Source organism: Gopherus flavomarginatus, chromosome 5, assembly GCF_025201925.1.
Source record: "Gopherus flavomarginatus isolate rGopFla2 chromosome 5, rGopFla2.mat.asm, whole genome shotgun sequence".
Lineage (NCBI taxonomy): Eukaryota > Metazoa > Chordata > Testudines > Testudinidae > Gopherus > Gopherus flavomarginatus.
The window spans coordinates 37129972-37190919 of record NC_066621.1 but is presented as its reverse complement, the minus strand read 5'-3'; the positions used below and the strand labels follow the sequence as shown (position 1 = coordinate 37190919).

At 47.1% G+C, this 60948-nt stretch overlaps 1 protein-coding gene and 1 non-coding gene across 2 annotated transcripts; one reads left to right on the top strand and one right to left on the bottom strand.

The window, feature by feature from the left end:
* The first annotated feature begins 501 nt into the window (after positions 1-501).
* Positions 502-16756, top strand: LOC127052483 (zinc finger protein 436-like). The gene is made up of 6 exons (XM_050956205.1): positions 502-679; positions 3839-3924; positions 5103-5191; positions 5882-6008; positions 14739-14852; positions 15215-16756. The coding sequence occupies exons 2-6, from the start codon at positions 3909-3911 to the stop codon at positions 16675-16677; spliced, it is 1809 nt and encodes a 602-aa protein (XP_050812162.1). The 5' UTR covers positions 502-679; positions 3839-3908; the 3' UTR covers positions 16678-16756.
* Positions 16757-28049: 11293 nt separating this feature from the next.
* On the bottom strand, positions 28050-28121 carry TRNAC-GCA (transfer RNA cysteine (anticodon GCA)). The gene has a single exon. It is a non-coding gene; the product is annotated as a tRNA-Cys (tRNA).
* Positions 28122-60948: the final 32827 nt, after the last annotated feature.

Sequence of the window (60948 nt, the reverse complement as noted above, 5' to 3'; positions counted from 1 at the left end):
TCTCTATCCATTCCCAGTGCTTGTGATCAGGAAACAGACATCAGGGCTCCCAGGTGCTGCACAGACCATGACTGAGATCGGGACCCCATATTGCCCTAGGTGCTGTACAAACCCTGGCCAACACTGGGACACCCAGAGGATTCCCCTCAATATCTCTGAGCCTCTGCTGCCCAAGTTCTTCTGACTCCATCTGAATCACCCTCCCCCCTCGCAAAAACCCACCTTTCAAAACAGTCCTTCTTTTCCTGCCCCCTAATTCTGCTTTCATACCCTGGGACCATCTCCTTTCCAACCCCCAGGGGAAGCAGAGATGGAGGGAACTTCAGCCACTGTAGACAGCCCCAGCCAGCGCTGCAACCAGCCCAGGCGGGTGTTTGCAGACACAGGAAGGGAGCAGCTGGATACGGTGGGTGCTGGGAAGAAAGAGGCAGGAGAAGAAAACCCAGAGGCTGCGGGCGGGGCAGCTCCTGGGGGCGGGGCTCTAGCACAGACTGGATTCTGTTCCTACCTCTGTGTGACCGGGCGGAGCTGCTGCTGCTCCCCGGGGTCTGTGCAGGGGAGAGCCCGGCATTAAAGCTGTTTCCCTGCCAGGCCAGGAAGGCTGGGCCGTTCCTCAGGGGAACCAGCCTCCTGGAGCCCCGGACTCTACCACCATCAGCTCCAGGGCCAGAGACTCCAGGTGAGCGAGAGCCCCCGGGGGAGTGCGGGGGAGGGGCAGGAAAGTGAGTCTCCGCCCGCGGATCCGCAGTTGTTGCAGCCCCCGGGAACCTGCTCCCTGGTTGCCCATGTGCTGCCAGCAGCGGTGGAGCCGCCCGAGCCAGAGCAGAGCCGCTGTTCTCATCTGCGGCCAGGATCTGCCCTCGGCAGGAAACTGACTCTCTGCTCAGGGGAACCTGGGAGAAGCCTCAGAGCTGCCTCAGCCCCAGTGGAGCTGCAGCAGGATCCGCCCCGGCCCCGCTGGGATAGCGGGGGGGCAGTGTATTAAATTGCTCACCATAGCAATGTGCTAATCCCGGGCACTGAGCATGCTCAGTAACAGCTGTTGAAGCCGCTGCCCTTCTCCCTGCCCGTGTCAGCCGTAACGTTCCGCTGAGCGCTAGTTCCAGGGGCTGGAAAGGGGCGATGGGAGCAACAGGGAGCAGGGGGGTGCCAGGGGCTGAGCAGGGGGTGGAAATTGACTGGTCGAGGGGGGGTGTCAAGCAGCTGGAGGCAGAGTCCGGAGGGGGCTAAAGGGCAAAATCAGGGCTAGGGGGAGGAGCAGGAGTTGAACTCGTGCTGAGGCGCTGGCAGAGGCCCCCCCCCTCTTTAGTGTGGGGGGAGGTGTCAGGAAGGGGGGAGGGGAGAAGCCGGAGTTGCAGGGAGGGGAAGGTCATGATGGGGGGGGTTGAACTGTCTCTCTGCAGCCAGGACATTCCCGTGGGAGGGGTGGTGCAGGTGAGTTAACTGGATCCTTTCCCTGTTTTTGCCACTTCTTCCCACATACAAATGCTCTCAAGTTTTTCCTTTTTTCTCTCTCATTATCACACGTGGCTATAAAATCCAGGGAGATTTTCCCCCCAATGATCAGCTCTCTAATCTCCCCCGATTTTGCCCTGTTGTCTCCATAATTCTCAAATGTCAATTAAAAATCTCTCTCATGAGGGGGGGGGATTTTCCCACCCATTTTATCTGCAGCAATTTGTCCTTGTTTGGATGGGAAATTATTGCCCTGAGTCATTCCCCAAAACATGGCTGCCCCTGGGGTGGGGATGGGACAAGATGCCTATTCTCTGCCAGGGCGGGGAAGGGAGTTGCATATGTCCCCCATGGAAACTGCCCAGACCCCATTTCCCAATCCCACCTGCTGCCCCCTTCATTTGTCCAGGGAGCCCTCCAGCTCCCTCCCCCACTCCCTTGCCCTCTTAAATCAGCTCCTCAAGGGGCTCCCTCCAAGCTGCCTATGTGAATGGTGGCAGTAGGGGGAACTATCACTTTGTGTTTATGTATTGGACAGTCATAAAATCCAGTCAAACAGTCCCCCCTTTCCCTCTAGTTATTTCATAGCAAAATAAAATCCCCTCAGATCTTGGTGTTTTTCTGTCATGTTATCAAATACGTAATTTGTGACACATTTTCTCTGCAAATCTCAAAGGTCGATATAAAATACCCTAAACATTTGCCCTACTTTTCTTTAGTTGTCTATTTCTGATTGAATATGAGGGGGTAATAATAATCTGTGGTGTTATACCTATCTCCTGGAACTGGAAGGAACCCTGAAAGGTCACAGAGTCCAGCCCCCTGCCTTCACTAGCAGGACCAAGTACTGATTTTGCCCCATATCCCTAAGTGGCCCCTCAAGGATTAAACTCACAACAGACCAATGCTCAAACCACTGAGCTACCCCTCCCGATTGCTTCCCAATATGCTAAGATGTAGCCACCTCTGGGGTGGATCCATGGTGGCCATTATTTGCTAGTGACAGGACATGGTCATTTCTTACCTACTTTGTCCCTCCAGACCTTCCATTCTCCTGTTAAAGAAGCACCCCCCAGTGATCCTCTGCCTGTGTGACTGGCCAGCAGGGGCAGTGATAACTTTCTATCCATTATCAGGCACTGTGAGGTAACACTGTTGCTGGAGGGAGGGGGCATGTCTATGTGGGGCGATTGCAGCTGGAACTGAAGGGGCATTGTGGTAGGGGGAGGTCTCTGGGTGGCTGAACAGGGGGTACCCTAGTTAGGTTGGTCGGTTCTGGAGGTTTGGAGTTTCCGGGAATGGTTCTGATGTGCCAAGCCCTGAGGCTATGGGTCCTGGAGATGGGTATTGCTGGTGGCCTGTTGGCTGCAGAACAGTGGGAGTGGGTGTCTCTTGGGGAGGCGGGACAGGGGGTTAGAGGGAACCTGGTGCTGTGCCAGGGGCTCGGTCTGGGCTTCCCCCACAGACTCCTGGGGTCGCTGCCATGCCCAGTGCACAGAATGTGTGTGGGAGAATCCCCCGTGCTAGGCCAGGGGTGCCACTGTAAAGCATCAGGGGATCCTGCAGGGGGGAGGAGGGGGAGCCAGGCAAAGGGCAGGGCAGATCCTGCTGGAGGGCAGGCAGGAGTCCTAGGCAGACAGTGAAGGACTGAGTTCCCAGTAGGGGGGTCCCTTTTGAGGGGGTCTCTAGCTGCTGGGGGCTCGTGGTGGTGGGTGGGTCCCAGAGAATATCTGGGGGGGCTGGATGGGGACTCTGGGGGCTGCTCCTGACCTCGCTTCTTCTCTCTGATTAGCTTATGCCAGAATCCTGGCTCCAAGCACTTCCTGGCATTCCCCGGCAAGGCCCAGTCACCGTGATAACTTTCTATCCACTTATCAAACACTGTGAGGGTGAAATCACAGATTTTGCTTTTCTCCTCTCTTGAAAAATGCAGGAACTTCCGGTTCTGTAGGGAAAATTTGTGCCTCGAGTCTTTGCCCTAGATCTGGGGAGTGAGGGAGTGGGAAGGGGGTCAGCATTGCTGCACAATGGTCTCTTGCACAGCATTCTGGACTCGTTCTTTCTGAAATCTGGTTTCATAGAGATCATTGTTAATCCAGAGTCACTGCGTGGAAAGACAAGGAGTGACTCCAGATGGACAAATGAGATCAGCAATTCTCCCTGTGAGGAGGAGCTCTCATTAGCTGCTCTCCACAGTGAGCTAAAGGAGGGAAGGCTGCTCAAATGCTCTGTTTCTCTCTGCTCAGGATATTGGGGTTCAGCTTCCTGGGTCAGAGGCTGCAGCCTCCATTGTGATCTGGGAGACCAGGCTTAGCAGCTGCTGCTCTCCCAGTGGGGGTTCTGTGCTGGGAAGTGACCTTAATGAAAGCTTCTTCTCTGCCAGGCCCAGGTGAACAATAAAAGGAGCAGTCAGAGGAAAAGCCAGTTCCTGACTCCATATTCCCCCTGCTGCGATGTGGCTGCCCTGGGGTCAGTGGCTGAGGGAATCCCCCACAGTGACTCCTTGGGTTCTGCTCTTTTCTAGCCTTTTGTTCAGAGACTTTGTTATGGGATAGAGGGACGGAGAAGGGAGGTTAAAAATGTGTCTGTGGGCTTAGCCTGTGTCATAAACAGATAGCTAAGGGTTAATGTCTCTTTCACCTGAAAAAAAAGTAACCTGAAGCACCTGACCAGAGGACCAATCAGGAAACAGGATTTTTTTCAACTCTGGGTGGAGGAAAGTTTGTGTCTGGGTTCTTTGTCTTCTGCCTGAATCTCTCTCAGCTAGAGAAGGATTTTTCTATTTCCTGCTTTCTTATCTTCTGTTTCCAAGTTGTGAGTACAAAATGGTTTGTTGTTTTGTATTTACATGTCTATAGTTGCTGGAGTGCTTTGAATTGTATTCTTTTTGAATAAGGCTGTTTATTCAATATTCTTTTAAGCAATTGACCCTGTATTTGTCACCTTAATACAGAGAGACCATTTGTATGTATTTTTCTTTCTTTTTATATAAAGCTTTCTTTTAAGACCTGTTGGAGTTTTTCTTTAGTGAGGAACTTCAGGGAAATTGAGTCTGTACTCACCAGGGAATTGGTGGGAGGAAGAAGTCAGAGGGAAATCTGTGTGTGTTAGATTTACTAGCCTGACTTTGCATTCCCTCTGGGTGAAGAGAGAAGTGCTTTTTGTTCCAGGACTGGAATTAGAGAGGGTGGACTCCCTCTGCTTAGATTCATGGAGGTTGCTTCTGTGTAGCTCTCCAGGAGCACCTGGAGGGGGGAAGGGAAAAAGGATTATTTCCCTTTGTTGTGAGACTCAAGGGATTTGGGTCTTGGGGTCCCCAGGGAAGGTTTTTGTGGGGACCAGAGTGCCCCAAAACACTCTAATTTTTTGGGTGGTGGCAGCAGTACCAGGTCCAAGCTGGTAACTAAGCTTGGAGGTTTTCATGCTAACCCCCATATTTTGAACGCTAAGGTCCAAATTTGGGACTAGGTTATTGACAGCCTGACAGGAGGGGCCAGGTCTACACTGTAATAAAGAGATTGAGCATTTTCCCAGCATGGCAGAATGTAGGATGTCTGTCTGCAGGGAAAGAGCCTGGGGGAATTGTGATGTGAAATGAACTAAAACCGGTTCTGAAACCTCCACCACTGCCCTTCTCACGCTGCCAGGCTGCAGAATGACGTCCATGTTCCGCTCCAGCTCATCCCATCCTCTCATGGGAGAGAGAAGAGAAATGGCTGCAGAGGAGCTAGCTCAGGTAGGAATTATTGGTGGTGGTGGTGGGGTGGTTGGTGGGTCCTGCTCTGCGAGAGGGACAGCAAATACACCGGAGATGGGAAGGTTTGCACAGTCTGGTTTGGAGGTTGAACCGGGGTAGGAAATTCACAGGGTGGGGAAGGGAGGAGACCAGGGTGCGGCAAACCTGCTGGGAGTTGTTTAATAAGTGGCCTAGATTCTAGGAACAGACTCATGAGGTTTGAAGGTGGAAATGCCCTAATTTGTGAAACAGAAAATAACCTGCCTATATGAGGCTAGGAGAACTGACCAGACTCCCAGTACTGGAGCCTGATCCAAGTAACCAGCGGCTGCTGTGAGATATGAAAGGGGCACCCAGCAATGAAGTTTAGGGGAGATTCCTCTCTCTTCATATCTAGCTCCTCAGAATGAGGAGGGTGTTGGGCTTCCTAACAGGGACCTCTCCCTGTATCCTGCTAGGGGCTCCATCTGCTGTTGTGGCTGGTAGGTGTGTGATGGATCTGCTGGAAGAGACAAGGGGCTCCCTCCTCCTGTCCTCACCCTGGTGCTTTCTGGATGCTCTGAGAGGGGTGGGGGTGGGACTCTGTTGACTGTGAGCCACCCAGAGCTTCTGTTTGGCTCCTCTCACCCACAAATAGTGGGGCTGTGAATGGGGCAGCAGATACTGAGTGTTGGACCCTTGGTCTTTCAGGAGCTGGTGACCTTTGAGGAGGTGGCTGTGTATTTCACCAGGGAAGAGGGGGCTCTCCTGGACCCTGCTCAGAGGGCCTTCTACAGGGATGTCATGCAGGAGAACTATGAGAACGTGACCTCTCTGGGTAAGGATTCCTGTGCCTCAGTTATTAGAAGGGGAAATGAAGAGATAAGGTTTATGCCAGCCCCACAATGCCACCTCTGCTCTGCCCTGTTTCAGCATCCCCCAATATGCCAGTGACACACACACTACCAGAGACCGTCCTCTGCTCCATCCAGACCAGAATGTGCTTGGGGTGTAACAAGCAGGCTGCAGGAGTCAGAGCTGCTGGTCCAGGGTTACCTGTCACACAGACACTCAGGGTGTCCTTGAATGCTGGCTGGGAGTATCCAGACAAGGGATCTCCAGCAGCAGAACATCGAAACTCACCCAGGATTACAGATGATACAACTCCTCACTGCTCTGGATCGCACCCCAGCATGTGAAAATGGCCTAGGTTGATAGTGAAGCTTCTTGACACATAGAGAGACTTGCTCCCCCATCTCCATGTCTAATAGCCACAATCTCTCTGCTCTGCAGGTTCCTTGGATCTTGGAGTCCCTCATTCCCAAAGTCACATGATCTGATTCTTATTTTTCACATTCTGCTTTTCTAGACTAATTAGAGTCTGTTGTTCCTGAATTATAACTTCTAATTACCCAGTGTTCTCCACAGCCAAGTTCTGGCAATCAGTGGCTAGGGACATCATACCTGTCCATCCTGGGTAATGGCCATTCATGGACCGATCCTCCATAAATGTATCTTGGTTTTTTTTTTGACCCCTCTTCTAGTCTTGGCCTTCACAACATTCTCTGGCAAAGAGTTCCACAGGTTGATAGTGCGTTGTGTGAAGAAATACTTCCTTTGGTTTGTTTTAAATCTGCTGTCTATTACTTTCATTGGGTAACTCCTAGTTCTTGTGTTATGAGGAGGAGTAAATAACACTTCCTTATTTACTTTCTCCACAGTAGTCTTGATTTTATAGATTTCTATCATAGCTCCTGTTCTTCGTCTCTTTTCTAAGCTGAAAAGTCCCAGTTTTTTAAATCTCTCCTCATACGAAAGCTGTTCCATACCCCTAATAATTTTTGTTGCCCTTTTCTGAACCTTTTCCAATTCCAATATATCTTTTTTGAGATGAGGTGATGACATCTGCACGTAGTATTCAAGATGTGGGGGTACCATGGATTTATACAGAGGCAATATGATATTTTCTGTTTTATTATCTATCCCTTTCTTAATGATTCCCAACATTCTGTTTGTTTTTTGACTGCTGCTGCACATTGAGTGGATGTTTTCAGAGAACTATCCACAGTGACTCCAAGATCCATCTCTTGAGTGGAAAAAACTAATTTAGACCTTATCATTTTATAAGTATAGTTGGGATTATGTTTTCCAATGGTCTGCACTATGTGCTATCCTGACATCTAGTACTGCTGAGATCCTGCTGTGACAGGTTTGGTCAAAGAGACCCCCCTGGGACTGTCCCCTGGTGTGCTCAGACTTCCTCTGAGCCCGTTTTCTGTGCCAGTAAGTCTAAGCCTAATACACTAAGAAACTGATTTATAGATGAAGTCTCACCCCCAGAGATGTTTCAATAAGCTCCTTTCACAGACATGACTCCTTCCTAGTCTGGGTCCAGCAATCACTCACACCACCGTAGTTACTGTCCTTTGTTCCTCTTTCTTTCCGGTATTTCTTGGGGGTGGAGAGGCCATCTCTTGAGCCACCTGAAACAAAAAGTAGTGGTTTCCAGGGCCTTTTATATTCTTTCTCTTGTTGGCGGAAACCCCTTTGTTCTCCTGTGCAAAATCACAGCAACAAGATGGAGTTTGTAACCATATGGTCAAGTCACATGTCCATGAATGATTTAGCTTTCTGCAGGCCAACGCCATTGTTTACATGCTACTTTGAATGTTCCCAGGAAAGCTCAGATGTAGATTGCCATCTCCCAAAATCCATTGTCAGTTAAGCGTTTCTTGATTGGGCTCTTACTGAGAATAGTCCTGTCTCAAGAAGCTGAGCAAATAGTCCACTGAGGATACTTAGAATCAAGCACATTGAGATACAAGTACATGGCCAGTATTCATAACTTCAAATACAAAAATGATACACACATACAGACAGCATAATCATAACCAGCAAACTACAACCTTTCCATAGACGCCCCACTTGGCCTCCTCTGTACAAGACCTGGTGCAACCATAGGACCCGATTGCAACAATGATCTATATGGTCACAGTTCATGTCAATAATGTTACACCTGCATTAATGATATCCCTTCCCTTCCTGTTCCTTACTCTACTGAACCCCGTCAGCCCATGCTTACTGTTCCCAGCTTCCCCAGGACTCTCCCATTGTCTCTGGACCTCTCTGTCAGCAAGAAGCAGTGCCAGGTTCTACAGCCACATAAATAAGAAGAAAACAAAGAAAGAAGAAGTGGGGCCGCTATACACTGAGGATGGAATGGAGGTTAAGGATAACCTAGGCATGGCCCAACATCTAAACAAGTACTTTGCCTCCGTTTTTAATAAGACTAGTGAGGAACCTTGCGATGATGGAGGGATGATAAACGGGAATGTGGATATGGAAGTGGATATTACCACAACTGAGGTAGAGGCCGTATTGAACAGCTCGATGGGACGAAGTCGGAGGGCCCAGACAATCTCCATCCGAGGATATTAAAGGAACTGGCGCGTGAAATTGCGAGCCCGTTAGCGAGAATTTTTAAGCAATCGATAAACTCGGGGGTTGTGTCCTATGACTGGAGGATTGCTAATGTAGTTCCTATTTTTAAGAAAGGGAATAAGAGTGATTCGGGTAATTATAGGCCTGTTAGCTTGACGTCTGTAGTATGTAAGGTCTTGGAAAAAATTTTAAGGGAGAAAGTAGTTAAGGACATAGAGGTCAATGGTAATTGTGACGAATTGCAACACGGATTTACTAAAGGTAGATCGTGCCAAACCAATCTGATCTCCTTCTTTGAGAAGGTGACGGATTACTTAGATAAAGGAAATGCGGTAGATATAATTTACCTAGATTTCAGTAAGGTGTTCGACACGGTTCCGCACAGGGAGCTGTTAGTTAAATTGGAAAAGATGGGAGTGAATATGAAAGTTGTAAGGTGGATAAGGAACTGGTTAAAGGGGAGACTCCAGAGGGTCGTATTGAAAGGTGAACTGTCAGGCTGGAAGGAGGTCACCAGTGGAGTCCCTCAAGGATCGGTTTTGGGACCGATCTTATTTAACCTTTTTATTACTGACCTTGGCACAAAGAGCGGGAATGTGCTAATAAGGTTTGCGGATGACACAAAGCTGGGGGGTATTGCTAACACGGAGAAGGACAGGGATACTATTCAGGAAGATCTGAACCACCTTGTAAACTGGAGTAATAGAAATAGGATGAAGTACAATAGTGAAAAGTGCAAGGTCATGCATTTAGGAATTAATAATAAGAATTTTGGATATACGTTGGGGGCGCATCAGTTGGAAGCGACGGAGGAGGAGAAGGACCTTGGGGTACTGGTTGATAGCAGGATGACTATGAGTCGCCAATGTGATACGGCTGTTAAAAAAGCAAATGCGATTTTGGGATGCATCAGGCGGGGTATTTCCTGCAAGGATAAGGATGTGTTAGTACCGTTATATAAGGCGTTGGTGAGACCCGATCTGGAATACTGTGTGCAGTTCTGGTGTCCCATGTTCAAGAAGGATGAATTCAAACTGGAACAGGTTCAGAGACGGGCTACAAGGATGATCCGAGGAATGGAAAAACTGCCTTATGAAAGGAGACTCAAAGAGCTTGGCTTGTTTAGCCTGGCCAAAAGAAGGCTGAGGGGGGATATGCTCGCTCTATATAAATATATCAAGGAGGTTAACGTTAGGGAGGGAGAGGAATTATTTAAGTTTAGTACTAATGTAGACACGAGGACGAATGGGTATAAACTGGATATTAGGAAGTTTAGACTTGAAATTAGACGAAGGTTTCTGACCATTAGGGGAGTGAAGTTCTGGAATAGCCTTCCGAGGGAAGTAGTAGGGGCAAAAGACTTTCCTGGCTTTAAGACAAAGCTTGATAAGTATATGGAGGGGATGTTATGATAGGATCGTTAATTTGGGCAATTGATCTTGAATTACCACCAGACAGGTCTGCTCAATGGTCTGCGGGGAGATGTTGGATGCAATGGGTACTGAGTTGCTGCAGAGAATTCCTTCTTGGGTGCTAGCTGGTGACTCTTGCCCACATGCTCAGGGTTTAGCTGATCGCCATATTTGGGGTCGGGAAGGAATTTTCCTCCAGGGCGGATTGGCAGGTGCCCTGGAGGTTTTTCGCCTTCCCCTGCAGCGTGGGGCACGGGTCACTTGCTGGTGGTTTCTCTGCAGCTTGAGGTCTTCAAACCATTTTTGAGGATTTCAATAACTCGGTCCTGGGATAGGGGTTGTTATAAAATTGGATGGGTGGGGTTCTGTGGCCTGCCTTGTGCAGGAGGTCAGACTAGATGATCAGATTGGTCCCTTCTGACCTATGAGTCTATGAGTCTTGGATTTCTGGGACATGGATTTACTTTCTCTGCGTTGTAAGAGGCTTTGTCATAATGAGTGTCTGTGACATTACCCAGAGTACAAGCTGGACTGTTGAACAGCTGTCACCTCAGTTCTCCAACCTGGGATGCCTTTTCCACTGTTTTATGTGAGAACAGCCCCTCTTGGCCACTTAACACAGTCTCCAGCATGTCACTCTCTACCAGCTACACAGTATTGAGTGCTGCTAGTCAACCACTCAGGATAACACCAGCAAATTCTCAAGTACCAGATTTTCCCCCAGAAATGTGCATCTTGCACTGTCCAAGCTACTGCACAACACATGCTCATATGAAGTCTGTTATTTCATCAGTGGAAAATGACATGCACCAGCCTTGTTATCCAAAATGGAATTTCTCACACAGTTTAATCTTAATTCCTTGCTCAGAGGGATAGCTCAGTGGTTTGAGCATTGGTCTTCTAACCCTTGGGTTGTGAGTTCAATCTTTAGGCGGGGCCACTTAGGGATCTAGGGCAAACTAGTACTCGGTCCTGCTACTGAAGGCAGGGGTCTGGACTCGATGACCTTTTAGGGTCCTTTCCAGTTCTGAGAGATAGGTATATCTCCATATATTATAACAAGATTAACTACCAAAAAAAAAAAAAAGATTTTAAGTGACTACAAGTAATGAGGCATGAAAGTCAGAATTTGTTTACAAAAGAAATGCAAGATAAAACACAAACTAATGTCTACCTTAACAAGCTAAAACGAATTCAAAGCAAATGTTTTTCTCACCACGTGCTGTGACAGGCTGGCTTGTTTTCAGTCAGGACTCTTCTCTAACCCCTACTCCTGCCCAGGTTCAGTTCTTCAGGAATTGTTTTCATGAGGAGATGGAAAAGTGGGAGAGAGAGAGAGTCTCAAGTGTTTTCCCCACCTCTTTTTATAATTCAGTCCTTTGTACTAGAAACATCATCAGTTTTCACCTGAGTCATGGTGACAGGCTGTCTGTTGTGGATGTGACCTTCAAGCCTTCCCTGTGATGCAATGTAAATATCTTGTTCACACCTTCCCATTGCCGGAGAATAGCTATTTCACCAGCTGTTTGCCTTGCTGTCTCTGAGGGAACTGGTCTGTGGGTGTTCCCCAGAGTTGTAACATTTTCAGTAATACCATACAGTAAAACCTCATCACTTTACATAGGGTGTTGCTATGCATATTTTAACAGGAGGATAATATTCAGTAAATTATGAGTTTTCAAATGATATCTCACAAGCCATACTTGTTCACTGCATTACTAAGTGTCACACTGTATGGAATTGGGAGACACTATAATATTATTATTATTATTATTTATTATTAATACCAATATTATAAAATTGCAATGAATCATGCTAGCTATGCTGTGTAAGGTATCTGTGAAACTATTATGATTTGCCAAGTATGAGAATCTTGTTTCTATGTTTGTCTCACCTTTGTATTGTGAGTTATAGATGTACAGGGTATATCTGTATTTCCAGACTTGTGCAATGTTTCTGGGAGACACTTCCAGGCAGAGTGGCATTAGCACTGCCTAACCTGTTTGATGGCCCATGAAGGATCATCAGCTGTACCACCTTGAGCCTCAGAAAGAGCCAGAATTTACGAATGTACATTGCCACAGAGCCACAGTAATATGTAATGATTATATTCGTATATTTTTATGTGTAAGTGTGTATAGATATAGATATGGGATTTCTGGCAATTTCTGGCTTTCAACAATTCCCTTGAAGTTTAGTTTGTGTTCAGTTGTGCTCACACGCAGCAGTTCTCTTAAGTGGCTGACTGTCAAAACGGATCAGTGCTTGGATTTCACGTTTGAGTGTCGAGAAAACAGACTCACAAAGATAGGTCCAGGCAAATATTGAGATTCATTTTAGGGCTGCACCTCTGATGTTGGCATATTTATCCTTTGGTACAGATTGCCAGAAAGTAAGGGTGCCCCTGTGTCTTCTGAACAGATTTCAATCTGTCATCTTCCAAAAGTTCTGTTATTTCGATCTGGGATGATGCTTCATCAGTGACTAAAGGGGGGCTTTAGACAATTGGCTTCAGCACTAAAAGGTCTTTTCTGCTGCAAATCTTGGAATCTTTCCTCAAAACTGTCCTTAAGATCTCTAATCAGGCTCACATATCTAGTTGTGCTCCACTTTAGGGGTTCTGCTGTATCATTTTTTGATCTGGCTGGAAGTTGTGACCTTGAGGGAAAGTGTGTCGGCTCTCCCTCAAGCATTTGTCTGTGAAACAACTGCAGTTTGTTCATGAACACAAATACACCTTGCACTGGGTCAGACAGCAGCCACAATTTTTCTTCTAAGTCCACATTTAGTTTATCCAAATGCAGTTTCATGTCTGCAAGAAATGCCAAGTCTAGAACCCATCCCGGATCTGTAAGTTCAGGGTGCATTCTGTGCTTCTCCTCCATAAACAATTTTACTGGAGCTCAAAAAAATGGGAATTAACTTTACCTCTCGAGAGCAATCAAACTGCACAGTGAAATCGGCAGGGGAGTCATCTTCATCCAGTTCTTCAGTTAGATTTTGAAATTGTCTGTGATTAAGTGCATTTGAGAGAATGAAATTCAGAATGTGCAAGACAGGTTTCATGACGTGATCAAATTTGAGATATATATATATAAATCAGTTGCTCCCGATGAATAGTAGCGAAATGTCCAAAATTCAGGAAAGTTCTTGTTAGACTTACAAAGCCCTACTAATCTATTCATCAATCCCCACATGGATGAGCCCCGTCTGTTGCAATGGCAGTTAGCCTCTGTAAAGGCAAGTGGCTTTTTGTAACTACCAACATCAGCACCTCCTGTAGAGCCCATCCCCGAGTTCTGTCCTTCAGTGACACGATATCGAGGAGTTCTTCCCTTACAACACAGTCATCAGACACAGTGCGGACAAATACCAATAATGTTTATCCTGTGCATGGCATGATTCATCCAAAGTGATGCTCAAATACTTAGTTGCGAGTGCAGTTTTGATTCGATGTCACTATTCAGGTTGGAGATTCTGCATTCTGTTGTGTGATGTGAAAGGTGCAGGCCAGACATTTTCTTCTGTAGATTCTTGTTCTCTGGTGAGAGGATTAAAATCACATCAGTGAGGCACGTTTTTATACGCTCTTCTTCAGAGAAGGGCTTTTTCGCATGGGCTATGTGCCAAACCACATCATAGGAGGCTAACGTTACAGTCTGCAATCGGTTGGCGCATCTGGTGAAGAACTGGACTTCTATATATGTTTGTTTTTTCAAAGTTTTCAGTTTTAAAGTGCAGAGTTCAGAACCTCATGGGAATTCTCGATCCATATGTGCATGGCTAGAAGCGAAATGATGCTGCGGGTTTGAAGATTTGAACTGAGACACACACATCTGGCAAAGAAGACACGTGGCCTTACGATTACGTTTAACAAAAAAGTCCTTATTCTCCCACTCCTGTTGGAATCCTCCATTTTCATCTCTGTATTTTCTTTCCTGTGTGCACTTGCCTTCCATTGTTAGGTGGTGTAAGAAAACTTTTGATTAAAAATTTCCACAGCAGCTAGTCACTGTGTCGTTTATTCAAGGAGACACTGGTGCCGACTAGGGGTGCTGGACCCCTGGCTCTGTCTCAGGCCCCGCCCCCCACTCCACCCCTTTTCCCAAGTCCCCATCGCCTCTTCCCGCCCCCTCCCCTGAGTGAGCCATGTCCTCACTTCTCCTTGAGCCTCCTGTGCATCGCAGAACAGCTGATCGCAGTGGGCGGGAGGCACTGGGAGGAGGGAGGGATGAGGCTGCACACCGCATCCTTGCTCCTCCCCCGCAGTGCCGCCTCAATGCTGTGGAACAGCTGATCACAGCGGGCAAGAGCACGGGGGAGGGAGGAGAAGGCTCTGATCAATGGGGGCCAACAGTGACTGGGAGGCACGGGGGGGAGGGAAGGGGGCCTGATAGGGATGCCAGTTGGTGCTGGGCAACCACAATTTTTTCCTCAGTCGACTCCTAGCAGGAGTTGCATATTATCTTCTGAAGAGCCGCATGCGGCTCCAGAGCCACAGGTTGGCCATCTCTGACCTGTAGAATGAACCCAAGGAAAAGACCAAGGGGATCCACCTATTGAGTCAGCCTGCCCTGACCTTGGCATTTTCAGTGAGGACTGTCCCAGGCACACTGGGTCACACTAACTGCTGAAGTTCAACTAATAGAATGCTTTTTTTATGACACAGTCTTATGAAATCAATGGAACTCCTTTGTTTTCTTTCATCTGAACAGGGTTTCCAGTTTCCAAACCATATATAATCTCCCAGCTGGGAAAAGGGGAAGAGCCATGGGTCCCAGATCTCCAGAGTTCAGAGAAAAGAGAGATCCTGAGAGCTCCCTGCACAGGTGAGGAAACATTAAACCAACTTGGAATCTGTAAGTGCATGAAGGAAACATCTGGGATGCCCAGCAAAACCCTTGGAAGGTCTGTCGATTCATTATTGTCACTAGCAGGGGTTGTATCCTCAGAGTAAATATAGCTCATGGTTTCCTGTAGATTCTAGCAGACACCAGGTAGTAGCTTCCTCCCTTCCTCCTGCAAATTTGGATGGGATGTGAAGGGCCAAATTGATCCTCTCCTCTCTCCTATTTGGGGGAGGAGTTGGGTGGAGTTCAGTTCCTGAATTTTATTTGACGTGTCTCCAGCATTTTTTTTGGTTTGGTCTTCTCCTTTCCATCCCTGTTTGAGGTTTCTGTCTGTATCACAGCAGGTGATGTAATGGTATGTGAGAATGAGCAGAATTCTCAGCAGGAAGATGCTGAGCACGTGGATAAATATGGAGCATTATCACAAAGATTGAAAAGGAATGTGTCCAGAAGTCATGAGCAGGGAAAATCCTGTGAGATTCAGCACAGACCAGAGAGAGAGCAGGGAAGCCACTCAGGAGAGAAAGTGGGTAAATATATTTACTCTCAGGGAACTCAGCAGAACCTCAAGGAAACCACAACTCGGCAGGATGTCCTTATGGGAAAGAGAAAAAATACATACATTTTTCCCACCATCCGTGCAAGTGACTACTCACCCCTTTTAAAGCATCAGAGAATCCACACAGGGGAAAGGCCCTATGAATGCAGTGAGTGTGGGAAAACCTTCAATGGATGCTCAAACCTTGTTAGTCATCAGAGAACCCATACAGGGGAGAGGCCCTATGAATGCAGTGATTGTGGAAAAAAGTTTACTCACAGATCTGGCCTTTTTCAACATCAGAGAATCCACACAGGGGAAAGGCCCTATGAATGCAGTGAGTGTGGGAAAACCTTCAGTCAATGCACAAACTTTGTTAGTCATCAGAGAACGCACACAAGGGAGAGGCCCTATGAATGCAGTGAGTGTGGGAAAACCTTCAGTCAACACACAAACCTTGTTATTCATCAGAGAACCCACTCAGGGGAGAGGCCGTATGCATGCAGTGAGTGTGGGAAAAAGTTCACTCACAGATCAGGCCTTTCTCAACATCAGAGAATCCACACAGGGGAGAGGCCCTACGAATGCAGTGAGTGTGGGAAAACCTTCAGTCAACACACAAACCTTGTTAGTCATAAGAGAACCCACACAGGAGAGAGGCCCTATGCATGCAGTGAGTGTGGGAAAACCTTCAGTCGACGCTCAAACCTCGTTAGTCATCAGAGAACCCATACAGGGCAGAGGCCCTATGAATGCAGTGAGTGTGGGAAAACCTTCAATGTACGCTCAAACCTTGTTAGTCATCAGAGAATCCACACAGGGGAAAGGCCCTATGAATGCAGTGAATGTGGAAAATACTTCATTAACAGCTCATCCCTTTCTGAACATCAGAGAATCCACAGAGCGGAGAGGCCCTATGAATGCAGTGAGTGTGGGAAAAACTTCACTTACAGATCAGGCCTTGCTCAACATCAGAGAATCCACACAGGGGAGAGACCCTATGAATGCAGTGAGTGTGGGAAAACCTTCAGTCAATGTTCAAACCTTGTTAGTCATCAGAGAACCCACACACGAGAGAGGCCCTATGATTGCAGTGAGTGTGGGGAAAGCTTCACTAACAGAGCAGCTCATCTTAATCATCAGAGAATCCACACAAGAGAGAGGCCCTATGAATGCACTGAGTGTAGGAAAACCTTCTCTTGCCACTCAGCCCATGTTAGGCATCAGAGAATCTGCAAGAGAGATCAACACCATAAAAGCCTCTAGGTCTATTAAGACTTCCTTTTGTTTTTGTTAATACTTTGTCTAATTCCCACACAGTAACTCTTGAAGCTGTTTGAACTGTTTGCAGCACCGTTATCCCTCAACTTGTCCGGATGAGTGGCCCATTTTGGCCTTTTGTAGGTCACCCTGTTTCAAGGTGGACCCATTCGTCCTTTCTATCAACTCCATTGTCCCATGAGTAATTTGAGTGTGCCCCTCCTACCGGGAACCAGGGAACATCACATTCATACCATTCCTCCTATTGCAAAGTTATTGTTAGAGTCACCAGTGATACAGATTGTATCATTACCAGTTGTTCTCACGTTGCTGTGGGTTGTGCTGAAGAACAGTTATTTTGGAAACTTTTAAAATTATATTTAAATGAAGAGGAGCAGGGGCAGGAAAAAAGTGTCATTTCAGTCTCTGACACTTGAAGGAGATGGAGAGACTCAGATTCTCTCCTTCCCCATCACTGCAGAACTGTTACCTTTTGTCTGAGCCATGTTAGAGTTTATCTTCATCACATTCTATCCCTCCACTTCTCAGAGTGTCATGTGAGGAACAGTTTTCAGCTGTCTGTGCTTGGAGATGATGCTTTGACTTCTTTAATCCTATATCAGAGTCACTGAGTGCAGATGAAAGTGTCAAAGACCTGGAAGGGGAATTCTAATGGATCCCAAACACAGTTTGATCATTTGGAGTTAAAATGCCAGGTTCCATCTATTGGTAAAGCCACTTCTGGCAAAGTGGCTGTTTTGTCCCCCATTATGGGGATGCAAAGATACTAATAATTTTATAAATAACATAAATGACTAGTGAGACAGTGCTGAGTGATGCAGGTTTGAATGGATCAAAGCAGTATGGAGAGGGGAGGGATAGCTCAGTCCTTTGAGCATTGGTCTGTTAAACCCAGGGTTGTAAGTTCAGTTTTGAGAGGGCCATTTAGGGATCTGGGGCCAAAAAATCCAAAAACCTTGGGGATTGATCCTGATTTGAGCAGGGAGTTGAACTTGATGACCTCATGAGGTCCCTTCCAACCCTGATATTCTATGAATGCAAGGGGAGAATTTCTTGTCCTGATTCTGAATAATCAGATGTAACCTGCTCCAGAATTTCACTTGACACTTTCATTGCCATGTATACTATCTCTCTCTTTTGTGGGTTTCTATCTTTCCTGAAGGCTGTTTGGTCACCCAGTTGGATATTAGTTCAGTTTTATTGGAGAATTTAAGACATATGACCATTTGCTAAAGTCGTCATTTCTCACTTCAGCTTTGCTTTTTCCCCATCCCTCCATGATAACATGAAGAAAGTTCAAGTGCAGTTCTGTCAACAGGAGAGAACTCTCCAATTTACTGGACAGGCTAACAAAGAAACAGCAGTGATTTAAAATTTCCACTCAGAAATGATGAACAGCAGCAGAACCCCAGCTAACTGAAGGACGTGCATATGAGCACAGTGTCGTTCAGTTATTTAAGGGGAGAGAGAATTCCAGGATAAGTGATTTTGAGCTAGGCAAAATGCCCATGTGTTTGGTTCCCAAAGCATTTGTAACCCAGGCCCTACAGAAGATTTTTCCTAGCTAATCCTATGGTGTGGGAAATGCAGCCCTTCATGACACAGATGTTAAGGAAATAGAAGTGGAGTTTTTGTCGAATTTATCTTTTGTAGGTGCTAAAGATGTGTATAAAATGAAACCAGTGTTGAAAATGTAATATCTTCAGAAAAATGGACATATTTTAATAGAATCTCCAGCTCTGATAACTAACAAAGATTCTGATCCAGGCCTGTATCTAGTCTCTTCCCTGGACCTGTGCCACCGAATTAAAGAAAAGCTGGGCATTTTTTAGGAAGCCATTCCTCATTAACACTGCTGAGATTTTGAGTAGTTTTGTAAAGGATTCTACTTCAGAGAAGTGTAAATTTACCCTATCCAAGACCAAGGATTTGCAAAGAGCTGAGGTTGAAAGAGTCCACAGTTCTTGGTTTCCACCCCAGTAAAGGAAGCGATGGTGACTGATGACCCAAGGAAAATTGTTTGTGCAATTCCACTTCCTAGTTCAGTGTCACTGATTACACTTCCAAAGTATGACAGGGTTAGATTGAGAACAATCATCCTTTGCTGTTTGGATCCAAAGAGAGAGTGCTTCATAGGACATTCCTTCCCCGTGGATCCCAAACTGGCTGCTTGATTAGGTAACAAGGACTTTCAGGCTGTAGAAATGATGGTAACCAATGAGGCAACGAATTTATCAGGCTCCAATTTCAGACTTCTGGATACACGCATATTGAGTTCTGATTCTATGGTTTTGTGTCTGACGCTATGGCTACACAATAAAGCTGATGTTGGCACAGCTGCACCAATGTAGCTGCGCTGCTGTAGGACTGCTATTACAGATGCTCTAAGCCAATGGAAGAGACCTGTCATGTTGGACTTTTAGTCCAGCTCCCACAAGCGGCAGCAGCTATGTTGGCAGGAGAAGCTCTCCTGCTGACGTATTGCTATCTACACAGGGGGTTAGGTCTGTAAAAGTACATTGCTCACCTGTGTGGATTTTTCAAACCCCTGAGTAATATTGTTACACCAATAAATGTCTTTAGTGTAGACAAGACAGTTTTATCTTGTATTTTACACATTTACATCACTTCTCCTCTCCCTCCTCCTACTTTGAAAGATTAAAAAGTGTGAAAAGAGAGGTATTTTTCCTCATGATGCAGACATTCCCACATAGGAGACCGTTTCCGCCAACACATGACAGAAGATCCTGAGATATATGGACTCTCAGAAGTGGTTGGGACAAACCACAACTTGAGCCAAGGTTCAGATGTTAGCAATGGGGATAAAAGAAAACTAACATATATGACAAGAATTTGATCTTTGAATATATTCTTGTTACCAATTAAAATGAAATTATAAGTGAAGTTATTGGTTAAAGAGTAAGAGACTGTGTGATAATATGAATATTTTGGAAAAAGTAAAAGTTGTCTTGTTTTTTTGTTTTGTTAGGAAATGATGGCTAATCTTGAAAAGTTAATTTGATTTAATTTACCCTCTGTTGCGTAAGGAGTTCTGGCAGAAAAACCTCCCTCCAAAGATTGAAGTGGGAGAATGTGTGAGAGAAAGAGTGTATAAGAGAATATTGGCCCAGTATAGATTTTAATTTTTTATGTTTTCATATAGAACTTATTTTGCTTAGTTTCGAAGTCAATTTCTATTAAAAGGAAAGCTACTTGCGGAGATAAATTGTATACGTTTTTACCCACTTAGTGCGTAACGGTCACTGGCTTCCCCACTTCTCTAATTTGCAAAGGAAAGGCATGACATCTGTCATAGGATGTGTCCAGCAGGTAGAAAAGCTGCTCTCATCAACCATCAATATAAAGCAAAAGGCTGAAGTCCATTGCCTTTCAGGTTAATAAGCCATCTAAAGGCTGGTCTATGCTGAAAAGCTGTGTTGGTAGAGCCATATCTCTCAGGGGCGTAAAAAAAATCCTCTCCACTGAGAGAAGTAGTTAATGTGACCTGAGCCCCAGTGCAGACAGTGTTAGGTTGTCAGAAGAATATTTCCAGTGTTTGAAGTTGTCCTAGGTCTCACCCCCACTCTGAACTTTAGGGTACAGATGTGGGGACCTGCATGGACACTTCTAAGCTTAATTACCAGCTTAGATCTGGTATCACTGCCACCATCCAGAATTCACAGTGTCTGGATCACTCCCTTTCCCCAAAAAACCTTCCCCTCCCTGGGTAGCCTTGAGAGACTCCTTCACCAATTCCCTGGTGAGTCCAGATCCAATCCCTTGGATCTTAACACAAGGAGAATTTAACCATCCCCTCCTTCTTTCCCCCACCAATTCCTGGTGAGTCCAGATCCAATCCCCTTGGATCTTAAAACAAGGAAAAATCAATCAGGTTCTTGAAAAGAAGGCTTTTAATTAAAGAAAAGAAAGGTAAAAGAAAGAAAAGAAAAAACAAACTCTGGGAGACAGCATATCAGCTAATCTCACAGACAATAACTTGAAAACACAGGATGTTCTCCTGGGCAAAAATCTTAATACACACAAGAATACCCGAATTTGATAATTCCCTTAATTTGCACCAAGACAAATACAAAAGAAAATAAACATAAACCTATTTATTCCTTTCCAAAACTTACTATTCTGGTAAGAGGCTGGTTTCCTTGGTCTTTTTCACTCCAGCTGAAACTGAAAACTGACTAAACAAAGGAAACTTCCCTCCTTCCTTTTGAAACATCTTGTTTCCCCATTGGTTCCTCTGGTCAGGTGTCAGCTAGGCTAGGTGAACTTCTTAACCCTTTACAGGTAAAAGAGGCATTAATCCTTAGCTGTCTGTTTATGACAGAAGTGTAGACATAGCCTTAGACAGATTGATTCCCTATGGGAAGCGAGTCATGACATCAATTCCAATTTTGACCCATCTCCCTGTATGTGAGAAAGTTACTAATGTGGAGGGCTGAGCCAGCTGTCCGATCTCCTGGTTCCTCAACTGTAGCTACAGCTCTTAGTACCCATCAATCCAAAGACTGAGAGAAATGGAGAGTTCCAACCATTGTCATTTTAGTATCTTATTGTTCCTCTCTTTGTTTTTTGTGCTGGCCTTTCTGTTATATCAGGGTGTGACTGTATAGCTCAGAGCATCTGTGACAAAAGCTCATTGGTGCCAATTGGCAAAGGGGTCACTGTTATTCACAAGCAACTCCTGTTTCAGACCTGACAAACTCACCACACCTAATGCACTGATTTTATGATATTTATCCAGGAAGCATAGCAGTGAGATCTCTACTGAAAGCTTGTAAATTATTGATACTCCTAATCACTGCAAGAGGTGTGTCCGAGTCATATTTAAGAAGTAATGTAAGTACATGGAAAATTATGCCCATATGGTATTGTTGTGAAAGTGAGTCACCCCAATCATAGGTCTTGGTGGGGACGGCCCATTCCAGTGGGAGGGAATTGGCACCTGTTCCTTGCTAGCCAGTTATGTGATGTATTGCTCCATTGTCAACCTTTGCACTAACCCGGAAAAGTCAATGGAAAACCATCAAAGACAAACTAGCGACACTGAAACCCTGTGGAAGTGAAAAGGACAATATGAGAGGAAGGAGATTGTCCTTTCTGTGAATATAAAGACAAAAGACTGATTCAGTTCATAACAGGGTGGAGAAAAACACTCTGGGTCCATTCACCAAGGAGCTTCTTAATGACCAGTGGTGCTTCATGAAAGGCAGGGCCCTGGCTCCTAGGGACTAGCAATCAGTGAAATTGACTGAAGTGTGAGGTGAGAATCTACTTAGATAGGAAAGGTAATTATTAAAAAGTATAGGTTGCATTTTCTGCTTTTGTTTAGTTGGTAACAGCTGGTTTCCATCACTCACATTTGTTTGTTTAAATCTCTATCCTTTGTTAAATTTTTGCTTGTTCGATAAGTGTACTCAAGTGCTGTGTGAGGTACAGTAGCAGTGGTCCACAGTAAAACTAGTAACCTAGGATATACCATTGCTTTGGGCAGAGAGGATCTGGGATTTCTCTGAGTATCTGGTGATCTGGGCGACGCCAGAGGGGGACACATCGAAGGAACTCAGGGGTTAGGGTGGTTGCTGTAGCTCAGAGGAGGGTCCTTGAGTGCCTGATGGGCTGGGTGAGTTTGGTCACTAACATCCAGCTGCCAAATGCAAAACTCCCTCTTCCTAGTGGCATATGGCAACAAGGAGACTCACAGTCCTCAGCACCCTGAGAAGGGTCACAGTGTGTCTCTATGTTGATTCACCTGTCAAATTCACACAGGGAAAGCTCCCTACAGCATAAAACTCTGCCCTATGAAATCATGGAACATGTGCTCTTCACTCTGTGAAAGCATGTAAAGAATCCAAGCACTGCAGGGTTGGTTTGGGTCCAGAGTGACTTAGACAAACTGGAGGATTGGGCCAAAAGAAATCTGATGAGGTTCAACAAGGAGAAGTGCAGAGTCCTGCACTTAGGAGGGAAGAATCCCATACACTGCTACAGCCTGGGGACCGACTGGCTAAGCAGCAATTCTTCAGAAAAGGACCTGGGGATTACAGTGGATGAGAAGATGCCTATGAGTCAACAGTACCCTTGTTGCCAAGAAGGCTAACAGCAGATTGGGCTGTATAAGTAGAAGCACTGCCAGCAGATTGAGGGAAGTTTGTTCATTTCAAACCTGCAGCTTATTCATTTCATTTGGTGACCCCTCCTAGTTCTTGTGTTATGAGGAGTAACTAATACTCCCTTCCTTGGTCCTTTAAAAGATATTATGTGACCCCCTCCCCCTTGTCTCTCATGTCCTGGGACCAACATGGATACAACAACACCGCAAACAACAAGGTTCAAAGTCAATGCACATGGGAGAAGCATCTTGTGTTTCATTCCTTATGTCCTAGTCCCATCGTGTGGCCATTTCTTTTTCTTCCTTTCTGTTAAAAGCTTTGGTGTTTTGCACAGAAACATTATTTCCCCAGGAAAGACCCAGGAGTGAGGGCTGCATTCCTGTACCAAACAGTCACTAGAAGGGGGCAGACAAAGGCCTTTAGGATGAGGCATCTGTCACTGTCAAAAAATCATCTCCTTCCTGTGGTTCTGCAGGCAGCAGGAGCAGCCGCAGCTCGGTGGCCCCAGGCAGCACTCCTGGGGTGACCGGAGCAGCAGCAGGCACCCTGGGGCTCCCCTCTCTGGGGCAGCAGTTGGAGTGGCAGTGGCTCTCAGGGATTCTCCCCTGGTAGCTGCTGCTCATTATCCATCAAATAAAACACTTCCACCTGCAAGTGGATTTAGCACAGGACCCTCAGAATCAGCAGCTGTTCCACCTCCCTCTGAGCTCTCTGGTCAGGTGTCCTAGCGCTGGAAGCCTCCTGTTTAGATCCTAAAATAACATTTTTGCACTAGGAGGGGCTGAAATTTTGAATGGGACATTGTAGCTCCACCGTTATTTTATTGAATTGCTTCAAAACAGCAGTGAAGAAAGTCTCCTAAGTGCGAGGCTCTCTGCCATGGAAACAGCTGCCCCTGCTCTCCAGGAGTCTGTGCATTCCACCCAGCAAAGTGCAAACCTGCTCCGCACTGAGGGGGGGTCAGACAGTGACGGTAACACAAATACTTCAGATTATTAACCCCAGGTCCCTTCCTTTCTTTAACCCAGGACATGCCAGTCAATTGTTAGCCATGGTATTATCTTCATCTTAAAATACTTCTCAGGACATTGAACAGAGGAAGTGAACCCCCTCCCCAATGGCTCCCTGTGGAGGTGTTGTACCGTACCTGCCCCTGGAGACTGACTGGTTTTATATTCTTGGAGCTTTTTCTCTCCAAACCCCTTATCCCAATCTGTGGGCCACCGCCGCATTTCAGAGTTTAGAATTTACTCTCATCACCCTCGTATGGCACTTTCCATGTGAATTAGACTAAGTAAGTCGGGCGAGCTCCATGGCTAATGAAAACCAACGCTCTGGGTGAGGTCTGAACTTACACCTACAGCTGTATTTCCCCCTACACAAGCCAGCATAGGTCCTTCAGAGACAAACAGGATGGAAACAGTTACCTGTGTCTGTGGTTCACCACTTTGGCTGCCTCGTAAAAGGCTGATGGTTCAAACCCAGTAGAAGATGGTGCATTTTTGGTTTTTTTAGCAATGACAATTCAGTACATTTTAACAGGCAGAATATCTCCTCTATTCTGGTCTAGCCCCATTTGACTCCTTCTGCCCATCTTCTTCCTTCCCCTTCAGTGTCTTTCCTTCCCCACTGGGGACATGCAGAGATGAACCCTAGTCAGTCTGTGTCACAGAAAGTCTGCATCTTCTAAGGAACACGGGTGAAGGATTCCAGCTGGGAACTGAATTAGCGCCACTCACCTGGGTTAGAAACATTTGTTTCTTTCGAGCAGATAGTGGGAAATTGGACATTAATTCAGAGCCAGGAGGCAAGGCAGAGGCTTCATGACCTTGATCTCCAGGAAGTGTAAGAGGATCCCCTGGAAGGAAGGAAGCTTCCTTTAGTCTCAAGCTGGGCTCTCCTGGAAGTTGGAAAAGACCTTCAGTCACTGAGGACCTCATGGGATCGTGCTGATCCAAAGGCTCCAGCGTTCTGGGTGCAGGGAGGGTGTCACTGCACAGTCTGAAATGGAAGGGAGGACCCTGGAAGGGAAGAGAGGAACAGAAAATGGAGAAGAATGAAACAGAGCAAATGCCTCTTCTCTCTCCACTCCCTGACCCAGCAAGAAATGTTATCAATGGGGAAATTCCCCACCATGAACAGCAGAGAACACAGAGACATTTGCCTCAAACTGAGCAGTAGGGTGACCAGATAGCAAGTGTGAAAAATCAGGAGGGGGTTGGAGGGTAATTGGTGCCTATATAAGACAAAGCGCCAAATATCAGGACTGTCCCTACAAAATCAGGACATCTATTCACCGTTCTGTTGCCTCCTGTCCCAGTGAGAGCAAAGAGCTGCCAATGCTGGAGCTATCAGCTGCTGTGCTTTCTTTCCCAGATGCTGGAAAAATTTGCAGCACGGAGACCTGGCTCGGCGCTGATCGGGTGGAAGATCTGCATGCCCCAGTGGGTGAGGGGGTTCCCAGGGGAAGAGTCTGAGTGGGGACAGGGCCTGGGGCAGAGCACAGGCAGGGCCATGGGCTGAATGCTGGTGGCTCCCCCACGGCTCGGGAGGTTCTGTCAGTGGCACTCTAAAGGCAGCATCCCAGTCCCCTCCAAAGAGAGGTGCATCATATCCAGCATTTCTTACCCCCTCAGACTCTCCGAGCCTTTTATACCCACCGCCCACGCGCAGTGTCACTGGTAAATACGGTCAGAGGAGATGCTGGGGGACTGAGGTGTGAAATCACTGGATGAAACTGGCTGCCTGAGCCCAGTCCTCAGGGAGTAAATCCTCAGAAATCTCTCCCCTGAGTTTGTAATCATAGAATCAGAATATCGGGGTTGGAAGGGACCGCTGGAGGTCATCTAGGCTCCAGAAAACAAGACCCTCTGTGTGTGAAGGGAGGGTCTGTGAGGGGAAGGATTATCGAGTGTCTCTGGGAGGGGATGGGCTGAAAGGAGGAGGGGCCATGGAGGTGTCAGTTTGTGGGGTAGGGGCTGTGAGGGGGAGAGTCCATGGGGGTTTCAGCTTGAGGGACGGGCTGTGAGGGGGGGCTATGGCATTTCTCTGTGCGGGGATGGGCTGTAAAAGGGAGGGCCATGGGGGTGTTAGTGTGAGGGGGAGGGGCTGTGAGAGGGTGAGTCCATGGGGGTGTCAGGGGGAGGGGCTGTGAGGGGGCGAGTCCATGGGGGTGTTGGGGGAGGGGTTGTGAAGATATTGTCACCTGCAGGCACCAGGAGCCCCCAACACAGGAGTTGAACTGCCCCTCCCCCCAGGTCTTTGGGGGGACCCTAGAGCCCAGCATGGAGCTGCTGTCCCTGCAGGGTCCCTGGGCATCACAAAGGGGAGATGTGAGGTTACTGCCCCATCAGTCCTGGGGTGGGGGACTGGAGCCCCCGGAACAGCCCTGAGGGGTATTCAGCCCTGTGGGGAATTCAGTGTCTGGAAAAGCACGTCTAGGAATGGGGATTCCCAGCTGCCTTATGGCGGCATGGAGGAGAAGGGAGAGTTATTGCTTTAGAACAGTCTAGGTGTGCTGGGTGTGAAGGAGGGTGCCCAGCTCTCAGTCTGCAGAACGGCTAATCCCAAACATTCAAAAACCCTGAGCCAGGCTCACCAAAAATCATGAGATTGGCTTTAAAATCATGAGATTATATAAAACTAATAAATTAAGATATCTTTTTATTTGCCTTCTGCTTGATGAGCCTTTAGGGTGCACTGGGGTCACATTTTGAATTTTTCTCCACAGCCACAAGGACTAGAAAGGTTCTGTTTCCTTAAGAGCAAAGGCTGAAATCATCACATCTCCACTTGACTCCAGGAGCTGGGACTTTAAGGAAAACAATAACTCTCATGATACTCAAGGCAAAATCTTTGGAGTTGGCAGCACTGAGTCAGATTGAGTCTTTATTCTCTGAGATTCCCTGGAGCAGGGATTCCCAACCTTTTTCTTTCTGTGCCCCCCCGCCACGATATAAAACCTCCACAGCCCACCTGTGCCACAACAACTGCTTTTCTGCATGTCCAGTAAAAAGCGAGGGCTGTTGTTAGGAGGTAGCTAGCAGAGCCCCCATGAAGTTAAGTCGCTTTGGCTTCAGTTCCAGGCAGGAGGGCTCAGATTTCTGCCCTGAGCCCCAGTGAGTCTAACACTGACCCTGCTTTCTAGTTTATTTTGGTGGACCCCCCTTGAAACCTGCTGGCTGCCTCCCAGGGGGCTCCGGACCCCTGGTTCAGAACCACAGCCTTGGAGCTCTGATTAGAAGGAGGGAGCAAAGCCGCTGCCTTTCCTGATGGCTGAACTCAGGCTCTTAGAGTGGGATATTCCTGCCCTGCCAGCTGCACCAGGAGAGCTCCCTGAGGAGCTGCCAGGCCTCAGGGATGGTCTGAGCCTGCAGGGCCCCTAGGGGGCAATGAAGCAGCTGAGTGAAGCTAGGCACCTTGATTCCCAGAGAACTGCCCTGGCTCCCTACTCAGCAGCAAAGAATAATTTCTCCCCTGTTCCCCCAATAAATCAGCCTGGAGCTAAGTGCAGAGCTGAGGGTTTCTCCTTTCACTCCTGCTGGGGAGGGCTGGGGTCCCAGGGACATTTCTAGCAGAGCTTTTGGAACTGAACTGGGGGAACCAGCTCACGTTCAGACCACATCTTTATTTACAATACTATATAATCCTTCAATTTACAGAGATTCTGCTGCTGATCATGAACTAGAAGCACATGACCTGGAAACAGCTGCCATTCGAATGTATATGAAAGTTACATGGAACAACGATCTGTGTTAAAGGAAGGTTGCCATTTATTAGAACCCCAATTGATACCGTGTGCACAAACAGGGGATTGAATGTGTAACAGGGAGTTTGGTAAATCTTGGTTATTTTATTTTTGTAACAGGCTCCTGCCCACCTCCAGTAGAGTTTTCAGTCCCAATGGCAACTTACTTACCAAATGAAATACAGACTAGTCCATTCCTCCCGAGTGGATGTGGTTCTTGTTCTTCTGCACGTTGTAGCCCTTGGAGGCCAAGGACCTGCAAATGTGTTTTCATGTGCCTTTGTTTAATTGATGAAAACAAACCTAGACACTTAGAGGATTGGAACTGATTTCAGCTGGGGGACATGTTTGCTAGGTTGTTATGCATTTGCACAGGAAAATGTTGAGTGTTTTCATTCATTTCAGGCATCCTTATTCAGTGGAGCTCCTGAACATAATGGAAAGGGATATGCAGTTATTTTTGTTAAAGGAAGAGGTTTGTAAGGGGGCACTTGGATTTGAACCAAGGACCACTTGAGCTGCAGTCAAACACTCTACCACTGAGCTCTAACCCCATGACATTTCCATAGGCAAGTTAGTGATCTTAAGGATTTTGAAGGACAGGCTCTGCCTCAGAGAGCTCCTTTTCTATTGCCAGACCAGAAGGGTTTTAAAAATGGGGTTTGATTAAACTTTATATATACATGTAGACACCACAGCTTGCACACCCACCAACATAGCTTCCCCCCAGTGACATAGCTACCACCTCTTGGGGAGATGGATTAACTACACGGACAGGACAGCTCTCTCCCCTCCGCTTAGAGCATCTTCATTATTTATGAATAGGTGGGAAATAACCTCCTGAATGGACGGTAACCAATTTATCAAATATTGCTGTGTCTGCATTTAATAAGGGTAAGTGGTCATACTGGGCTGGATTAGTAGGAGCGTTGCAAGCAGATTGAGGGAAGTGATTATCCCCCTCTATTCGGCACTGGTGAGGCCACATCTCGAGCATTGCATCCACTTTTCGCGCCCCCCCCCCGAAACAAACTGGAGAGGGCAATAAAAATGATTACGGGGCAGGGGACTTATGAGGAGAGGCTGAGGGCAGGGCAGCCCAGACAGCAGGTGTGGCAATTTGCCCCAGGCCCTGCAGGGGCCCCCATGAGACTATAGTATTCTATAGTATTGCAACTTTTTTTTATAGAAGGGGCCCCCAAAATTGTTTTGCCCCAGGTCCCCTGAATCCTATGAGCGGCCCTGCCCAGACCGTGGTGCTGTTCCCCTACTCCACTCCCTTCCCTCGTTCTCCTCCCTCTGAGGCCCCACCTGTGCTCCGCCCTCACTCCCATTTGGCCACATCCTACCCCTGCTCTTCCTCTTTGGCTGAGGCCTTCTGGTCCACATTTTGCTCACTCCTCTCCTCCCCCAAGGCCTCCTCGCGTCTCTCCACCCTCTACCCCAAGGTCTACCTGCTGCCCACACCTCTCTGACCCCTCCCCTGAGACCTACCCTGCCCATCGCCCACACCCCTCTGACTCCCTTCCCTGAGACCCACCCTGCCCATAGCTCACACCTCTCTGCCCCTCCCCTGGGACCTGCCCTGCCCACCGCTTGTACCTCTCTGCCCCCCCGACCTGACTTGCCCACTGCCCACACCTCTCTGCCCCCTCCCGAGACCTGCCCTGCTCAGCACTCACACCTCTGTCCCTACCCTGAGACCTGCCCTGCCCTGCCCACCCCCTCACCTCTGTGACCTCTCCCCTGAGAACTGCCCTGCCCACCTCTCAAACCTCTCTGCCCCTCCTCTGAGACCCACCCTGTCCACCTCTTTCTTTGGTCATCTGTTATTCCTTGAAACATCAGGGATGGAATAAAAAGCTGAGTTTACTCCAGGGTGAGGAAAGAAAGGAGCCACCAACCCCTTGGCAAAGCTCAGTGCCCCAGAGAAAACCTGCCCTCTGCTATCGCAATCACTGATATACTGGGGATATGATGGGAAAAGGACTGTCTGAATGATCAAGGCAGGAAATGGACAACAATCTACAGCAACGTCATTAGCCACAAACACACTCTCCTCATGCTCCAGCCAGAAGGGAAAGGAGCAGGAATTCTTGCAGTTCAGCCATGGACACACGTACACAACGGCACAGCAGTGTGTGTGTTGTGGAAGCTGGTCTGAGGAAACAACTGGAACTGATCACTCAGTGAGAACAGAACTAGAGTGTAGTGAGAACCACATATCAAGCAAGTAGTTGTATCCGAGTGATTAAGGTGGTGGACTAGAAATCCCTTGGGGTCTCCCTGTGCAGGTTTGAATCCTGCTAACTATGGAGGAAGTTGTGGTTCTTTAGTTTCAACAGAGCTGGATCTTGTCTCCAGGTGTGGCTCCAAGCATGTGCCTGGGCGGCAAGCTGCGGGAGGTGCTCTGCAGGTTGCTGCTAGGGGGGGCAGGCAGGATGGCTGCCTTCTGTGGCTTGCCTGCGGAAGGTCCACTGGTCCTATGGCTTCAGTGGACCTCCCGCAGACGTGCCTGCAGGAGGTCCACTGAAGCTGCAGGACCAGCGGACCTTCTGTGCTTGGGGCGGCAAAATGTCTAGAGCCGCCCCTGCTTGTCTCACTCTCAAGCTAAGTGTACACTAAAGGGTAATGTGGCTTTAGTTAAAGTGTTTTAATTGAACAGCTGTTGCATGTCCACCCTGTGTCACCAGAGGATTGCCACAGAGAGCAGTGCACTGTGGGTAGCTATCCCACTGTGCCTCTACTTGCAGGGTGCTTTGGGAAGGGTTTGCAATGTCTCACGGGCTGGTACAGCATCACATGATGCAGGTTTCTCTATCCCCTTGTTCTATGGGCATCCTACTAGATTGCCAGCTGCTTTTCAACTGCAATGTGCGTGGTGGGGTAGAGAGCGTGTGTGTGTGTGTTGCAGAAGAGTGAGTATGTCAGTACACTGTCTCTAAGTTCAGATAGCAGCTGGAAGCAACCAGTCCTGCAGCAGGGGGCAGGGGGCAGCCTCGACATCAGCCCCCCTTTTCTCACTGGCTCAGCTCAGCACAGCACTCTCTGTCACATACACACACACACTGCTGCCTGCTTAGTTCTGTGTCAGGGGTGCTGGAACGGGGTTTAGAGGGCCATGGCCCCACCACTCTTTACTGGCTGTTAGGACAAATGATGGAGGTGGGGAAAGGGTGCAGTCTTGGGGAAGAGGTGTTCTGTGGGTGTGGCCTCGGGGGGAGAGGTGTTGTGAGTGTGGGTCCTTAGAGAAGGGGTGTCATAGGGGTGCCACAGTTCAGACAATGGTGCCCCCCCCCCCGTAAGGAAGCTTCTGCCATCCCTGCTCTGTGTTCGCAGAGCGGGAGAGAGCAACATAATTATAATCAGCCAATCATAACCTCTCCATAGACCCCTTACACAACAACCTTTCTACAATATTGGCTGCAAATATATGAGTGGTTGCAACAGTGATCTATAGTTACAGATTATGTCAATAACATCACAGGAGGTGACACGGCATCAGTGAGACTGATATTGGAATACTGCCTCCAGTTTTGGTGTCCGCTTTTGAAAAAGATGTTGTGAAATTGGAGCTGGTGCAGCAAAGAGCCACCAAATGTTCTGAGGGCTGGAGAAAAATGTCTTCTAGTGAGCTATTGAAAGAGCTCAACCTGTTTAGCTTATCAAAAGAAGATTGGAAGGTGACTTCATTGAAGTGTTGAAGTGCCTTAATGGAGAGAAAAGATTGGCTATTAAAGGGCTCTTTAATCGAGCAGAGAAAGGCATAACAAGACCCAGTGGCTGGAAGGTGAAAAGAGACAAATTCATATTACAACTAAGGCACAAATAGTCAACAGCGAAGATGATTCACCACAGGAACAAGCTACCAAGGAAAGTGGTGGATTCGCCATCTCCTGATGTCATTTAATGAAGACTAAATGCCTTTCTGGAATGTGTTTGCCCCAAAAGTAGCTATTGTGTCATAAAGGAGGCCTGTGATATGCAAGGGGTCAGATTAGATGCTCTAATGGTCTCTTCTGGCCATTAAGTTGACTAATTTCTGAAAAACTGAGTGTAGCATTGGGAGCAGTGTCTGATGTTTTCCTGTCTAGCCGGCTTGCTTCCTAGAATGAACGCTCCTTGAGTGGGTTGATCCAGAGGGAGTAGCTCAAACCTCCAAAGTGCTTGGGCAGGGGCAGGACATTAGCACAGCAAGGGAGGGGTGTGGCAATGACATCACAAAGGCCTTTTGCAGGACCTCAGACTATTGGTCAAAGGTGGTGGGGAGTGGTGACCTCACAGAGAAATGCTGACATCAGCCAGGCAGGATAGGGCGAGGGGCCAGGGAAACCTCGGAGACCTCTGTGGCTTTGCTTCAGCAAGTCTCCTCCAAGTCTCTCTTTGAGGACTGAGAGAGTATTCGGGTTCACATACGTGAGCGCCAGGAGGAACCTCTTTCGGAGTTTACTTCTCCCCTTTAATTGATTTTACTAGAAAAGAGCCGTCCCTGTTTAGAAGGTAAGAGCCTCCTCGAGGTTTGAAACCCGTTCAGTCTGATCCATCTGGTGACAGTTGAATTCTAGGCATGGAAAACACAAGCTTAAGGAGGCAGAATTTTATTCCGCACTTGGGATTTTGTCCCCTAGAATCACTGGGGACATTAGGGTTTGTCCTTTTGGTTTCACCTTTTCCTCCATCCCTCCCTCCCTCCTTTTTCTTTGTCTCTTGCTTCTTTTGTCCTTTCTCCTGTTCCCCTACCAACACCAGGAGGTGTGTGTGTATGTGTTGCGGGAGAGTGCTCTGCAGCTCCCTCTGTGGGAAGTCCACCCAAAAATGTGAGGCTGAAATAGTGCTTGGGCAGTGATCCCCACTGGTGACCTGGGCCATCCTTTGGGCTCTCTCATCCTCATCCTCCAGTCCTCAGTCTCTACCCTGATTGGCCGAACAAGGGGTTATTGACAGGGAGGAGACTCAGGTCCTTGTTGTTCTCTTTTAAGCCCAGTTAAATAAGTCATAACCAGTCACATGTTTGATGAATTTTGCTGCTTCTCTGCATTAATTGTCTCTGAGCAGTTCCTGATTCTCTCTAACCTTGCAATTCTCCTCAAATACTTGCTGAATAATTACTGTGCACTGTTGTTGGTCTGGAGGTCATGTGAGAGCACTTTATTCATTCAATGTATGAAATTCAAGATCTGATGTCAGTTTGAAAATCAGGGCTCTTGGGTCCTATTCCCTACTCTGCCACTGACTGGCTGTGTGACCGAAGACAAGTCAATTCTCCTTTCTCAGCCTTAGCTTCTCCATTTTTCAAGTAGGGGTAATAATGAGCCACTCCTATCTACCTTAGCACACACACTGTCTCTCCCCACATACAAACAGTCTCCACACTGCAGTTGAAAAGCAGCTGGCAATCTAGTAGGATGCCCATGGAACAGAGAAACCTGCATCACTGAAAGTACAGCTGTGAAGACACCACACACCAGCCTTCCCTAGCTGGCAAGAATCAAACCTCCGGAGAAAGTTCCCTATGGTGTCATAGCCCAGTTCCCTAAGCCCTCAGACACAACCACTTAACACAGGGGCCTTTCTACACTATGATTCTGTTCTCACTGAAGGGTCATTTCCAATTGTTTGCTCAGACCAGCTTCCCCTGCACAAGCACTGCTGTGCACTCTGTAAGTGTGGCCATGGCTGAACAGCAAGAATTCCCGCCCATTTCCCTACTGGCTGGAGCATGGTTAGAAAGTGTTTGTGGTTAATGATGTTGCTGTAGATTGTTCATTCCCTGCCTTGGGAATTCATACAGTCCCTTTCCCAACATATTTCCAGAACATCATTCCCTGGCTGAGGTCTCCTGGGCAGTGGAAAACATCCCTTGTTTGGTGCTGACAAGAGGATCATGCAGAGCTGAGTCGTCCCTGGGCTTGGATCAAAGGGGGAGTTGGATGGAATTTATCACACAACCCTCCCTGCTCCCCAGATCCCTATGGGGAGAATCTAGAGAAGGGGGAGTCATTCCTCACCTGCGCTCCCAGAAGAGCTGCTAGGACTCCTTCCTGCCAGCTATTCATCCCTGGATTCACCCTCAGCTCCTGAGATCTTTCTGCTCCAAAGGCCCCAGAGTCCTGGGTTGGGGAGGGCGTCACTGCACAGTCTGAAATACAAGGGAGGTTTCTGGAATTGAAGGAAGGAGCAGAAAATGGAGAGGAAAGAAACAGAGAGAAAACATCTCATCTCTCTCCCCTCCCACTCCCAGCTATAAATGTTATCAAGGACCAGCGTTAGGGGAAATGGTGCCCGGGGCAAAACTTGTACTTTGGCAGTTCCCCATTGCCCCTGGACGATCCACCTCCCCCTTTACCGCTAGCTCCTGCACTCCCAACCCTTGCGCCTCCTTCACCCCTAACTCCTGCCCCCTCCTGCGCCCTAACCCCAACACTGTGTCTCCTTTGCCGTTAACTCCTTCACTCCCCTCCTCTGCCTCCAGCCATTGCCCCTCTCCTGCACCCCCTTCACCCCTAACCCCTGCACCCCCTTCTGCATCCATGTGGGGACACTAACCTGTGTGCATGGAGCAGCTGGCTTTGCTGCTCACTCCTCCATGGAATGCTGCTCCTCTGGGCACCCCAAAGGGCTGGAGGGGGGGCAAGAAAGCAACATCATCTGAGCTCCCTGCATCCAGGTCACTTTCCTCAGCTGGGTGGCATAAGGGGAGGGCAGAGAGCAGCAACTTCTGATGCTCCCCTCACAGCACAGCCCAGGTGGGGACAGTGACCAGGATGCATGGAGCACAGTGTTGCTCCTTGTTCCCCCCAACCCTCTGTGGGGCCACGGAGGAGCACTGGGGCAGGGGAGAGCAGTGAGCACCTTTGCACTGCCACATGGTGCCCTTTGACCCACTGGAGCCCTAGGCGGCTGCCAGGGGGCCCCACCCCTAAGGCCGGCCAGGCTCTCCACTACAAACAGCAGAGAACACAGGGAGACTGGCCACACACTGAGCAGTGGTAGCCTGGGCGGCTCGTAATGGAGGCTCAGGGGGGCTCAGCCTCCCCAAACCTTGCGTCGCCAAGGGGGCAGTGGGGCCCATGACTAGGGGCCCCAGCCAAATTGGGCCCCCCTGGAAAAGTCTCCCCAATGTCAGCCCCAGGGTTGGAGGAGGTCTCACTTCCTGCTAGGGGGCTCCTCCTGTCCTTTCCCTGACAGTTCTGATGAGGTAGCTGAATGGTGCTCTGCATGAATGGGTTCAAATCCCCTCCTCATTGGATGCTTTTTGTCTTCACGCCTCCTTTGTAGACAACCATCTCCCCCTTTGGTACAATGACAGATCAAACAATGTTGCTTTCTAAAAAAAAACAAAAACAAAAAAAAAAAAAAACCAACTTCTTAGAAACTCAGACACCCTTGCTGCTTTAAAAAAAATGTCTAAATCCCAGATTTCTAAAAATAAATAAATAAATAAAATTCTCTAGTCCTGTATTTCTTATTTTTTATCTCAAAAGGTAACATCTTCATCATCTCCCCTAAACACCCTGGGACCACCCCAAATAATTAGAATACTCCCATCCTGAGCAAGGCCACAACAGTGAACCACAGCTAGAGTCTAGGCCAAGCTGTTCTGAAGGAGGCAACTTAAACATTTTCTCTCTGCTTCCCTTGGCAAGGTCTGACTGGGAAAACAAAATTCCCTAAACTGAAAATTTTCTGCTGAAATACCGATACTAGTCTGGTTGGGGAATTTGGTTTGAATGTATTATTATTATTCTCTTCTGATTTCTGAATCAGTTCAGTCTTTGTCCTCCAGGTGTGTTTCCAGCTGTTGAGTTGTGGGGGAGGGAGCCCATGTCATGATGTCTCTTCCCCTCTTTCATAGATTCTTCTGACTTGCTAGGAAGTTTCTTTGCTACGATGTGAATCAAGCAGTGTCCATTGTCTCTGTGCTATCTCGGAGAAGCCTGCATTGTACACAGTTCCTGGGATAGTCCTTGGGAGTGTGGATACCTTCAATGGGCCAGCAGCGAGTCTGGCTCCTCCATTGTCGCACCTGAAAGGCTGGTGGTGGGCATTTCCCAACCTCATAACATATCTCAGTAACGCACACAGAGCAAATTCATAACTTCCCAACCAATGCGAGCACACACAATCCAACAAGATATTAATGTTCAACAGATCAAGACTTTTAAAATGATACTCCCCCACCCTGAGCAATGCACTTTTATTAAAGTAACCCTGGTGTAGATAGCACTGTGTCAACAGGAGGGCTTCTCCCATCAACAGAGCTTGGGGAGATGCAGGCTTAGTGAAGACCCAGAGAATAAGTGGCCCACAACTCTTGCATTAGGGTGGCTGGGTGTGAAAGCTGGAAGCTCCCCAGAAGTGGGGGAGCCATCAGTACCCAAATTCTAGCATGGCTCCCCCACTCCACCCAGTGTTGCTTGCTCTCCACCCTTGCTCCCATTTGGCCACTTCCCGCCTCCGCTCTGCCTCTTTCGCTGATAACTGTTGGTCTACCTTTTGCTTGCTCCTCTCCTCCCCTGAGGCCTCCTTGCCCGCTGCTCGTGCCTCTACACCCTCTGCCCCAAGGTCTGCCCACTACCCACACCTCTCTGCCCCTCCCATGACACCCATCCTGCCTGCCACACACACCTCTCTGTCCATCCTGTGACACCCATCCTGCCTTCCACTCACACCTCTCTGCCCCTCCCCTGAGACCTGCCTTGCCAACCACCCACACCACTCTGCCCCTCCCCTGAGACCACTTTTTCCTTTTGAAATAACATTATTTCCTTTTAAAAATGAGAAGTCCTTGTGGCCCCTTAGAGACTAACAAATTTATTTGGGCATAAGCTTTGGTGGGCTAAAATGCACTTAATCAGATGCCTGGAGTGGACAATACAGTAGGCAGGTACAAATGCACAGCACATGAAAAGATGGAATTTGCCTTACAGAGTAGGGGGGTCAGTGCTAATGAGGCCAATTCACTTAGGGTGGCTGTGGCCCATTTCCAACAGTTAACAAGACTGGGACCAGTAGACCAGAGAGCTGGGGTTGATTTAGCATGCTGTCGCCATCAGCTGGTCAGAGTAACCAGGGTGGGAGGGTGAAATTTAGGATTCTCCCACCAGGGGGAGGTGCTGTTGGACTCATCTAGTGGGGGAGAGTCTGAGAAAGCTTCACAGCTCCCAGAGAGGGGGAAGACAAGTTGGTGCCACACACGCATTTTCACAGGGAATCAGGCCCCCTGGGGAAAAACTCGAAGCCCAGGCCCAGGAGTTTCAGAGAAAGGAATCACTGTTTGCCTTAAGAGGTGTGTAAGGGAAACCTGCAGGTCCTTAGATCCCTCCAGTGCCTGATAGAACCATTTGTGGGGAAGGGCTGGGGAAGCTGAGGAGGACAAGGAGAAGGGAAAAAGGGCTTGCAGCTGTTTTGCAACCACCATTCTCCCAGCAGAAGGGTCTAGGGGGTTCAGCACTTTGGCTGCTAGTTGAGGACACAGAACTCACAAGATGGCAAAGCTCAGAGCCCCGTTACACAGAGTCAGAATGTGATCAGCTCACAGCGAGGGGGAACAACACCCCTCCCTTGGTCTTTATGCCAAAGCTCCTATCAGCTCAGTGTCCTTCCCGCAAGAGTGGGCTGCTGAGAGGGTTGCAATGGGGTAAATGAAGGCAGAGGAGGTTTGTTCCTCTTCAGTTTTCTTTGTGTTGCTCTGTGATCGTGCTGGAGGGAGCATCATTTGAGTTTGTCTCAGTGGCTTGGGTTGGGCTCAGGTTGTGACCCTGAGCACAGGGGTTCCTGAACTTTCTGCTCTTAGCCCCTCAGGGGGTGGCCAATGGAACTGCTTCAGACACTGGAGAGAAATGTCTAAGAAAGTGTAGCATAAGTAAGAAGAAAAATACTATTGTCACTTCTGTGGTGGTCTAGTCGTTAGGATTCGGCACTTTCAATTCCTAGTCAGGGGAAAGTGAGCTCATATCAAAAAATCTTCAGTTATTTTTCACTGGCAATTTAAACAAATCCATTGTTTTTCCAGTTTCCCCTTTCTTCTACATGATGTTGGGAAGGGCTTGGGAGACCATATTAAAATCAAAGCTTCCCACTGACTAGTAACAGAATATGGGCATGTTTCCACTATGCACCTCAAATTCCAGGCTGCATGCTCTTTTACACAAACAGGCATGTGCGAATTATTTCCCCCCTTTCTGGCTAGCCTAACCAACCTTCTAATAACAGTAATAGACATTCAGGTTGACCCAAGATGAATATTTTTTCCAATTTTCTTGCTGAAACAAAATTTAAAAAAACATTTTGGTTCAACCAAAATATTTCAGCAAATAAAATATTCATTCAAAAAACTTTCATCCCACTCTATATATCAGTCTTTGGAAATAACCATCCTGGAGAAACTGATCATTAGCCACATTCATTCCTGAGGTCTAGCTGCTGAAGCGTTCTAAGCATGGACAATGGGCCTTTCACCTGTTGCCCACTGGTTACTACCTTGCTCAGGTAGCTACTGATGAAAGGAAATGTGGTTTAGTGGCAGACCTACTTCTAGCCCTCTGCCTAACGGGGGGTGTTTGTTTCACATTGCATGTAAAAATACAATAAAGGCATTTTGTTGGTACCTAAACTTGGAATCAAGATGAAACATTGTGATTGCAAGTGAATAAGAAATCTCTGCTGAGTTCTACATAAGGAAGGTTTTTCTCATCAGGTTCTAGGACATGATCAAGTTTCTGAAGGTTGTTAGAGCTTCTGGACACATAGGCCCGAACTTTCAAAAGGTCTCACACCTACCCCTAGAGCCAGATTTTCAGAAGAACTCAGCTCCCATTTTGGCAACAAAAGTTTTGACTAGGTTTTCAGAAAGTCTGAACACACTGTGGGCAAAGCTATTTTGAAAACAAAAGGTGGTAGCAGTGGTGGGTGCTGGTTACTTGGCCGTGTGGCCCACCATGCAGGAATTTGAGGTTCACCATTACTTTCTAAGAATGCTAGCAACCATCTTTTATTCACTTAAAAAGTGAACAGGGAGACTACATATAAAAATCAGCTCTGCTTCAGAAGGTCTCTAGAAGTTGAAAGAGACATGCCATCTCTGCCTCCCTGAAGAGTTCAGAGGAAGTTAAAGAAAACTAAGATTGATAAAGCACTTAACTAACCCCATCAGGCTGGTTGTGTGGTCTAACGTGTCAGATGCAAGGCTGTGTCTTTCTGTCATTTGTTGTTCTAGGCTCCATATGTACATGCGCATTCACATCCCACTCCTGACACAATCATTGTCTTCTACCTGAAGAAATTGCCTAATTTCAACCTCTCCTGTAACATTACACCACAAACTATTTAGCATTTGTATGAGAGAAGTTGGAGGGAATTCAAACATCTTCAAAAGTGTGTATTTAGAGCCCCTAGCTAGGTAAATTCCAGGCTCCTTACCCAGAAGAGTCTTGGCGTGGCCTGAGGAGGCTTGGCTGGTCAATATAGAGGGGGAGGGTGAAGGGTACATTGACAGTGTAGAATGTGAAACTCATAAGCTGTGATTATGTGCTCTGAGAGTTATCCCTTTGCTTTCCATTTAAGGTCGGGGGGGATATTATAACCAAGTGTTCTGGCAAAACTTTTTCCCTGACCTGGTCAGTGAATCCTATGGTGAGAAACGCTGTGCATTTCAATTTCTTGTATTGTTGGATGGGGCCTGTCAGATGTTGGTCCATTCTCCATTGCCCTGAAGGGACAAGAACAGAGAGTGAAGGATGTCCTGTGCTCAGTGTCACAAGCTGAGCCCCAAAAATGGATGACATGGTATCACAAACTCAAATTATGCTTCTGGTTCCTCCATCAGTATCACAGGAGCAAAATAAAAACCACCAGAGGAGCAATTCTCCTCTGCTTTCATTTATCCCAGGGCAATCCTCTCCACTTCTTCTGTTTATAAGCTGGAGGCTTGTCAGGGGAAAAATCATTGAGCTGACAGTATTCCCGGGATAGAAACCCAGAGAGGGGGTTGATGCCACCTGGTGGGATGCTGATTCGTTATAACAGGTCCCTTGACTTTAGATTCCCCCAGCATAGCCTAGTGAGGCAAATAGAACGGAGCATAAACAGTGCGAAATTAAGTGCAAGAGTGTAATAAGAAAAGCCGAAGACGAGCTTGAAGAACAGCTAGCCAAAAACTCCAAAAGGTAAGAACAAAAATGTTTTTAAAGTACATCAGAAGCAGGAAGCCTGCTAAACAACCAGTGGGGCCCCTTGATTATCGACATATAAAAGGAGCGCTTAAGATGATAATGTCATTGTGGAGAAACTAAATGGATTCTTTGCTTTAGTCATCACGGCTGAGGATGTTAGGGAGATTCTCAAACCTGAGCTGGCTTCTGTAGGTGACAAATCTGAGGAACTGTCACAGATTGAAGTGTCACTAGAGGAGGTTTTGGAATTAATTGATAAACTCAACACAAACAAGTCACCGGGACCAGATGGCACTCACTCAAGAGTTCTAAAAGAACTCAAATGTGAAGTTGCGGAACTATTAACTCAGGTTTGTAACCTGTCCTTTAAACCGGCTTCTGTACCCAATGACTGGAAGTTAGCTAATGTAATGCCAAAATTTAAAAAGGGCTCTAGAGGTGATTCTGGCAATTACGGACCAGTAAGTCTAATGTCAGTACTGGGCAAATTAGTCAAAACAATAGTTAAGAATAAAATTGTCAGACACATAGAAAAACAAACTGTTGAGCAATAGTCAACATGGTTTCTGTAATGAGAAATCACATCTTAGTAATCTATTAGAGTTCTTTGAAAGGGGTCAACAAACATGTGGACAAGGGGGATCCAGTGGACGTAGTGTAGTTTTCCAGAAAGCCTTTGACAAGGTTACTCACCAAAGGCTCTTACATAAATTAAGCTGTCATGGAATAAATGGGAAGGTCCTTTCATGGATTGAGAACTAGTTAAAAGACAAGGAACAAAGGGTAGGAATTAATGGAAAATTTTCAGAATGGAGAGGGGTAACTAGTGGTGTTCCCCAAGGGTCAGTCCTTGGACCAATCCTATTCAACTTATTCATAAATGATCTGGAGAAAGGGGTAAAGAGTGAAGTGGCAAAGTTTGCAGATGATACTAAACTGCTCAAAACAGTTAAGACCAAAGCACACTGTGAAAAACTTCAGAAAGATCTCACAAAACTAAGTGAATGGGCAACAAAATGGCAAATGAAAGTTAATGTGGATAAATGTAAAGTAATGCATATTGGAAAAAATAACCCCAACTATACATACAATATGATGGGGGCTAATTTAGCTACTAGAAGTCAGGAAAAAGATCTTGGAATCATCGTGGACAGTTCTCTGAAGATGTCCACGCAGAGTGCAGAGATGGTCAAAAAAGCAAACAGGATGTTAGGAATCATTGAAAAGGGGATAGAGAATAAGACTGAGAATATATTATTGCCCTTATATAAATCCATGGTATGCCCACATCTTGAATACTGTGTACAGATGTGGTCTCCTCATCTCAAAAAAGATATGACACTAGAAAGGGTTCACAAAAAGGGCAACTAAAATGATTAGGGGGTTGGAGAGGGTCCCATATGAGGAAAGATTAAAGAGGCTAGGCCTCTTCAGCTTGGAAAAGAGGAGCTTAAGGGTGATATGATAGAGGTATATAAAATCATGAGTGATGTGGAGAAAGTGGATAAGGAAAAGTTATTTACTTATTCCCATAATACAAGAACTAGGGCTCACCAAATGAAATTAATAGGCAGCAGGTTTAAAACAAATAAAAGGAAGTTCTTCTTCACGCAGCGCACAGTCAACTTGTGGAACTCCTTGCCTGAGGAGGTTGTGAAGGCTAGGACTATAACAGCGTTTAAAAGGGAACTGGATAAATTCATGGTGGTGAAGTCCATAAATGGCTATTAGCCAGGATGGGTAAGGAATGGTGTCCCTAGCCTCTATTCATCAGAGAGTCTAGATGGATGGCAGGAGAGAGATCACTTGATCATCGCCTGTTAGCTTCACTCCCTCTGGGGCACCTGGCATTGGCCACTGTCGCTAGACAGGATACTGGGCTAGATGGACCTTTGGTCTAACCCGGTATGGCTGTTCTTATGTAGCTCTCATTTTGTCAGCTCTGTACTCTCAGAAAGCCGACAAAGTGCTAAACTCTGCTTCTGTCGGGCCACTGGGAGCATGGGGATTGCACACCAGCTGCAAGCCCTTCTGTCCTCTCCTTTCCCACCAATGGTTTCATCAGATGCTGGAGGGACCTAAGGACCTGCAGGTTTCCCTCACCAACCACTTAAGACAAACAATGATTCCCTTCTCTGACACACCTGGGGCCACATTTCCTTTGAGGAGCTTCTCCCCAGGGGATCTGATATCCTGCAAAAATGTGTGTGGGGCTTGGGGAACCAGCTTATCTGTCTCATCTCTAAAATCCGAGAAGCCTTTTTTGACTCTTCTCCAGGATGTGAGTCAAACAGCATCTCTCCCTGGTGGGAGAACACTAAATTGGGTTTTAGCCCACCAAAGCTTATGCCCGAATAAATTTGTTAGTCTCTAAGGTGCCACAAGGAGTCCTCGTTTTTTTAAGGGAATAATGTTATTTCAAAAGGGAAAAGTGGTGCTCTGTGTTGAAAGACTGGCTTAGACATTTCTTCTTGTTATTTTCCAATTCCTCACACCCAGACCCTGCCTAGCCAGGAAAGGAGGGGAAATGTGTTCATCATAAGAATGTAAGAACAGCCGTACCTGGTCAGAGCAAAGGTCCATCTAGCCCAGTATCTGTCTACTGACAGTGGCCAATGCCAGGTGCCCCAGAGGGAGTGAAGCCAACAGGCAATGATCAAGTGATCTCTCTCCTGCCATCCATCTCCATCCTCTGATGAACAGAGGCTAGGGACACCATTTTTTACCCTTCCTGGCTAATAGCCATTTATGGACTTAGCCACCATGAATTTATCCAGTTCCCTTTTAAACATTGTTATAGTCCCAGCCTTCACAACCTCCTCAGGTAAGGAGTTCCACAAGTTGACTGTGCGCTGTGTGAAGAAGAACTTCCTTTTATTTGTTTTAAACCTGCTGCCTATTAATTTCATTTGGTGAGCCCTAGTTCTTGTATTATGGGAATAAGTAAATAACTTTTCCTTATGCACTTTCTCCACATCATTCATGATTTTATATACCTCTATCATATCACCCCTTAGGCTCCTCTTTTCCAAGCTGATGAGGCTTAGCCTCTTTAATCTTTCCTCATATGGGACCCTCTCCAATCCCCTAATCATTTTAGTTGCCCTTTTTGTGAACCCTTTCTAGGGTCATATCTTTTTTGAGGTGAGGAGACCACATCTGTACACAGTATTCGAGATGTGGGCGTACCATGGATTTATATAAGGGCAATAATATATTCTCAGTCTTATTCTCTATCCCCTTTTTAATGATTCCTAACATCTTGTTTGCTTTTTTAACCGCCTCTGCACACTGCGTGGACATCTTCAGAGAATTATCCACGATGACGCCAAGATCTTTTTCCTGACTCATTGTAGCTAAATTAGCCCCCATCACATTATATTTATAGTTGGGGTTATTTTTTCCAGTGTTCATCACTTTACATTTATCCACATTATATTTCATTTGCCATTTTGTTTCCCAATCACTTAGTTTTGTGAGATCTTTTTGAAGTCCTTCACAGTCTTAACTGTTTTGAGGAGTCTAGTATCATTTGCAAACTATGCCACCTCACTCTTTACCCCTTTCTCCAGATCATTTATGAATAAGTTGAATAGGATTGGTCCAAGGACTGACCCTTGGGGAACACCACTAGTTACCCCTGTCCATTCTGAGAATTTACCATTAATTCCTACCCTTTGTTCCTTGTCTTTTAGCCAGTTCTCAATCCATGAAAGGACCTTCCCTTTTATTCCATGACATCTTAATTTATGTAAGAGCCTTTGGTGAGGGACCTTGTCAAAGGCTTTCTGGAAATCTAAGTACACTATGTCCTTGCCCACATGTTTGTTGACCCCTTCAAAGAACTCTAATAGATTAGTAAGACGCGATTTCCCTTTACAGAAACCATGTTGACTATTGCTCAACAGTTTGTGTTTTTCTATGTGTCTGACAATTTTATTCTTAACTATTGCTTTGACTGATTTGCCTGGTACTGATGTTAGACTTACCCGTCTGTAATTGCCGGGATCACCTCTAGAGACCTTTTTAAATATTGGTGTTACATTAGCTAACCTCCAGTCATTGGGTACTGAAGACGATTTAAAGGACAGTTTACAAACCTTAGTTAATAGTTCAGTAATTTCATATTTGAGTTCTTTTAGAACTCTTGGATGAATGCCATCTGGTCCCGGTGACTTGTTAATGTTGAGTTTATCAATTAATTCCAAAACCTCCTCTAGTGACACTTCAATCTGTGACAGTTCCTCAGATTTGTCACCTACAAAAGCCAGTTCAGGTTTGGGAATCTCCCTACCATCCTCAGCCGTGAAGACTGAAGCAAAGAATCCATTTAGTTTCTCTGCAATGACTTTATTCTCTTTAAGCGCACCTTTTGTATTTTGATCGTCAAGGGGCCCCACTGGTTGTTTAGCAGGCTTCCTGCTTCTGATGTTCTTAAAAAACATTTTGTTATTACCTTTGGAGTTTTTGGCTAGCCCTTCTTCAAACTCCTCTTTGGCTTTTCTTTTTACACTCTTGCACTTAAGCTGGCAGTGTTTGTGCTCCTTTCTATTTACCTCACTAGGATTTGACTTCCACTTTTTAAAGGAAGTCTTTTTATCTCTCAATAGATCAGTCAATAGATTTCTCTGACATGAAAAAGGGATCTGAGGCTGTTTATAGTTAGCTCAAAAAAAAACAGCAAGGGGAAAATTGCTGGCTGGGAGCTAAATATGCAGGACAAAGGATTGGGATTCTTCTTCGCTCAGATTTTTTATGGAGCTGGCAGTCTCCCAAATGATGGTCTGTTCCTTTCCTTTTGCCAGCTAAGCCTCTCCTTTTGAACTTAAAGCTCCATGAAAGGAACAAAAATAACAAGGAAACAAGCATAGAAGCTATAGATGTAGCTGAGAAAGGACTGGGAGTGATAAGATAACAAAGGAGGGAAAACAGCAATGTTTCTGCCTGGTTTTGAATCACAGACCTTTTGCGTGTTAGGCAAATGTAATAGCCACTACACTACAGAAACCAGCTACTGTCAATTTTGGGGCCCTCTTCTAAGGCTCTCTCAGTAGCTTCTACACCAGCTGATTTGCCTTTGAAGAACAGGAGAACAAAGAGCATCAATAACTTATGTTTTTTGTATAAATCAAGAAAAGAGAGTAGCATTGTCCCCGTCGGATAGCCCCTGTTCAATTCCAGGTCAGAAAGAAAAACTCTTCTGCAAGAATAGCCAAAAAATATTGTGTTTCACTTTACTTCATAAGTACAGTTGTGTGGCAATTAAATGATGACCCTAAAGTTTCATAAAAGCAAAGAACATGAAACAAAATAGCGTGGGAAATACGGATGTATTTGAGGAAAGGGCTTGGAATGAAGAAAGACAAAAATTGATCGGTCGAAAGAACAGGCGCTGTTTCTCCCTGGTTTGGAACTTCTCTCACAACTACTGGAATAGAAAAGCTAAGCAAATGCTGTTCTGCTGTTGCAAAGGAGATTGAAGTGAGGCCATTTTCTCCAGATAAAAGAAAATGGTCATGTCAGGAGTGGGATTTGAAACCACGTCTCTATGCAGAGACCAGAACACACAAGAGATAGTAAAAAAAGTGTTTTAAAAACTAGCACTTTAGACCAGTCCACCATCTTAACACTACAAAGAATGCAACTTATCAACCATAGTTTTCATTAATAGTTGAAGAACTCTTTAGGGAGGTCGAGATGGCACATCTCATTCAACTCCTAGAGACCTTCTACAGCACAGCTGATTTTTAGACACACTCACCCAGACCTAGAGTTACATGTTTCCTGGAGCTCCATGAGTTCTGAGGTGTTGTAATCTCTCTGCTCACGTTTTAAGTGAACAAAAGATGGTTGCTGGCATTCTGAGAAAGTAATGGTGAACCTCAAAATCATGCCCTGGTAGCCAGATAGTTAAGCAACCAGCACACACAACCTCTACCATGATAGCATCCTGTCTGGCAACAACTCACTTATCAATAGCTGGGGTGTGAAATCCTCATTTCTTTGTTGTTCTGTCACTGTAGTCCCCACTTTCCTATTGCTTGTCTGTATAATCTCTGTCTGGTTCTGTGATTGTTTCAGTCTGCTGTATAATTATGTGTTGCGTATAAACCAATTAAGGTGGTGAGGTATAATTAGTGAGATAATCATGTTACAGCATGTTAGAATGGGTTAGTTACATTTCAGTAAAATGATTGGTTAAGGTAGAGCTAAGCAGAACTCAAGTTTTATTATATAGTCTGCAGTCAGTCAGGAAGTAAGGGGGAAATGGGAATGGGGAATTGGAATTATGTTTTGCTAGGGAGGGGAATAGGAACAGGGAATGGGAACAAGGACAAAGGCAAGGATCTGTGGTGTCAGAGCTGGGAAGGGGGATACTGAGGAAGAAAATTGGAATCATTGCTTGCTGGAAGTTTACCCCAATAAACATCAAATCGTATGCACCTTTGAACTTCATGTATTGCTGCTCTCTGGTCAAGCAAGAAGGACCAGGGAATGGGAGAGTGAAGGGATAAGCCCTCTAACAAGTACGTCTTTCAGGGTGTGAAAAACCCCAGCCTCTGTTCCCCTGGGGGCCCTGCATGTTTGACTCTAGAGCAGGCCAGGAGCACCAGCTGAGGCAGAGGACAGCCTGGGCTGGGCAGATGCTAGGAGCAGAGCACCAGAGGCCTCTACTGGCTCCCTCTTCAGCAGCAAACAATCAGTCCCCACCCGCACCCTGGGACAGCAGCCTGGAGCCAAGGGCAGTGCCAAGTGGGGGGGGGTGTCTCTTTCTCCTCTTCCTGGGGGGAGCAGGGACCTGGGGGTGTTTCTAGCAGGGCAGTTGGAACTGAATTGGGAACCAGCTTTTAATAACAGGCAGCTCAAGTTCAGACTAATTTTTTACAATTTTCCTTACAATATAAAATAATTCAAAAGTAAACGGGCAGGAATGATTGGAACTCTTTTCTCCTGGGCATAGAAAGAAACAGTTTTTTGGCTTTTCATGATACTGGAGTCAGGTTCATTCACTGTGCAGAATCAACGTGCTCAGAAGCCTGTTGTGTTTAATTTCTTAGGTTCCTCTGCCATCGTGTGGCTATTTCCTTCCCTTCCTTTCTGTCCAAAGCGCAGATCCCAGTACCTCCAGGGAGTGGAAGACATCTTCCTTCTTTCCTTCCTGAACAGCCCCCTTCCTTGGAGAGCCCTTTGCTGGGGTCTGGGTGGGGAACAGCTGTTTCTGAGGATTAATTTCACACTGTATTTGGTGTTGATATATAGATTTTACAGCCAGACTAGATCACTGTGTACCTCTGCTGTGACCTGATTCAGAACAGAATCCAGAGAATTTTACCCAGTGACTCCTACATCCACTCCAAGATCTTCTGGCTGAACGAGGAGGGTTCATTCAGAAAGTCATCGTGTTTGGATGTAAAGGTGGGAAATGATGGGGAAATCGGCCCCTCTTTCAAGTTTTAATGTTGTAACTTCTACATCTAGATGAGAGTGACCAAACCAAGCCTGAGAAGGAGCCAGAATTTCCCAATCTAACTGCCAAACATGCACCTTTGTATGCAACTGCTGAGTCAGTTGTGAACCTTCCCATCATTATCATTATCCCTTTGAAATGATGATGAATGCTTGGCTCTATATCCCAGTGTGCCCTGGACATCTACAGGCTGCATTAGCCAATCCAACCATTCGGCACTTGCAGATGGACACCTCTGTATTGTGCCTGATTCTTGTACAGCTATGAAAGGCTGGTAGATGCTGATACTTTCCCCTCTTTTTAACCACCACTAATACAAGGCCAGGCCAGGCCAGGGAAGAGAGGGAGAGAGCAGCAGGTTTCCCCCATTGTTTCCCATTTGCTTTTTCTTCACTAATTTCTTGTCTCCATCAACTTGCTCTTTTCCTTTGTGAGCCTGGCTGGCTCAGTTGGTAGAGCATCAGACTATCAATCTGAGGGTTCAAGTCTCTGGTCAAGTGATAAACTACTCACCAAGATCTTCAAAGTCTGCCTTTCTGGAGTCCTCTTTGATGTTACTTTGTCTCTTTCAGATTTTGCCTTTCCTAAGAAGGGCCTTTGTGTGTGTGGGTTTGAAAGGGCAACTTCCTGACATCCCCTATGTCCTTGCAACCTGGAGGAATAAAGGCCTCTGGGCATACAGCATGTTCCTCCCCTGCACACACGCATGCACACACACACACACAATATCCCTAAGGAATGAGAATCACCTGCTGCCTTCCCCTGTCCTGCTGGATCCCTAAACGAGGATTCTCTTCAGCCCAATTCCAAGTCCTCCCTATTCCCAGTGCCCCTTAGTCCCAACCCATAGGTCCTCCTATGCACACTGCTCCTCACTCCCAACCAGAGCCTACTCCTCTTCACCCTTCTCCTCTGTCCCAACCCACAGCCTCCTCCTATTCCCAGTGCCCCTCAATCCCAACCCATGGCTCCCTCCTTCCTTCCAGCAGCAGGTGCTTCAGACTTCCTCAGGAAGATTTTCTTGCAAGGTTTCATGTATGGGTCTTGTCATAAATGGATAGTTAAGAGTTAATAGAACAGGAGTACTTCATGTCTCTTTTGCTGGTAAAGGGTTAACAAAATCAGTGAGCCTGGCTGTCACCTGACCAGAGGACCAATCAGGGGACAGGATACTTTCAAATCTTGAGGGAGGGAAGATTTTGTGTGTGCTGTTAAGTTTTGGTTGTTCTCTCTGGGTTCTGAGAGTGACCAGACGTGCAACCCGGTTTCTCTCCAATCTCCCTGATACAGTCTCTTATATGTCCAGAATAGTAAGTACTAGGTAGATAAAGCAAGTTAGGCTTATGTTTGTTTTCTTTATTTGCAAATGTGTATTTGGCTGGAAGGAGTTCAAATTTGTACTTGTATATTTAGGCTGGGAGGTTATTCCTGTGTCTATAGCTGAAAGACCCTGTAACATATTACATCTTAAATTTACAAAGATAATTTTTACTGTTTTTCCTTCTTAATTAAAAGCTTTTCTTGTTTAAGAACCTGATTGTTTTTTTATTCTGGTGAGACCCCAGGGGAATGGGTCTGGATTCACCAGGGAATTGGTGGGGAGAAAGGAGGGAAGGGGGAGAGAAAGGTTAATTTCTCTCTGTGTTAGGATTACTTTCTCTCTCGGGGGAGTCTGGGACGGGGAGAGAGAAGGAGGGGGGAAGGTGAATTTTCCTCTCGGTCTTGAGATTCGAGGAGTTTGAATCGCAGTGATCTTCCAGGGTAACCCAGGGAGGGGAAGTCTGGGAGAGGCAACGGTGAGGGAAAAGGTTTACTTTCCTTGTGTTAAGATCCAGAGGGACTGGGTCTTGGGGGTCCCTGGGCAAGGCTTTGGGGGGACCAGAGTGTACCAGGCACTGGAATTCCTGGTTGGTGGCAGTGCTACAAGTACTAAGCTGGTAATTGAGCTTAGAGGAATTCATGCTGGTACCCCATCTTTTGGACGCTAAGGTTCAGAGTGGGGAATTATACCATGACAGGTCTGCATGTGGATTTTACAGTAGGTTGAGAATATGTTGGATTGCTTGCAGAAATGATCACGTTTGGCTGGTGTTGGATTCCCAGTCTCCTTGTTATTGGGGCAGGAGAAATAAAGAGTTGTTATCCTGTTGTGTGACTCGAGGGCAGCAAAATTGTGCTTGGCAGACCCTGATTGAGGGACTCGCCCTCAATTCAATAGCACTTGCTAGGCAGGGGACATGGGTTCCAAAGCCAAGTGGGCCAGGGTGTGGGTCCTAATACTAAAATTTAGAGGTTAGAGCAACTTTAGGACAGGGTGGCTGTGGAGGAATGAGTGAGTCCCTAGACAACATAGTGAGTACAGTGCCTTCTTATTTTCCCCCTTTTCCACCCAGGATGGCAGGTGAACTCTACAGAGGCATCTCTGGGCTTGTACTGACTAAGGACAACAGCTGTGAGTGGGGTGCAGAGAAGGGATGGCTCATGTTAAAGGACTTTTGATTGCTGGACTTACGAACCATAGGGAGAATGACACTGCTCAGCTTATTTGGGGGTGGGTCTTTCCCTCGTGGTTTATGTTTCTGTGTTGGGGCCGCTGACATGACTTCTGCTATCCCTAGGCTTACATTGCAATGCAGACATACCCTGAGAGGGCATCTATACCGTGATAAAATCTCGCTAGCCTGGGTGATCTGATTTGGGCTCTGTAACGTTGTGCGGCCGGGGCTCAACCCTCCCTGAGGGTGGAGGGGAGCCACACCGGCCTGCTACACATAGTCGGGTCCTGCCCTATTCTTCAGGGCTGAGCGACACTGCACAGTCGCTTGGGGGCTCCGGCCTTCTGCTGCAAGGCGGAGCACCAACACATCAGGTTAGTGAGGGCTCAGGCCCTCTGCTGCAGGTCTGAGCAATAATACAGTTTAAAGGGGCCTAGCCCTCAGGCGGGGCACCAAACACAGACCTATCTCAGTGGCCTCCTCAGGCCAGGGGGAGGGGGAGTCTGCCACTCTGGAGAGGGTGGCAGGGGGGAACGCAGGCCCTCCCACTCCACTGCGTTCCAGCCCAGGGCCCTAGTAGCTGCTATCACCACTAACCGTCAGTGGGGTTCCTGACCACAAGGTACTGACATCGGTTCCGGTACATCTGCAGCCTGACTGTGGTAGGCTGCCCCCAGGCTACCTCCAATTTCCCCCTCCGGGCCTATCTGGTCCATGGTGCCAGCTCCCAGGAAGTCCAGTAGCATGGGCTTCTCCCAGCAGGGGCTGGGCAGTAGGTCCGGCAGCTCCTCCGGGAAGTCTGGCCGGGCTTGCTCTGGGGGTTTCTCGTGGTAACAGCAAGGACGGGGCGGCTCCAGCAGCTCCTCCTCATAGCGGGCATGGGGAAGCTCCAGGAGCTCCTCCCAGTAACGGTGTGGGGAGGCTCTGGCCAGTCAGGGCAACTGCCCTGGGCCCGAGTGGCTTCCCAGTCGCAAGCCCCCTCTGGCAGGTCTGCTCCCAACAGTGGCTGGTCTCCAGCTGAGCTCTGATGTCCGGCTTTTATACTTCCAGGTCGCTGCCTGACCCTTTGAGGGGCGGGCTCACTGCTCTTTAGCCCCGCCCCCTTAGGTGTCCGCCAGGGCTCGACCCTCCCTGAGGGGGAGGGGAGCCACACCAGCCTGCTACAGGCTCCTGAGGCTCAGACTGGAGCCCAGGCTTGGAGACCCTCACCCCTCGTGGGGCCTTAGAGGCTGGGTTCAAGCCCAAGTGTCTACACTGTAATTTTATAACCCTGCAGCACAAGCCCCACAAGCCTGAATCAGCTGACCCAGGGTTGGAGAATAGTGGCTTGGGTGTGTTAATGGCAGTGTAGACATAATGCTAGGCTATGTCCACACTGCAATGAAACACTCAGGGCTGCCCCATGCCAGCTCAGGCTCCCAGAGCTTGGGCTGTGGGGTGGTAAATTTGCAGTGTAGACCTCTCTGCTCAGGCTCAATACTGGGCTCTGGGACCCCACAAGGTTGGGAGGGAGTTTAGCAAGCAAAAAAGGTAAAATGGCAGTGGAGTATTACCATGGACTCATTGGCATTTCTCCATTGGTCTGTCTGCTTTGGGGCAGGAACAATAACACGTCCTGCTGCATTCATTATTTCAAAGGCCGGTTTAGGATTTTCATTCTCACACATGGTACATGAAGCAGGACTCAACTCTCGGTGGAAACTAAACAAGCTGCCCACAGATTCTGGCAGCCACAATGAGCCATTTGGTGTGAGAACTCAGATCTGCCCCTGTCCCAGAGGGAGGGGGTCATCCGTGATGGGCTGGAACACTGACCTCTCGGCTCTTAACTCCCAGACTTTCAGCAACTATTATCAGTGCCTGTGAGTGTAATTTAAAGCATAAAAACAGACACTCTGGGCTAGACCAAAAGCCCATCTAGCTCTGTGTTTTGTCCTCTGACAGTAGCCAATACCAGGTGCCCCAAGAGTTACTCAACAAGGCACCACTGGGAATTGAACCCAGGATCTCCTGTTTACAAAACAGATGCTTTAACAAGACAAACCATGATGCATGCTTGTGGCTAAGACACAGTGTCTGCCCACACCTGACTCTCTGCTATCCCCATTGGGGCCTGAAAAGCTTTGCATCTGTTTGGATTCTGCAAAGCAGAGGAGCAGGTGAGGTTTTCCTTGCAAACTGTGTGTGTGTGTGAATCTTTAGCCAGGTCTGCACTACAAAGTTATTTCAGCATCATTATATTGCTCAGGTGTGTGAAAAACACATAACGCTCCCTCGATCTGCAGTTTATGGCTGGTGCACACACTGCAATGCCACGTCTGGCGACAAAACTGCCCTGTTTTGGTGACAAAATAAAACCACCTTGATGAGAGGCCTAGAGCTTTTTGCAGCAAACTTAAAGCGACAAATTGACAGTGTAAATGCTGCTGGTCCTTATATCACCATAACTGGCCTCCACCAGTATCCCACCATGCCTGCTGTGAACTTACCTGCCCTGCATTCCTGCTACAGAGGCTGGGCCCCTCCCCTTTCATAGCTCCAGAAAGTTCTGACAGCTGAGCTGCTATCTACACCGGGATTAGGTTGATATAACTGCATTGCCAGTCTAAGTAATGTACTTACACCAACCTAATTTTGTAGTGTAGACCTGTCCAAAGAATCACACACACACACACCTTGGGAGCAAAACTTCACCTGCTCCTCTGCTTTACAGAAGCCAAACATGAGCAACACTTGTCAGGGCCCAGTGGGGCTTGGCAGAGAGTCAGGTGTGGACAGACACAAAGCTTAAGAAACAGCAGGCACCATGGCTTAGGTGGTTAAAGCCCCTGTTTTGTAAACAGGAGATCCTGGGTTCTTCTCCCAGTGGTGCCTTGGGGAGTGCCTTTTGGGGCACCTGGTATTGGCTACTGTCAGAAGACAAGATTCAAAGCTAGATAGACCTACGGTTTAAATTACATTCACAGGCACTGACAATAGAGTTACTGAAAGTTTCGGTGTTAAGAGCTGATTGGTCAGTGGTCCTGTCCTCTCAATGTGGTTTTACCATTTCCACTTGCTAAACTCCCTCCCAACCTCTATAAAATTACAGTGCAGACATATGGGCTTGAGCCCAAACTATGAGGCCCCATGAGGGGCAAGGGTTTCTGAACCCAGGCTTCAGTGTGAACACAAATATCTGCACCACAGTTTTTAGCCCCTCAGCTTTACATCTAGGAGCCCAGGTCAAATGACCCAGGCCAGCACTGCTGCCATCTTTATCCCAGGATAGATGAACTCTAAGGTTACGTCTCCATTGCAATGGAAGCCCAGGTGTGGCACATTGTGCTCAACGCACCACGTAGAAGCCCCATATTCATCACTCTCATATAATGATGACATGGTTTGTACAAAGTCTGCCTTGTGATGTATGATTTCAAAAGTCTTGATCTGTTGAACATTAATATCTTGTTGGATTGTGTGTGCTAGCATTGACTGGGAAGTTATGAAGTTTTGCTCTGCGTGCATTACTGAAATATGTTATGAGGTTGGGAAATGCCCACCACCAGCCTTTCAGGTGTGAGAAGGGAGGAGCCAGACTCGCTGCTGTCCCATTGAAGGTATTCACACTCCCAAGGACTATCCCAGGAACCGTGTACAATGCAGACTTCTCTAAGATAGCACAGCAATAATGGACACTGCTTGACTCACATCGTAGCAAAGGAGCTTCCTAGCAAGTTGGAAGAAACTATGAAAGAGGGGAAGAGACATCATGACTTGGCCTCTCTCCCCCACAACTCAGCAGTTGGAAACACACCTGGAGGACAAAGACTGAACTGATTCAGAAAGCAGAAGAGAATAATAATAATAATACTTTCAAACCAAAGTCCCCAATCAGACTAATATTGGTTTTTCAGCAGAAAATTTTCAATTTGAGGAATTTTGTTTTCTCAGTCAGACCTTGCCAAGGGAAGGAGGGAGAAAATGTTTGAGTTGCCTCCTTCAGAATAGCTTGGCCTAGACACTAGCTGCGGTTCACTGTTCTGGCCTTGCTCAGGTTGAGTGTATTTTAGTAATCTGGGCAGGTCCCAGGGTGTTTGGGGGAGGTGATGAGGATGTTACCTTTTGAGATAAAAACTAAGAAAGACAGGACTAGAGAATTATTATTACTTTTTTTAAGGAAATCTGGGATTTAGACTTTTTTTAAAGTGGGGGTGGGGGGGAAGCATCTGAGTTTCTGAGAAGGTTTTTGTTTGCAGGAAGCAACATTGCTTGAGCTATTATTGTACCAAAGGGGGAGATGTTTATCTATAAAGGAGGAGTGAAGACTAGAAGCATTTAATAAGGATGGGATTTGAACCCATGCATACAAAGCACAATAGATTAGCAGCTGATCACCTTAACCATTTGGTCAGCTCATCTGAGCTGTCAAGAAAGAGACAGTAGGAGAAATCTGAGGCCAGCAGAGATAGGGACAATAAGGAGTTTTTAAATACTAAGCGGAAGCAGGGGATGAATGAGCTCCCCTCTCACATCTAGTGATGAGCTGAGGGAAAGACTTCACGAACAGACCATGTTTGCACAGACACACCTATTCTGCTTAGGTATGCAGCATGATGAGGCCACTTTCTCAAAATGACCAGTTTTGGCTGGTGGCAGGTTACAAATCACTTTAGGGTTGAATGGAATGAAATGTTATTATCCTTCCTGCATGAGTGAAGGGCAGCAGAACATACCTAGTTGGTCCTGATGGAGGGGTGGGTGGGTGATGAATAGCTTTTATTGGACTTCATAGAAGTGACTGAGAATGTCATCCTAAAACAGTGGCCCCCAAACATTTCACACTGTGCCGTCTTATCCATGGCTGTGGAACCTCGGAAGCCGCAGTCAAGAACCGAGGCTGGGAGTGGGGCTGTTGCTTGCTGGGGAGAGGGGTGCAGACAGGAGTATGGGGGTTGAGGACGAGCTTGGAGCCAGAGGCCCAGGCTGAGGGTGGGGTTGGGGAAAAGCTGGGAAAAAGTGGGGCTGAGTGCTGCTACCTCCATGGGGGCTGGCTCAGGCCCTGAGGTGCCCCCATGAATGTTCCTCTGTGTCCCCCTAGGAGTCATGCCCCACATTTTGGGGACCATTGAACACTAATCAGGGGTTAGTGATGCCAAAGCCCAGGGAAAGGGAGAACAAGTGCGGGGCCCCCAGCACTGGAACCATGTGAAGGGGCTGCAGGAGAGTGGCAATGGCTGGTGGCAAAGGGGACACAGGAGGGGGCAGGAGTTAGTTAGAGGTGAAGGAGGTGCAAGGTTTGGGAGTGCAGGCGCTAGCAGTAAAGGGGGAGTGGGGATCGTCCAGGGGCAATGAGGAAGTGCCAAAATACAAGCTTTGCCCAGGGCATCATTTTCCCTAATGCCGATCTGAGCAATTGGAAATGACCATTCAGTGAGCTGTAGCATAGAAAAGCCCCTTTGTTAAGTGGTTGTGTCTGAGTGCTTAGGGAGATGGGTTAAAAAGCAATGGGTTTCTTTCTGTGGAGGTTTGATTCTTGCCTGGTGTGTGGTTTCTTCATGGCTGTACTTTCAGTGTCTGATTACCCAAAGAGCCAAGTCTAGACCTATTCAGAGGGTCTATGCCAAGGTTTCTCAAACTTGTGTTCACAGCAATCCCCTTCTGCCAAAAAAACCCTTGCTACATGGCCCTGGAAAGGGACCAAGTCCCTCCACACTGGGGAGAGGCAGGGGAGACAAAGCTTGAGCCCTGCCCCAGTTAGGGGAGGGCAAAACCAGAGCTTGAGGGCTTCAGCCCCAGGCCCCAACAAGTCTAATGCCAGCCCTGGCAATCCTGTTATAACAGGGTTATGACCCACTTGGTGTCCTGACTCACAATTTGAGAACCACTACTCTATGCTGATGGGAGAGAGTTTTCCTGTGGGTGTAGTTAATCCACTTCCCAAGAAGTGGCAGCTATGTCAGTGGGAGAAGCTATATTGGTGGGTGCGCAAGCTGTGGTGTTTACCACATTTAAGAAGTTTAATCAAACCCCATTTTCAAAACCACCTGTGGTCTGGGAATGGCAAAGAACCTCAATGAAGCAGGGTTTGTCCTTCGAAGTCCTGGAATTAATGATTCCACATTACTGTTGTCATGGGTGTAGAGCTCAGTGGTAGAGTGCTTGACTGCCAATCAAGTTGTTCTTGGTTCAAACCCCAGTGTTCTCTTATAACCCTCTTTCTTTTTAAAAAAAAAATTAAAAAAAAAACCATTTTCATTTCCATTCTCCATTATGTTCAGGAGCTCCACTATATGGAAGTGAATGATATGAATGTAAACACTCAACATTTCACTGTCCAAATGCATAAAAACCTATCAAACGTGTCCATCAACTGAAATCAGTTCCAATCCTCTAAGTGTCTAGTTTATGTTTTCATCAATTAAACAAAGGTATCATATGAATGTGCATTTGCAGATCCCTCTTCTCCAGGAGCTATGCTATGCAGAAGAACAAGAACCACATCCAGCTGCAGTTCAGGAGTCTGATGACCAAAGAGCCAACAAATGTTCTGAGGGCTGGAGAAAAATGCCTTCTAGTGAGCTACTGAAAGAGCTCAACCTGTTTAGCTTATCAAAAGAAGATTGAAAGGTGACTTCACTGAAGTGTTGAAGTGCCTTAATGGAAAGAAAAGATTGGGTATGAAAGGGCTCTTTAATCTAGCAGAGAAAGGCATAACAAGACCCAATGGCTGGAAGGTGAAAAGAGACAAATTCATATTACAAATAAGACACAAATATTCAACAGCGAGGATAATTCACCACAGGAATAAGCTACCAAGGAAAGTGATGGATTTGCCATCTCTTGATGCCATTTAATGAAGACTAGATGCCTTTCTGGAATGTATTTGCCCCAAAAGTAGCTATTGTGTCATACAGGAGGCCTGTGATATGCAGGGGGTCAGATTAGATGCTCTAATGGTCTCTTCTGGCCATAAAGTTGACTAATTTCTGAAAAACTGAGTGTAGCATTGGGAGCAGCGTCTGATGTTTTCCTGTCTAGCCGGCTTGCTTCCTAGAATGAATGCTCCTTGAGTGGGGTGATCCACAGGGAGTAGCTCAAACCTCCAAAGTGCCTGGGCAGGAGCAGGACACGAGCACAGCAAGGGAGGAGTGTGGCAGTGACATCACAAAGACCTTTTGCAGTACCTCAGGCTATTGGTCAAAGGTGGTGGAGAGGTAGTGACCTCACAGAGAGATGCTGACATCAGTCAGGCAGGACAGGGGCGAGGGGCCAGGGAAACCTCAGAGACCCCTGTGGCTTTGCTTCAGCAAATATCCTTCTCCAGGTCTCTCTCTGAGAACTGAGAGAGTATTCAGGTTCATGTATATGAGTGCCAGGAGGAACCTCTTTCAAGTTTTCTCCTTTCCTTTTCCTGATTTTACTAGAAAAGAGCCATCCCTGTTTAGAAGGTAAGAGCCTCCTCGAGGTTTGAAATCTGTTCAGTCTGATCCATCTGGTGACAGTTGAATTCTAGACATGGAAAACACAAGCTTAAGGAGGCAGAATTTTATTCCGCACCTGGGATTTTGTCCCCTAGAATCACTGGGGACATTAGGGTTTGTCATTTTGGTTTCACCTTTTCCTCTATCCATCCTTCATTCCTTTCTCTTTGTCTCTTGTTTCTTTTGTCCTTTCTCCTGTTCCCTTCCCAACATCAGGAGAGTGTGTGTGTGTGTGTGTGTTGCGGTGGAGTGCTCTGCAGCTCCCACTGTGGGAGGTCCACCCAAAAATGTGGGGCTGAAATAGTGCTCAGGCAGAGATCCCCACCGGTGACCTGGGCCATCCTTTGGGCTCTCTGGTGAGAATCCTCATCCTCCCATCCTCAGTCTCTACCCTGATTGGCTGAGCAGGGGATTATTGACAGGGAGGAGACTCAAATCCTTGTTGTTCTCTTTTAAGACCAAGTAAATAAGTCATAACCAGCTATATGTTTGATGAATTTTGCTGCTTCTCTTCATGAATGGTCTCTGAGCAGTTCATGATTCTCTCTAACATTGCAGTTCTCCTCAAATACTTGCTGAATAATTACTGTGCACTGTTGTTGGTCTGGAGCTCATTTGAGAACACTTTACTCAAGTCAGTCAATATTTGAAATTCAAGATCTGATGGTTAGTTTGAAAATGAGGGCTCTTGGGTCCTATTCCCAGCTCTGCCACTGACTGGCTGTGTGACCTAAGACAAGTCAATTCTCCTTTCTCAGCCTTAGCTTCTTCCTCTTTCAAGTAGGGATAATAATGATCCACTCCTACCTATCTCACAGTGGGTGGAGGACAGGGATCCATTGGAGAATGTCACTGGGAGTAGTGCATAATATGAGGTGTCCTATCATGATTACTCAGAGCAGATTATGACATAATAGAATAGCTGAAATAGTCGATTTTATTTGTATGTTTTTATTTTGAAATTATTAAGAGCAGCAACTACTTAGCTCAGACTGAAGCATCTTATCTAATGTTTGCGATCTAAGTGTCTCCTCTTTGCATGCGATGAGACAATTTAACACTCTCTGACAAACAGGAGATGCTTTTGTTTTGCAACAAAATCTTTTTGCAAAGAACTTTCATCCCACTTGTTTTGATTTCAAGAAACAAACTGGTTTAGTCTGAAGGGGATTTTCTGACAGAAATGGTTTCAATGACATTTCCCCACCATCTCAATTCCTGGGCTCTATCCCTGCCTCTGGGAGGTTTTGCTGTTTGTTAGAACAGGAGTCAGGACTGGTGGCTTCTCTTTCTGGCTCTGCCACCGCCTTGCTGTCTAGGCCCTTGGGTAGGTCACTTCCCTTCTCTGTACCTCAGGCTCCTCCCCATCTGTCCAATGGGAACAGGGACAATTCTTGAACTCTGGGCAGTCGTAAGCCTGAGTGAGATAAGGGGCGTTAAAGCCCTCTGTGAAAGAGAAAGGGGAGTTTCACGGTGTTTAGCACCAAGGAATTCTAAAGTTTGCTAAACTGTCTAGTCTGCAGAAACAGTTAATGATCGGGGTCAAACTTTTTAACCACTGCCTTTTTTAAACCCCGTTCAGGGATGGGAGTCCCTGTCTCTTAGGTACCTGGAATTCTTTGCCAGCAGGAGAGAAGAGGTTGCTGCCTTTGTTTTTGTGGCCTTAACAAACCAGGTGTTGTGCTCCAGTTCTCTTCTGAGATCCCTGAAAAAGAACATCTTCCCATCCATGAACAAGATAGGACCTATCTTTCAAAGCAGAACAAAGAGAACCCTGGGACTTACAGACTAGCTAGCCTCACTTCCATAGCTGGAGAGATCCTGGAATACATTCTTAAACAATCAGTTTGTCAGCAGCACCTACAGGATACTTTGGTTCTTAGAACTAGTGAGCATGGATTTGTCAAGAACAAATCACTCCAAACCAATCCTCTTTCCTTCTCTGGCAGGGTTCCGGGCCTAGTGCAGGTGGGTAAACAGTAGACGGGATCTATCTTGGTGTTACTAAGGCTTTTGACACAGTCCCGTAGGACATTTTCACAAGCAAATGAGGGAAATGCGGTCTAGATGCAATCAGTGTGATGTGGGTGCAGAGCTGGTTGAAAGCTGAGACTCCAAGAGCCCTTCTCCATGTTTGGCTGTCCAACGGAGAGGGTGCACCTAGTGGATCCGGCAGGGATCAGTCCCGGGTCCAGTACTATTCAATAGTTTCATGAATGATTTGGAAAATGGAGTGGAGAGCATGCTTCTAAAATTTGCAACTGACACCAAGCACTTTGGAGCACAGGATTGGAATTCAAAACGTCCTTAACAAATTGGAGAATTGGTCTTCTTGAGCCAAACTCCATGGCTGGGCCCCTCTCCATAGACTGGGCTGAAGTGAAACCCAAGAGCCAAACACTTCTCCTCCTGGGCAGTGCGCTCCGATCTTGAATGGTCAGATGCTGCTTAGCACTGTCAGAGCAGCTTTGTCTGGGGGATTCTTCCAGCACTTTCCAATAGTGGGAAAGTATTAAATCCCCAGCAATGGAACTCAGGAGTCCTGACTCCCAATCCCTGGCCCAGTCACTCCGGCGGAGCACACTCCCTCTCAAAAGCAGGGGGAGACGCCACAAGGGCCTGCTTGTAATTGCCAGCTGTGGGAGGGAGTGTGCAGCAGTGGTTAGCAAAGAGGCCTGGAAAGAAGGACTGCTGGGTCCCATCCATACTTCTGACACTCGGTGTGACTCTGAGCCAGTAGCTTCCCCTCCCCAGGCCTGTTTCTCATCAGTAGGGTTGGGGTCATAGTCTCGACAGCCCAGGGGGGTTGGGAGGCTCCAGGAAGGTGTGTAAAGTGCTGGTATTTCAGGATCCCAGAAGTGCTGTCATCCCCACACTAGGGTGATCTTCTGCACTCCCTGCTGCTGGCCAAGTTTCTCCTTTCCTTGGCAATAAGACAAACTCTTGTTTTCACAGCCAGCCGATCATCCAGTGTCATCACCCTGCCTGCTGGCTGGGCAGGGTAACTCCTCAGGTCACCACCCCCCTCTCCAGCCTGCCTTGGGCTTGGAGAGTGAGAAGGGCGAGGGATGACACTGAACATCCTCCACCCATCACTCCGTCACCAGAGCAAGTGAGTGGCATTAGAGATCCTCGGTGGTGTTCCCTGTCTGTCTGGGGAAAGGGAGAAAGAGGGGGAGAGAATCTCTCCCAAAGGACATTGGATTTGCAAACAGTCCCCAGGAGCACCTCACTCTCAGACTGGGGAGGAGCTTCTCCAGAGCCATCTCCAATGTGTTTGGCAAGGTCCCAGCAATGGGGCTCCCAGCCTTTCCCTTGTGGGAGACTGTTCCCTAGGCTGAGAGTCTCTGAGCTGGGCCAGACCCGGTGAGCTGCTGAGCATGCAAATCAATGGGAAATGAGGGGGCCCTGGCATTGCTATGCCTAGGAACTTTGAAGTGGGGAATGGTTTCCCAGGAGAAGTCCGGCCTCCAGGGTTCTGTTCCTTCTCTAGCCTGGGCAGGGGGTGGGGGGAGGAAGTGTGAGTGTGTCCTGGACTGGCAGGAGGGAGCTGCTTGTCCAAAGTGACCAATGGTCTTTGTAACTGAGCCTAGTGCTCGAAAAGGACAAGACTCCCTGGTTCTTGCAGCCCCAGGGATGAAAAGGGGGAACGTTGAGGGGGAGCAGCCCATGCAATGAACTCCTGCCAGTGTGTGTAGCTTGCACTCCCTGCACCCCTGTGTGGGGGAGGAGGAGCTGCTCTTGCTGGGGCAGGGATGGGGACAGACCAAACAGGCTGGTTA

Coding starts and splice junctions, on each gene's coding strand:
- LOC127052483 (XM_050956205.1), top strand. Junction 5,192..5,881: donor CTGCAGAGGAGCTAGCTCAG/GTAGGAATTATT, acceptor TTGGTCTTTCAG/GAGCTGGTGACCTTTGAGGA. Junction 6,009..14,738: donor TGAGAACGTGACCTCTCTGG/GTAAGGATTCCT, acceptor TCATCTGAACAG/GGTTTCCAGTTTCCAAACCA.